Consider the following 67285-nt stretch of genomic DNA (forward strand, 5'->3'; position numbering starts at 1 on the left):
TAAAATTAAATAAAATTAATGTTACTTATTGTTTATTTTTTAAATATATTTTAATCATTAAAATTTTTATCAAAAAATTTAATTAAATTTTTATTTAAAACAATGAATAAAAAAATTTAATCAAGTAATAATTCCAATTAAATGGAAATATTAGGGTTGTCAAAATCAAATTTCAGGTATGGGTCGGGTCAAACTCGAATCTTACACGACACTATTTAAGCCGACTCGAATCCGATTCATTTTTAAAAACGGGTCACTTTCTCAATCTGTTATATTTTCATTTTTAGTTTTATTTTATTTACTATTTTTATTTTTTTAATAAGATAATAGTTTTGATTAATTGATAAATTTATAGCGAAATTAAATGTCCATGACTCCATAACCAAGGTGATATAATTTGAGTTCAAATAAGTCTACGTAAAATGGTCTACAAATTTTGTATGTTTATAATCGAATCGAACATATTTACAATACTTACTGCTTCTTTTAAAGATAATCATATGGATTTTGTATTGTATTCCATCTATGAACAATGTTTCAAGTCAAAGTAGAAATTAACAGTGTCTTTCAGATTAAAAGAAAATATTGGCTTACATGTTCGCATCTGAGACCATTTGTTTTCTAAATGTAAAAATAAGCTTCTAACAACATATTTTTAGAAATCAATGAGTTATAAAATAATAATCAAACGGAACTATGATGGAAATATAAAAATCAAAGAAGTAAAAAAACTATGTTGAACAGACTCTAAATTTAAGCTTCTCATTTGAGTTTGCTCCATGTAATTTTTTTAATTTGAGTTTCTCATATAAAATTACTAAAAACTCTCATCTATTTTTCCTATTGTATATTATTGGATTAAGATGTGAATATTATTTGTTAGTTTGTAAGAATATTTCTAACCCTAAATAATTTTAAAAAAATAATTATTACTCTACAACGTGTACAAATTTATGCTTTCACAATTTAATAATAAAAAAACTCTAAAGATATAACCATACATGTTAAGCATTAAATTTATGACTTCTAGGAGGAGGAAATCAAAGCTCTTGAATTGCATTTATTTTACTTTAAGTCAAATTGTATTTATTTTATTTTATCCATATTAAAATAACTCAAAATATCTCAAATGCATTATATTTCATTTTATATTATATTTTATTCTTTATTTTTTCCCAATAAATTAAACAGTCCCTAAAGTTTAAATGGTTCACTAACAAATTTTTAAATTGAATCATAAATATTTTTATGATGAGTACTTCACAAAATACTTTTTGTTCATCAAACAATAAAACCACCGTCAAGCTGAAAGGATTCCAGATATGATACGGGTTTTGACCATTGAGAAAAACGACGGTCAAATTCACAACAAAATCGTACATTATATGATGTAAATGATGTCAAAATAAGCTTATTTGTCATAAGCTCTGGAGACTACAAACGCACACAGCAGATGAATATTATTGATGGTTTGGAAAGAAGGTTCACAAACGAGAACTAAATTTGTTTTCAAGATACAACCAAATGAGATTGACCTTAGACAGCACGAATCACACAGTTAGATGGCTTCGAGAGCCTGGAAGATATCAACTTTCAGATCCTCGAATGCCTCGATTCCAAAACTAAACCTCACTAGATTGTCCTTGATCCCATACTTCACTCTATCCTCTTTGCTATCCCTAACCAAAAGGAAAAAAAATAAAAAAAAAATGTCAGCACCACTTGAAATCATAGTAATTAAGGTTTTGTTTGGGGCAACTTTCTTAAATTTTTTTTACTAGAAAGCTATTTTAAGAAGCAGACTTATAATATTAGGTCCGATCACCGGACATAAACTTGCGTCCGAATTCTGTGCTCTTTTCATGCGCTTTTGATGTATTTTTGCAAAAGGGCAGTTAATACACAATTTTAATTGCATATTAGCTGCTTTTTTGTTGATTATTTGTAAAAAATAAAGCAAAAACACAACAAATATCTCACTCATTGAGTATTTGTTACCATTTTGCTGCGTTTTTCAAATACTCAGTAAAAGGGAAGCAAAAAGACGGCAAAAGGACAGCTAATATGCAATTAAAATTATGTATTAGCTGTCCTTTTACAAAAATACATCAAAGCGCAATAAAAGCGCAGGAATCCGGATGCAAATTTAGGTCCGGTGACCGGACCTACTAATTTGCCTAGTTTGGGACGGCTTTCTTACTGCTTCTTAAAACAACTTTCTAGTACAACTTTTGTACTCAAAAGTTACTTTAAGAAGCAATGAGAAAGCCGTCCAAAATGAAGCCTAAGACGAATACTTTGCGGTGGAACCATACCAGTAAGACATGATAGCAGGCTGATCAACAATACTCTCAACACCACCAAAAGAAGGAGCGATGTATGGTATGTTTAAGGAATCAATGAACTTCTTAGTAGCGTGAAAGTCACCCTTAACCTGAACAAACAAATACAGCCTTTTACGCAGTTGCTTCAAAAGAATTAACATATGGCGATATATTTTAAAGGGATGATGGAACTTGCCTCAAAACTAACCACACCACCAAAGCCAGTCATTTGTCGCTTGGCGATGTGATGCTCCGGGTGACTGGGCAGCCCGGGATAATAAACCCTTACAATCTGCCAAAAACAATATATCCACCTTAGGAACAATAAAAACGTTGCAATCCATCTCTTTCATAACAGAATGATAGAAATAAGCATAAATAAAGCACTCAAAGGTATAGCTGGAAAATTTTCGAGCTCATTTGAGAGACCAAACAATTGTCGAATTTTGCATGCTTGTAGTCAAAACAATCATTTTACCAAAGCATCTGATAGCCCAAGATCACTTAATTCTAATACTATTAAGACGCTAAGATGTCTAAAAAATATTGTACAATCAAAGGAAATCAATTATGTCAAAATATACAAATTGAACCACGTTTATAAATGTCTTAATTCTATTGGCCTCAAATAAGAATCTAAAGGAGAAAATTATGGGAGTCGGAGAGTTCCAAAGTTTTGTTCGCCAATGCTGATGCTTGTCGTTGCCACCAAGAGTAAAATGCAACGTTACCACAAACGCCCATCTTTTTAGCCTACCATCTTCCGTTATATAAGAATAATAAAGTAAACCACTGATCATCGCTTGATGATAACTCGGCGCATGCCTTAGCTCCTACTTTCATAGTGTAAGTCATTTTCCCTATATCATATGTAGTATATTATGTTAATAGCTTCTCTACTTACAAGCAAGCTCATCATTTGTAAAATGCGAGTCACGCTAATATGGTTTCAGGTGTGTTGGACTCAGTGATTTTTTCTCTTTCTGAGTTTTTCACATTAAAATATTGTATATCCTATGATTTGCACTTTTATTTTAATTGTTTGTTTGAATCTATTCAATGGCCGGCAAGTTGAGATTTCTTTTTTTTTTTTTTGGGGGGGGGGGTTGGTGGCAACATCCTAGGCATGGTTGCAATACGACAACTCCTTCCCTCTACTTTTTGTTGATGGATCAGTTTTACAAGAAGCAAGTTTACACACCAAAGAAATGTGGGGAGGTGCAGAGATAGTTCCCAACTATACTCCCACTCCCTAAGTAGAGCCATTGTCTTAATTTCCAAAGGACGACAACAATCTAAAGACATCATTTTTACCATTGATTTGAGAAATGCCCAGCAGTTGTCGCATAACAATCAATGATCAATAGGCCGAAGTGGATTTGATTTGACATCTTCTACACAAATTAAAGCCAAAGAATAATATACTACAATAAACAACCATGCAGCAGCAGCAGCAGCAGCAGCAGCAACAACAACAAAGCAGCTTTTATCTCACTTCGTGGGGTATGATAAATAACCTATGATGGATAAAAAAATTCTTATTGCATTTCTCTTAACATTTTCTACCATAAGTTACATTCATGGGGCAACAACCCATTCTTAGTAGCCTAATTTCTTACCAAATTTCTAACAATCCTTCTCATTGCAAATTACAATTGATGAAAATAATAGCTATTGAAAATAATGCAGTTTAAAATAGACTCGAGTGATTCTCGCAAGCACAATGAATGGTAGAATATATAATAATAAAATGAATAGATAAATAAAGGGCTCAACCAAAAAAAGGGATAGGCCAAAGATAATTCGAATAAAAATTCTGCAAAAATAATTGTCATAAAAAGATTTAATATCTCATATAGATCTCAATACTAATGACTGAAGAATAATGATTACCAAATGAATACATGAACCTCCAAATAGTTAGATAAAGACTAATAATGATGATGATGTTAAGTCTAGAGAAAATATTCTCGATATAACTTCGAAACAGAGATGCAATTTACTTCAAAAAAAAAATCCAAGTCAATGAAAAAGCATCCCAATAGCTATTTAAAGAAAGAATAAAATAGATGAGAGAACACTTAAAATAATGTGTTAATGCATGAGCATTGATAAACCAACAAGTATACAAATATGAAATTATTTTTCTCGTCTTTTCTCTGCAATCAGCAATGTTGGATTTCGTGACAAGGAAATTCCCTAAAAAAAAGGTAAAAAATATCAAGAAAAAGAAGCAAAGTTTTACAGACCTTGGGATGCTCCTCTAAAACTTGGGCCATCCTCAGCGCTGTTTTATTCTGTTCCTGTACGCGAAGATGCAAAGTTTTCATGCCTCTAACGAACATAGCAGCCGCATCCTGAAGGGTTAAATTGTTAAAGAAACAGTCTATAATGATAAACAAAAAGTAACAAACTGTAATTCATCCATTTTGAAAAGAGAATAGGCAGAGGAAGGAAGAATAATGTTTGCATCACAATTTAATAAGTCAAAACGAAAAACAATCTCTGGACTTACAGGATTAAGAACACCACCAATAACATTATGATATAGGCGTATTTTGGAAACTAGATGATCTGAACCACTAATGCAACCACCAAGTACCTTCAAAGAAAATAATTTTGTTAAATTCAATATGATAATTTTAGTCAACAAAATAACGCAGAGTTATTCAATTAACTCACATCATTATGACCACCAATATACTTTGTTGCAGAATGAATAACTAAATCAGCACCCAACTCTAAGGCCTTTTGATTAACAGGTGGTGCAAAGGTTCCATCTATGCAAACCAGAGTTCCTCTGTCATGGCAAAGCTTTGAAACTAGCTCAATGTCGACGCATCTAAGGAAAGGATTAGTTGGAGACTCTGTGAAGAAAAGAGAAACCTGAACAAAAGAGAGGAGAGAGAGAGAGAGAGAGAGAGAGAGAGAGAGAGAGAGAGAGAGAGAGAGAGAGAGAGAGAGCATTAGCAGATTGCTAGATATATGCACATTTAAGATATTCAGAAGCATTGCAAGAAGAGATAAAGAAAAAAACAATAAAGAAAGTCATTTCGTATACTAACATTTTCTTGATCCAGTGCACTCTTTAATGCATTCATATCAGCAGGATCAATGATGGTAACCTGCAGTTTTAAGATATTCAGAAGCATTTCAAGAAGAGATAAAGTAAAATTCAGGTCCGATTCAGATTTTAGAGTGCACTTGAACATGCGACCAGTACAGCCTAATTTTTTAATGAATGTACTAGAAAAACAAAAATCCATAGATCACTATAACAGAAGGAAAGGGGGAAAAATACTTCAAGCATGATTCAAAACCTTTCACATTAAAACAATATAAAGAATGCGCCCTAAAACCCAACAGATTCAACATTCTAATATTAAGAAGGATCTATGAAAGTTCCAATGGTAAAACCCAGTGAAATGTAGGGAATGTCTCCATCCAAAGCTCTTATTCTAGTTGCTTGTTAATGGAAAAGGGATGGCAGCTATGATGCACGGACACGACAACGCGGATACGACACGACACAGACACAGGACACATCAATTATTGAAAATATAGGACACGGAAACGCGTTGGACACGGTTTAATTTTTATATTTTAAAAATAGTGTATAAAAGTTGAATAAGTATAATATTAAAAATAATTTAGAAATAATAAGTCATTTAATTAGAATTTGTGCTTAAAATGATTAATATTAGAATGTCGAGAGTTGGACGTCAATGCTATGCATATGGCATCGAGAAAGGAGACAACAATGCTGTCAAAATTCAAGCAGCGATGTTATGCAGTAAGTATCAGGAGTCAATATCAAGAGAGCATTTGCGTCGATGTTGAGAGGGCGTTGATCGTCGATATTAAGAAGACCTCAGACAAAGATGATTTGTCAAGTTGTATGTAAAACTTGTTAGCGTCAAGCATCAATGTCAAGACAGTGTCAGACTTTGATGTTGAGATGTTTTTAAAATGTCGATGTTGAGATGACATCGGGCATTATTGTAAAACCAAAGTCGCGACCCGTCAAAGGGAAATGAAAAAATGAGAATATTCGGTAAATGAGATATTGAGTGCGGGCGATTGATTTGGTGTTGTGGATAAGATATAAGAAATTTAATTTTTATATTTTAAATAAATAAAATTTTAAATACAAGAAATTATATTTAAAAAAAATATAAATATTTAAAACACGCGTGTCCAATTTGTATTTAATACTTTTTTAATCAGACACATTTACGGCATGCCTGACATGTGCTCGAGGCTTGTCGGGCGTGTGTCGTGTTAGATACGTATTGGACACTGCACGCTTCTTTGAGAAGAAGTGTCGGTGCATCATAGGATAGCAGAGTAGCTGTTCTAAGCGATCAGTCAGCTTGTGTGGGAAAGCAAGACCAATCACATCGTGAGGCTGTGCTCGTTAGTCAGCCTACCAAGGATGCAAAGCTGGATCTTCATGCCAAGACCCAGCAAGCATTGAGCACTTTCCAAAGTGCTCCATCAGTTCCGAAGTGAATAATTGCTTTTGGCGCAGGCAACCCTCTACCATCCAACCCATTAAATTTATCTTGTACAGCACCTCCTCTTCCCTGGACCCTTTGGGTAGTTTGAAGTAGGGACATCCAGATATCAACTCATTGATAACAACTTACCTGTGATATCATATATGTCTTCACTAGAAGTGAGCTTAGTTAGAGTGAGGAAAGGATTTTAGCATTTTGGAAGTTTCGTAGAAGCACCTATACAAATGAAACTTCATTGGGATCACATCCAAAGATTTTTGTTCAAGAATAGAGCGAATGATACAAATCTTGAAGTTTAATGAGCATACTAAGTTGTACTAAAGCAAACTTCACTATTAAATGAAAATAAAAAGGCCAAAATAACTATATTAAGCTTAAGTGTGTTGAGCAACAATGAACAGTCCCACCAAGCTAAGGATGCCAGTCAGCTCGAAAGATCCGTTATTAGATTATTTCAGACAAAAATCAAGTTGAAAAGAGCAAGATAAGGAAAAGAAAGAGAGGTAAAATGCAATGAACAGCTGAAGAAATAGAAAAAGGGTTGCTAATGAAGCTCATGAGATCTTAGCCATGAGGTTACTCCATGTAAGCTAAGCTATGATGCACCGACACGGACACAACGACACGGACACGACACGACGCAGGACATGGCAATTTTAAAAAATATAGGACACGGATGAAGCGTGGACACGGCATAATATTTTTTTTAATATAATATATAATAATTTTTAAAAATATAGGACACGGACACGGCGTGGACAGATAGCTCTTTTGAACCTTCACCTAATCCACCCCCGCCAGTAGCAGAGCTCATTTTGCTAAGAAACCAATCATATATAAGAAAACACCAAATTAAATTGATATGAAGTGAAATAAAAATATCCCAATAATAAGACAACATGAATACAACAATATACCAGTCTGTCGGGGGTCCAAGAGGGTGCTGCCCCCTGGCAGGGTTCGACCTGCCCGGTCAGGTTGCGGGGTCAAGGGGCAGCGCATGTACCTAGCAGTACCGAGCATGTACCAAGCGGTACCGAGCATGTACTGAGCGGTACCGAGCATGTACTGAGCGGTACCGAGCATCTACTGAGCGGTACCGAGCATGTATTGAGCGGTACCGAGCAGGTACTGAGCGGTACCGAGCAGGTACTGAGCGGTACCGAGCATGTACTGAGCGGTACCGAGCATGTACTGAGCGGTACCACATTTAATAACCGGACACGCGTGTCCGATTTTAATTTTAATTTTTTTAATTGCGACACTCCAATGCCGTGTCGGACACGTGTTCATGCAGTGTCCGACGCGTGTCCGTGTCCGACACGTGTCCGACACTGCATACCCTCTCTAAGTGCTGTGTCGGTGCATCATAGAAGCTAAGTGTACCAATCAGGATTGAACAATCACAGCCGCCAGATTACTCTAGAAAAAGAAAGGGTTTAAAAGAGCAAGCCAAGGGCAATGAAGAAAATTAGAGTTTATTGAAGCAATTGAAGAAAAAAGTTAGAAAGATCATAGCTGTCAGATTACTCTAATAGCATTGAAATTAGTTCAAACACAAGCTGCATAAATATCTATGCCAACTTGATTAAGGGCTTAATCTGAGACTGATCAAGGACTAATAAAAGTTTTAAGAATGATGATTAGGCAACAATCAAAAGCCTATCTAACATCAAACATCAAACATAATGCCTCAGTATAAGACATAGGTTGTTGAAATCAAAGCGATGAAACGTTGAAACTTCTTGTTGTAACTTGATGGTGCATAAATATAAGCACAGATTGTGGGATTATTGAGGCAGCGTCAAAACTAGTTAAAACTTTAAGAGATAAATTATTCGCAGATGGTGAGAATGACATTAACTGACAGTTTGATAAGGAAATCAATTTAGGCATAATACATTAGATCCTAATCAATGGCGAATGGGTTAACAAAGCAAAACCAAACTCCTTTATTAACCATATGAACGGCACTCAAGATTTGCTCAACCCATATGTTATGATAAAAGGTCAATGGGAAAAATGGCCACATGAAATGATATTAAGGATCATTAAACTACAGAGGGGGTTAAATGAATTAACCCGAATAACTTGTTGAATTAAATTGATTAAATCAACCAATGGCCTAACTCATTGCAGCTATTCAATAATTTCCCTTAACACAGCACGATAATCAAATATCCAGCATGGACATGATGATGAAGATCAAATATGTGAACACAATGGAGAGTTGAATTTACATCCCTTACTTACATGGACGACCACCTCATTCAAATTACAAGTTTGTGATGATGAAGAAGAATAATTAAGACAACATTCAATCAAGTACCATTCAACATAGATTTTCCCCTCTCTTCACCATGAAAAAAGATGTGCTCCTAAGCGGCATCACTCCCTTTCCTAAAGAAGCTTGGTTGTCCACCACATATGATGAAGTCAAAATGTGATTATTGAAGATTCACTTCAAATTCTATAAAAGTCATGATTTGCCCCTCTCCATGTTTGTAAGCAGCACTTAATGAAAATAACGTCAATCTCCTTCCACAAGAAGCATGGTCAAACATATAAAATAAAAAAAAATAATAATAAAATAAAAGAAGAAGCATGGTCAAACACTACATTATGAAGTTTTCAATACTTGTTTATTTTTTGTATCCAAGTTTCTTTTCTTTTATGTATTGTCGTCCGTCTTTGGTATTAGCCTATGTGATGCTTTATAAATACTAATGCTATTCAACCTTGAAGAGGATCATTGAAGAAAATTTGCTTTGATGCTTGGTTCAAGAACTTGTGTGAAGATTAGCTTGGTGATTTTTCTTGCTCCATTGAAGTCCTTCGGTGAGGCCTCCAAAGCTCCTTGTGATTCTTGAAGTTATTTGATGAGACTTCAAAGCATCAAAGTACTCCTCTTCTTTCTATTACAATTCATACGATTCCTTCCCCTTCATAATCTATCAGCCACCTTGGGTTCATAACCTTTTGTCCGACTGCAACCATCCCAATATCCCATCCATCTATAAAATATTCCACACAATAATATAAAATCATCCTACCATCCAAAAGCCATAAATCCTTACCACTAATCTTTTTTCAAAAGGAGGCACAACAATGGCAATAAAAGGTCTCAAATCCCTCTGTATGGCAACCAGCATAGCTCAAATAACTGTCAAACAGCCGTCCCTCCATATCAAGCAGGTTGGAATTGGGGGTTCAAAATGAAGGAAATCAAGAAGGCATATATATGTATATATCCGGTAAAAACATGACATCAAGTTAGCAAGCATGATAAAGGTATGAAGGGTCAGTTTGAGTTTGATGCTATTGTTATTTTGAGAACTGAATTTGATTTTATCATAGGATCAAAGCATTTTCAAAACATTTATAGAAATCATGTGACGGTGATGAGAACAACAAGATGGTGTCATCAAATGGATGCTTGAGAAGATGATTCTATTAGATATAATTGAACATAAGTTTTAAACTTGAACACTACCATATTTTGTCAAGTGTCATCTTATTATTTAAGTGTCATCTTATTTTAAATAATAAATCAAGATCAATTTATATAAACATCTGTCAAATTATAATGTCAAATTATAATGCTAACATAAACCATTGGATCCGCTTTATATTTAAATTTATTATAGCTTAAATTTAAGCTCATAACATGTACGAGCCATTTGTATCAGCCATCGAAGTGCTGCCAGCATCAAAGAAGAAAAAATTATCAGGAATTGTTGATGATACTTAAGAACCCCTCAAATAATCTATTGTTAGTTATGTGTGGAATATGATTGTGTTGATTAATCAGGTCGTACTATTGCCTCGGACCTCAGTACAATTTGTCGTGCTCGTTGGGGGGGTCCTCCCCCTGCTTGGGTTCTGGTGCTTTGCATGCGTAAATTTTTTTCTCCGTACAACTCTCCGGTGTTGTGTACCTGAGCACCCCCCGACGTTGCATTCCAAAGCGTCTTGGCATTACAAAGTTTGCTAGGAGAAACGTCAAAAAGCAGAACGTCACAACGCTCTAGATTTAACGCCGCAACATCATGATAACAGAGATTTGAATGTCGCAGCGCTCCAAATTGGCGCCACAACGCTACGAGGCGAACTGGACAGTTTTTTCTTTCTCTTTTGTTTTGAGTGTAAGAATGGTGTAAGAGAGAAGAGAAGCAATGAGAGAGTGAGAAAGAAGAGAGATATGTACTTATTTCTCCCAATTTACAATAGTAGATTCTTTGGTGTGGTGTGTTTTGGTGTGGCTCCGTGATTTTTTTTTTCTGATTTCAGGTTTTTTCACGTTAAATCCTGGTGTCATTTACTTTCCGCCGCATTTCTTATTTTCTTATTTGTTTCGTTGCGGTGTTTACTTCCATCCCCAACATCTATGCTTCACTAAACTTGACTCTTTGAAACATATGTTTATTGATGTTTGAAGAGCTTTGTGCACTGCAATTTTGTCCAAAAAATGCATATAGATTAAATTTTTTCTTAAAATTTCATCAGATCATAGGTGCATGCCCAGATCTCTCTCTTGCAGTTCCAAAAACATGTCCTTGCCCCAGACGGGGAACAATACAAATACAAGGGAAGCAATTAGACATATTTGCCAAGCCTGTCTTCTTCTTTTTCCACTATAACTAATCTATTGTTTTGATACTTCCCCTACTTTGAAATTTAAGAAGTTATGAATCATACGAATCTTATGCATAGCAAATACAGAACATATAGTCAGGTTTAGTGAATAAATAACCAACAAAGCATACACTATCACACAAAATAAGCCAACAGTTCATCAGTTCATGCAAACAATTCCTAGTCTAGGAAGTGGCTAGGTGCCAATGAAAACTTTCATAGAATTTAATAAAAGAAAAACAAAAAAGAACATTTCTCTCCAAGATTCTGCATAACAATGCTATGACATTCAAACACAGAGAGATTACTCAAAGTAAATTTTCATAAATAGCTAAAGCAAAGGATAGCTCCAAGGCAAGTCAATTAAGCATGTAAATTACCGTAATACCCAGCTTTGGAAGTTCTTTCTCAATGAACATTCTGGTCTTTCGGTAGCAATCAGTGGTAGTGATAATATGCCCTTTAGCAGGAACCAATGCCATAATCAAAGCCACACTCGCATACATCCCAGATGACACAAACAGGGTTGACTCTGCTCGTTCTAGTGCACTGCCATGTGGATACCATGTGGATACCAAATGAAACCAAAGAGTGTCAAGGAAAAAGAAAAAAATGATTTCTCGTACTTGTGCAGTAATATAATTCTGTGATGAGAATTAAACACTGAAACTAGAGAATGCATCGGCAAGCACCTCATTTTCTCCTCCAATGACTTTGTGGTAGGGTTCCCATAGCGGCCGTATTCATAACTGGCATATCTTCCCTCCTAAAAAATGGTCAAAAATTGAGCCAGTTGCATATAGCAGAGAAAAGCACCCATTTTTAAATAGAAAGAAAATCAGGGGATGAGAACAAAGATTAAGAAAAGAAAATTATTTAGCATATTAATTGTAGACCTTGAAGTCAATCAACTCATCGGAGTTCTTGAACCAGTAGGCGGAAGTTCTAACAAGCGGGGTTGTAATAGAATCCGTTACCAAGCCACGGCCGTATCTTTCACCTGCGGAGACACAATTAAAGATGAAGTTCCAAAAAAGGCATTTAAACCAACCTTATAGCAGTGGTATCCCATAAAACTCTTCTAAAAGTCCCTAATTATTCCAATTTTTTAAAAAATAATAGTAAATTAAAACTTAGTGATCACAAGAAAACGCCAACTAGTCAAATTAATACAATTAATAATTAACCTAGTTAGCGTAAGTAAAACAAATTTAGCCGTAACTTCAGCAATTAATAATTCTTACTAAATCCCCAGTGAAGCTAATTTTTATTAATCCCTATTTATAATCCTAACTAACCAATTATGCATAAACGAATGTAATCCATTTTAGTGAACGCAATGCATAATTAATATACAGATATTTAATCATTAATTAAATTCAAATTAATCACTCAATGCAAGTAAAAACTATTTAATCATTTTATCGTTGATTAATCAAAATTTAAATTAAAGAATAAAAATCTGTATTGTGGGGATAATTAATGAATTATTATTCATCATAAGTAATCGATTACAACTCAACTCGATCCTTAACTAGAAGCCAAACAATTCTTTAAAATTCAACAAATTGACAAACAAATATTTCAGAAAAAGAAAAATCATCTGAATCTTTGAATGAGAAGATTAGAGGACCACACAAATTTTGGATTTATCCAATTTTACTTAAACCATATAACCCTTTAATTTAATTGACGATCAGACCATTTTTCAGAAAATAAGCTATCTCGAATAAATGCAACCGAAAGGGAAGTAGTTTGTCACCGGCATGAACAGTAAGGCTCTGATCGGAGCCAAATAAAGCAGAGACAGCAGACGTAGGGACAGCGTTCGGAGCCTCATCCTCGGAGGGCAGGACATCAGAATCATGTTTGATAGACTCAGTCACCTCCTCCTCTTCCGGGAGAACAACAGCCGCAGCGGCGAAAGAGGCGGCGGACACCGAAGATTCAAAAGGGGGCTGGTCATTAGACCACGAAGCCGCCACGATCTGGGCCACACCGATGTTGCTGCAGTTCCGACGAGCCTTATTGCTAAGTTGGCGAACGAAGTTGGGAGGAAAGCGCAGGATGAGGCCGAAACGACCGCCTACGAATGCAACACGGCGGCCGAGGAAGACAGACCTTCTTCCAAAAGCCGTCTTCTCGGCTCCGTCACTGGATCCATTGTGCCCTGCTGAAGGGGGGCAACAATCCGAGGAGGAGCTGTAGAGTCTTGTCCTGGATACCCGAAGAGGGAAGTGCTGGGCGCAGGGGGCAGATGTCGCAGCCATAATCTTCAAAGAGCTTCAATCAATGCCAAAAGATCAAACAATAAGCAATTCGAAATAACAACAAATTGCCACAAAGTAAATTCGCGTGCATCCGAATATGGAAATTAACTAAATTAAGTCCCCCCGACCCGCCCCTACAAGCAAAAGCTCCCAGGGCAAGGTGGGGCAACGTTTAACAGATCGAAGCTATAAATCACCAAAACCAATAAAGATCTAAGTGATCAAAAATAGAGAGGATGAACCTGGAAAGGAATACTCAAACCCTGTATTCTTCTCCTCGATCTGGATTTCCGTCACCAACGGGGTTCAAGAAAAGGAGAAACAGAGGAAAGACGGATGGATGGCCTTTGCTGACTGATACCTAAAATCGGTCGCGACGCGTCCGGTGAGGCAAAAGCTAAAAACCGAAGAGGTAAATAAATAAGGGATAATGCGCCCCAAAAACAAAAACAAAAAAAAAAGCCAAAAAGATTCAATGGAGTCAAATTGCCTGGTGAAGAATGCCGTCATAATAGCGGGTGATTAATTAATACTCAAGTGGCTATCATCCTTCGATCTTTTGATTAGCAAAAGTTGGCATATGCAGCATTTTTAAAGAAATATTATACTCAGAAAAAATTTAATGTATATATCCATCACGAAAATTTTATATATTTATATACCTAATATTTAAATTTTTATATTTATCTATGATACATGATAAAAATATTTTACTTATCTACACACCATTTATAATGCAATATTATATTGAAAATTTTTAAATTTAAATTCAAAGCGGTTAAGATTGCAATTTCAACTTAGTTAAATTGAATATCTCAGACAAAACCAACAACACTAAAAGAGAAATGATCTGAATCCAAATAAGTTCAAACTAAGCATTTAAGGTATTGTTAGAAATTTCTAGATATTAAATGATGGACTAAATGATCTTTGATTTTTCATTGCTTAGAGTCCAAATACACGTTTCGATGAGAAGAATTTGAAGTACCCAACATCCCTCAATTCGAATATCACTAAGATACTTATGACCATTACAATCATATAACTACCATCGCAAGAGTAGTATTATCTAACTACTATTGCCTACCTTTCATTTGCCATCCGCCATTGTCCAATCATCGTCGTCTGATTGTTGTCATCTAATTAGCATTGTCTAGCCGCCATTGTCTAATCACTATAATTTGACCACTAATTTTTTATTGTCCTAGTCCAATCTTTATCACTGAACTAACTATATACAATATCCATCTTTATCCCTCTATTACTTCTCTGGCAAGCTTATCATATAATTGCATGAGATCAAATTTAAGTTCATCATTGTTGCGGACTAGAATATACGCAGCGATAGAGTTAAAACACTTCCGTCTCAGCGTTGTACGAATATCTTGTACACAAACAGTTTGGCGTCATCCGACGATAGAGTTAAAATACTTCTGTCTCAATGTTGTACGAATATCTAGTACACAAACAATCACGTTGTAATCTTATTGAAGAGGAAAAGCAAAAATATGTATTTTAAGTTATACAATATATCATTTTATTTTGGCCAAGCCCATTGTTGTTTTCTTCAATGAAATTTTTCATATAAATACTATCGTATCTACTATGTTCCTCCATTATTACCTATGTAAGTCAAGTTTTATATGCAAATCTATGACTTAAAATTATCTTTTTATCATAAAGAAATTTCTATAATATAATAGTTTGACATCGTCTGTTTATAATATTTTACAAACATCTTTTTAAAAACTGGCAATTAATTTCTCAATCAAGAAGAACAAAATCCGATTAGTAAAAGCTACCTATGTCTCACTTTAGAGAATCATATGCATATGATGGAGTATAAAGCTCAAATCTTTCGACTCTTATAGGAGATTAAACAACAAATAGCACCATTATAATATAATAGAGTTCTCCCACAACAAAATCAATAATAAGTTAGTGTGAGAAATCTGATGTTGCCCATGTAGCACCTCTCCAATACCATATTGCAGTAACTAAAATTGATCTATGTGATAGGACCTGTCATGCCCCATAAATAAATTTGAAAGAATTATTCTTTTAACTTTTATAATTTATAATAATGACCACATAGCTATCTAAGATTTTAAATTTATTTTATGAATAATAAACTAAGTACAATAACAGCGACATCAAGCATTTATTCTGCTACATGGGGTCGACAACATAAATCTTTTTTTCTCCATTGTGTCATATAATGAGTCAAATTCTCATTTAAATATAATAAAAAAATATCATTTCAAATCTTTTCTAACCAAGTATTTTTATGTCTAACTCTTCTTCTCTTAACATAGCTTAAATCAAATACATATACTCTCCTAACGGGGTTATTAGAAGACCAACATTTTATGTGACCAAATCATCTAAGGCGACTCTCTCTAATTTTATCTGCATTTTAAAAGGGGTGCAATATGAGAACTTCGCTGGAGATCATCCATCCTAGTACTACTCTCGTCCAAGCACGCATAAATGCGGAGTTTTAGGCTTCGTTTGGGACGACTTTTTTATTGCTTTCTAAAATGGAGTTTTAGTACAAATTTTTTTATTTTTGTACTAAAACTCCGTTTTAGAAAGCAATAAAAAAGCCGTCCCAAACGAAGCTTTAATGAGATCCCGTACTAGTGTTTGTATTATTTATTCATCAAGTAATAATATAAATAATCATTGATAAGGCTATCAACACCCATCAAAAATAGTTTGTATAATCTTTAAATTAAGGAAAAAACACATACTAAAAAAATTATCAACCTCTCTAACGAAGAAAATAAGGGCAATAAAAAATTCCAAAAGCACCATTTCCACCAAATTCAATAGTAGCATGAGTCATCTGATTATATCTCATAAAATGCATCCAATGCAAAAAAATTAATGGAGATCTAAAATTTTGAACACGTTATGCTAAAGCTGCAAATGAGATGAGTTGAGCCCGAGGTCAACTTCTCTAAGTTATATAGGGCTTGAGCTCGACTCGATCTCAAAACTTAAGCTCAAACTTGACTCATTTGTGTTAAAGTCGTTTTGAGCTCAAATTATGTTGCAATTAATATCAACAAGTTTTCTTAAGAAACAACATGCACAATAATGATTATAATAGGATTGAAGCTAACAAATGAAAGAATTAGTATATTTTAAACTAATTAAAAAAAAAACTAATTTGATTTAAGCCCATAGTTCAATAAGTAGGAGATTGCACTAAAACCCCACAATGAAAAACAGTTTCTGACTCATGCAGAATCGAGAAACAACGATAGAGAAAAATCCAATCATGTTGGACCATATTGCATTAAAAAGCCTCAATAAATGCAATCACTAATTTTTTTTTATTTTTTATGACGAGGAACCGTCCGCTGCGACACCCGACTTCGTCGAGCACGCTTGACGGTCCGTAAACCCCGACCGACCTAATGGGTCACCCAGGCCAAAAACCCATAGCCGGCACTTTGGAGCCTCCACTTAAGAGTCGACTGCCACTTGTGGGAATCGAACTCGGGATGGGAGGTTCCCAACCGAGCATGCCCACCAACCGAGCTAAGCATAGGTGGGTAAATCACTAAACCTACATTTTTTTTTTTTCTTTTCTTCAAATCACTAAACCTACATGAGGAGAAACAATTTCAAAGAAAAACCAATCCTAAAAGCTAATGTTGTCACCTTGTGTTTGCCTAATAAATGCCACTGCCACTTGAGCCGAGGTCCTTTGGTAGTTTAACATATTTTTTACCTTTTATTTAAGTATATATGTATTCTTATAAATGAATGCATGCCTACATGCATAGTTGCACTGACATGCGTTCAGACTCACACTCATTCCAACCTAGTTTGTATTTGATTTTGAGCTTAAAACAAATATTTCGTTATTTTGTTAATATTTTTGACTTAATTTTGGCAATTCCGAGCCTAATTGAGCCTCTACAGTTAATTTCAAAATTTTGAAATGAAAATTTTTATCAATTTTAGCTCTAATCAATGCACAAGTTTTAAGGATAGACAAATTTACAATTTAAGAGAATTTATTTGGTTCATGTCTTGATAGGTGATCCACATTGATGTCTAGCGAGTGATTGCATGCTCTAATATTTTTGAAACTATAATTTTACGTCGTGAATTTAGCTCACTTGACATATGTCTTCCTATAGCTCTTTCAAAGGGTTTTATAAGGAGAGTGTTGTCCTTAATGACGGTTAATATTGTGATAGCTTAAATCTTGTAAGTTCAAAACAATATACCCGACGTAATGAGTTGTGAAGATTAGTTGGTCCATGTTTGAGTTGAATAAGATGCGTATGCACCATTAATTAATGTTATTAATAATTTTAGAGCCGCAGTAGTTTTTATTATGAGATTTCATTCATCATGAGATAGTTATGAGGAACTTTATATGTGGCTAGGTATGATTTGTTCAAAGAGATATGATGGTGGCATTTAAAGAAATTATCAATGTGGTAGCCATCTTATTGGAATTTTCATTTGGAAACCTCCTGAGACTAAGATGAATTATGATGTAGTAGATCTGCGGAAGAATTGGATTTGCTAGAAGAATACCTAATTCAGGGACCAAACACAAGCTTAAAGCTTCAAAAAAGATTAATATTCAACAATAATCTCCTCCTTTCTACAATGTCTTGTATATATAAACATAATAGAAGATTCTAGAAAACGTATACCTAAGCTAACAAAGGATAAACTATTCATACGATCATCTCCAACCGTTCGACAAACAGTCGAATGGAGGCCCTCAAACGTCGCAACCGAACGCCATTTCTTCCGCCATTTGATCGCAGTTGAACAGTGCCACGCCAATATTGGCGTCGCACTGTTCACTTGCGCCATTTCTTTCTCTCTACCGAACTCATCCGAGAAAGGCGCAAAAGAAACGAGCCATGATTTGGGGGCAAAATGGCGTTCCACTGGAGATGAAACACGACACTTTTTGATTTTACTGCATTTTGCAGTGAAAAATGAGAGTTTCGGTTGAAGATGCCCTAAGGTGTGCTAAAACTAGGATGTTCCTACATCAAATTTTGTCAAGGTTAACATAGTCTGTTAAAATTGAGAGCAATTATCAAAGTTAGAAGAGGGTTCTCGACAAATAACTTCTCTAAAACAAGAAAGAATATTTCAACAACAAGAATGGACATCTTAAGAATATTGAGATCCCTACTATACTAACATCTCATCCTTGTCACATAAAGGGTCATAATTAAGCTAACTGAATACATAAAAATTGACTAGTACATCCGCCAAAATCGTCCACTAAGACTTCGTTTATGACAGCTTTCTTATTGCTTTATAAAACAACTTTTTAATACAAAAAATTTTTGAACTAGAATTTTTGTACTAGGAAGTTGCTTTAGAAAGCAACAAGAAAACCATCCTAAACAAAGCCTAAAGACGCAACTTCTTGTAAAATGACTCACGACTTATTGGTTAAAAGACAAACTCATTTCTTCAACGTCATGAGTTAATGCCACATACTCCATGATTTATCACACATTATTTCTAAAAATATATATATATATTTCATCTCCAAATTACAACAAGTTGATATATATTTTTAAAAAGTTGCCTACCCATAAACTTCAAATGTTCTAGTTGATCATCATAACATTATCTTTAATAATATAAGGCCACACAAAATTTCTTCCCACTTTTGCTTCCAATCATACAAAACAAACCAACAACTAACAACCATTAATTTTCAACCATTAAACGCAGCACCTAAAATATAAATCCGGAATCCGACCCGATACGATCTACCCATTTTAATACAGTAGCGAAAATAAAGGAAAGCAGATTGAGCGCGTGGGATCCGCATCCGCCAGCGCAGGGGACGCGGACGCGTGTCAGCCGCCGCTTGATAAGGGTCGTTCTGACCACCTGTCGTTTGATGGCCGCTTAGCTGGCGGGCCGGACGCGGAGCGATCCTAAAGAGTCTCCGTGAGGAAAACCTTCAATCTTTCTTTTCGCCAGAGGAATTACCAGTTGGAGAGGAAATCCAGATTGCCGTGAAGAAGGTAGGGCTTCTCTTCCCTCCTCGATCCCTCTTTCTTTTCTCATGTTTCATCTCTCTGATCGTTAGGGCTTGGGGACAGATCAGCCAAACCTCGCCGTAGGGAACCTTAATTTTAGTTAAATCGTACTATTTTTCCCCCGGCTGCGTCTGAATTTTCTGTGTGGAGGTTTTTTATTTCGAGGTGATTATTGTTAGATCTATTTGGCATTGTTTAAACTTCTTTGATGATCAGAAACACAGTCATGATTCAGTTTACATTGAGTTTTGTGCCATGTTGTTATTTGTTGCAATAAGCCGTAGGGTGTTTCTATATTGCTCTCTTCTTCTTGATTTATCTTCTGCTCTGGATCTCTTTCTTATCAGGTTGATATATTTTTTATCAATTTATAGTATCTGATGTACAATTTATTGTGAAATAATTTTTGTTACCGTTTGATTTGTTCTTTCGCTTGTTTGAAAGAGGGGAGATACAATGCTTGATGTACCATTGATATTTCCTAGGTTGTGGAATAAGTTTGCTTTGATAATTCGGATCTGCCCGATATTGACCTTGGGAGCACTTTCTTATAGGGGTTTGGGGGACCTGAGTCACTCGAATAAAGAATATAGTTATATTTTATTTCCTCAACCTGTACTGCTCTTTTATATACTTTGTACCCTTTGCACTCTTTTATTTCTTTTTTTTTTTTATCTTTCGGCATCTATTGGATCTCTTTGAATATTACAAACGGTAAAATTATGCCATATTATATTGTCTGGTTGCTATTTTCCATTGAAGGCCATAGAATGATTCCTTCCCCTCTATCTCTGTCTCATTTGCTTTATTTTCCCCTCCGAGATATGCTGTTCTTATTTCTCTTGCCTATTGAAGTGGATTGATACTAACTTTTGCTGATGTGTGATATCTGATTTACAATTTATGGCTAAACTGATTTTACCGTTTGGGTTGTTCTTTTGCTTTTATTCTGTTGTGTCACTGATTTTTTTTGGTACCTTGAAGGATTACAAGTGCAACGCTTTATATATATATATGATTTTCATTTCCTTCTTGCACCTCATAATTTTGTGGATTTGTAAAGCAAATATTTATACATGCCAACATTTTGAAGTAGATATTGGAATTTTTGCAGAGCTAGATAACAATAGTGGTTCATAGCATATAGCAGAATTTAAAATGTCTCCTGTGGAGTCTTCTCGTGAGGATAATGTTTACTTGGCCAAGCTCTCTGAGCAAGCTGAGAGGTATGAAGAGATGGTTGAATTTATGGAGAAGGTAGTAAAAACAGTTGATGTGGAAGAGCTAACTGTGGAAGAACGTAATCTTCTATCTGTTGCATATAAGAATGTGATTGGTGCTCGCCGTGCCTCATGGAGGATCATCTCTTCCATTGAGCAGAAAGAAGAGAGTCGTGGGAATGAGGATCATGTGGCTTTGATCAAGGAGTATCGTGGCAAGATTGAGGATGAGCTTAGCAAGATCTGTGATGGGATCTTAAAGCTGCTTGACTCCCATCTCATTCCTTCTGCTACGGCAGCTGAATCAAAGGTTTTCTATCTCAAGATGAAGGGAGATTACCACAGGTTTTTAAGATTTACAATAATATTTAGAAATAAAGAAGTAGATTTTGTGCTCATTTTAAATATACTTGAATGATTCATGCGTAGGTATCTAGCTGAGTTTAAGACCGGAGCAGAGAGGAAGGATGCTGCTGAGAATACACTTTTAGCCTATAAATCGGCTCAGGTGGGGACCTTTTCCTCATCCTCTCCACTTCATTATGTATTAATCAGGTTTTGTATGAAGAAGAATCTAACCTATTTAACAACTTATTCATAAAATTTGAACAATTTTCTTGTGTGTTAGCTTTTAGATTTATTTTGTTCATTTCAATCTCCCCCCTTATCAAAATTTAAAACATTTGCATGTGTTTGATATATACATTGTTGATTATTTGCAGGACATTGCATTGTCCGATCTAGCCCCAACTCATCCCATACGACTGGGGTTGGCCTTGAACTTCTCAGTTTTCTATTATGAAATATTGAACTCTCCAGATCGTGCTTGCAATCTTGCAAAGCAGGTGTGTTTTAGCATTCCATATTACTTTTCTTGAATGAGTTCGTAATTATCATCTTGAGTATTTGTGCAACTTCTATTTGAATGAGTTCTTAATTATCATCTTTAGAATACTTTCTGTTTGATAGCACAAGTGACTTACCATGTTATGCAAGAATTGGGTCAAAAAAGTTTAATGTTTATCAATTGGTTGTTTGGTTTGGTTTGAAGAAAAGTTGATGTAAACTATTGCAAATGAAGGGGATTCAAGAATGTTTATGTTTATGTTTTGTTTGTTGAAAAGTATTCCTTGTCAGTTTCCACTAAACTAAACACATTAAATTTCTGTCTTCGGTAGCAAGGAGAATGAATTTTTTATCGCTGCATAGCTTAGTTCTCGTCAACACTATGTTGCCTGCTGTCTTTCGTGAATGCCATTATGAATGAGTCCCTTTTTGTTTGAGTTCCCTTTGGCATATTAAATGTCTTATTTATGCTTGAAAGTTTTTTCCATTAAAAAAAAAAAACTTATTACTAGCTTCCTTCGCTACTCTGGTGTTCTAGAAGGTCCCCATGACTACCGTCTCCTTAAAGACATCCATCCATATGTTGGTTGATAGCTAGGCAGCCTTCATTATATAGGCATGCTTGTGGAAAAAAAATTCTCGCATTTCATCCTAGCTCTTCAGCCGAGTTTTATTGTTTGTCTTTAAAGTGTTTGCCTCAGTCGTAGTTGTCCTCTGGTTGAGGTCATGCTTGTCCATGCCTCTTCATGGAACCTTTTACCCTTTGTGTTTTTATGTAGCTGTTTTTTTTTTTTTTCAACTGTTTTTGTACGTGTGACTTTTTGGTTGGACAAGGGCTATATGCGGTGTTATGTTTATGCTTTTTTTCCTTAAATGAAACTCGTGGTAAAAAGGCAACTTAACATCTTGTATGAAAATATGAATTCCATTCATGTGGCATGTTCATTGTCGATATTTAAGAATTTGTAGGTCCGAGGTAGGTTTATTGTTGGTTGCTTAATGAATTGTTCTAAACATTTAGTATACTGTTGTAAAATTTTTGTCAGTTTTCATCCTACATTAATTCAGGCATTTACTTTTATGGTTATATGGTGCTTAGTTTGAAGCACTATTTTGTTTGCTTTGTATTTGAATTCAAATAATGTAAGATAGAATAAGTTCGTTTCTGTTCTTTATTAGTGCAGTAAATGTTTCAAATTATTAAGGGAAGATGGTTCAAGGTTAATTGATAGAGGATGGTGGGTTTGCTCTGGAACAGTTCTGGAGGGTGTAGGCGTTTGGACTTTGGAATTACTTAATTTTGACGCTTAACCAGTTTTGAGTTGCAGGAAATGATTTCCTACATAGAATGTGTTTATTTTGAAGATTTTGTGGTCTATATGCATATAAAGACATGCTATAACTTTCTTTGGAAACCCTTCGAAGATCTTCAGGGTGATTATTATGTCAATGATCTCATTGAAGTTATCTATTGATGTTGAAGGATAATTCTTTTTTATGGCAATGAGCAGCCATTGTTTAGTCATCATGCTAGTATAGGGCGAATGCTATGGATTGCTAAATGACTCGAGTGATATTATTATTAGGCTGTTGCTTGGAAGTCTCATCTAGTTGCCTCATGTGACTTTGTTTTATAGGCAGATGCTGCTGTTTTACCATATTATTTCAATAATGAAGAGTTTGTGTAATATGAATGATGGGCATGTTATTAATAGGTTTCAAATGTTGCTGGAGTGGTGATGGAAGGTTTATGATTGATTGAAGGCTAAGGAAGGTACTGAATAGTTATAGGATTTTGAAATAGATTTTTGACTGAAAATTTTTATAACTGATGGTCAACATTTCTTTGATAGAATAGGTGAGGATCTTTAGATCAAATGAATATGATTTTAGATCAATTAGAAATGTGGATAAAAAGTTATGAATTTTGTATGTATAATAATCACAATAGGTGGACAAACTGAGGAAGTTGTATGACTTGATTTTTATGAGCTTTGAAGTTGTTTAAGGCTTTTGAAAGGTGTTGGGATGCAGGAGAACAAGTTTAGAGAGGGAAAGAGATAGGTTAGCCTTAACAAACCTTAAGTATGGTTGTTTTGCATATCAATCTAAAAGCTGGCAACACCAACTCAGCACTGTAGACACAAGTTTTTTGCAAGAGATCAAAGTTATTTTTAATTGAAGCAATGTAAATATAAAAAAGACTTTATTGTAGAAAATGAGGAGAACACAAAGAAATGCCCCAAAATTCCTTCCATTAGCTCCTCCAAATCTAGAATTGGCGCCTTGCCCAAGGACCCTATTTGAAAACTAGCGAAAACGATACCAATCATGAGAAATTCCCCAAGTCTTTGATTGCAAAGAGGGGTCCTCAATTTAAAGTAATTGAATAGCCTTCAAAGGAAGATTTTATATTAAAAATATTCCTTCAACCCCTTTGTAGATGAAAAACATGAAAATTACAGGAGAGAACTTAAAAGTTAAAAGCTATAATTTATTGGATTTTGATGATGTGCTTTTGTAGTTGATCTAGTAATGGGCTTTCTTGGATCTTCATATGATTGTTTGCATCAACCCTTGTCCACCTGTTAAACTCTGCTTGATTCGCAAAGTTAGAAGTGTTGTAAAGTAAGAGTGTCAATATTTCATGTGTAACAAGTGGTGAAGTATATATATCTTTGAGTCATCCTGTGATACAATATACATAGCTATTGAGATCACTGATAATGACAATAGTTGTAGCAATGGACTTGCAATATTTGATAATCCCATTGGATGGGAATGATAGCATTTATAATGAAAAAAAAAAAAAAAAAATAACATGTCATGAGGCAAAAAAAAAAAAATCAATATTAGGGCTAAGGGTCATACTTATTATGTAGTATTAGGTGGATTCATAGTGCTAGAGAATCGAGTGTACGTCAAACCATAATCATTATTATTATATTCTCCATGTGAATTATCTTGAAAATTATCACTTGTTATATTAACTCATTGTATCCCATGTGAATAATAATTATGTATATCATGTGCACATGAAAATATTTTATCATAAAATGAATGATGAGTCACGTTGATCAAATTAGGTGATATAAAGAACAAACCATCAATGTCATAGTATAGCTTATGATGCTTAATCAAGTATCTGTACTGTATTTGAAGTGGTATTGATTTTTTAGGCATCTGAAGGAGAGATATCTTATCGAGTATGTCAAATTGGTTAAAAAAGTCATGTTGGGGATTTGAAGCTATAACATATATTTGCATATCATAATGTGATGGTGCATCTAGCGGTGTGAACAAATCGAGTTGAGTCGAGTATCTACTAATCGAGATAAGCTTGTTTATTTCTTATTGAACTTGAACCCGAACTTGGGTCGTTAAAAATTTATCGGCTCGAGCTCATTTGAAAGCTTGTGCTGGACTCAATTTTTTAGTTTTAAATTAAAATTTTATTTTATTTTTAGAATTTTTATTTTAAAATATAATTAATTTTAAAATGTTAAAATGTATTATATTATGCTAATTTAAATTAATTTTTAAATGATTTTAAGTTAATCATGCGGCTCAATGAGCTTATGAGCCGAGCTAGACTGAGCTCGAGGTCATTTAATATATGAGCTCAAGTATGGGTTCAAGCTCAAACTCGTGGCTTGATAAACTCAACTTGTGAGCTTAATGAGTCGAGCTTGAGCCGGCTTGTAAACCAACTTGGCTAGCTTACACCCCTAGGTGCATACGCCTTTTTCAAAAAAGTTTTATCAAGCAATAAATTAGGCAATCAATCAGAAAGTTTGGATTGACTATATTATGTGCATCTTATGCTTAATAGGACATTGGCGAGCTTACTAGAGGACTGTATATATAACCCGCTCAAATTCTCCGAGAGTGCAATGGGTGTTTGACTCTCAATGGAAAAATATGCAACAAAAGGCTCATTAATATGCCCACATAGTGAGATAAAGGCTTGATGTTGTTATTGTAAAAGGCTCATTAATATGGGTAGCCAAGTTAGAAGGGGTGCTAGGGATTATTCAAATAAATTGGAGGCTTACATCTGTGTGTTTGGTGAGAGTTTCTTGGTCACTCTCAAAATTAGGTGTAGGTGTTTGACCTTATTGTTGGCTTAACAAGATTTATTTTTGTAATATTTCAAGATTGTTGAATTTGTCATTTATATAATTGAATCTATCATTAATTTCATGAGTGATGATTCATACTAAGATATAATTCTCCCTATCTCCTTTTGTCAAAAGTTGAAGGAAATCTCCTACTAGGTAAGTTGACCATCCTATGGTTAATAAGATTTTGATTGTCTTATGCAATATTTAAATTAAAAAAAAAAATTCAACTCTGCACTTGTTAGAGTTTTTCGCCCAAGGCTCTCTTTTTCCCATAAGCAGTTCCAATTTATTTATTTTTTTTCTTATCAATTCTAGTTCAACAAAACTAGCAGTTCTTTGATAGTTATCCTTATCATGCTAATCAAATGAAGCACTTACTTGTCTGAGACAAAATAATTAATTATTAACCTTGTGTATGCTATTAAATGTTGAAGTTTCAAATTCCAGGTTAATGTAAGGGTTATTTAATGATGTGTGGGCATGCATGATTGCAAACACATTGCATAGTGAACTGTTTAAAAATAAAAATAAAAATGTTGTGGGCTCCGAAAATTCGGCCCCGGCCTCCACTCGCTTTTCTTATTCGGCGAGGGAGTTTTAACGAACTAAGTTCCGAGGTAAATTTTGGAAGGCAGATGGGTTTGTAGATAAGACACTACCCAGAGATTTCGCCCTCATTTTGCGAGGACTTTATGATCTGAGTTCTGGTTTCCTATAGGCGCTATAGTTAATTACCCCTCCCGATCACGAGAGAGAACTTTCGATTAAGGCTAGTCGTCAATCAGATACGTATAGAATACGTGTTATCTGGCATATAGTAGCAGCATAAGTATGGAATGGTTGAAGAATTTGAGAATTTTGGAAAGTTGTTGGGGATTTGAAGATTTTATATTTAAAGTAGAAATTTCATCATCTTTTACTTAAAGCGGATGGTGGGGGAATGGATGATGGGCCCGAATCAAGATCCCATGGTTCCGTCCTCCCGGGCCATCGTGGTCCCTGGTCTACTTAGTCAGAGGAGGTAGTCGACCCAACCTGACAGAAGGATCCTTGTCGGCAGCCATGGGTTGCTTCGTTCAAGGGGACCTTGTAGACCGGGGTTGAATGTTTGTCTAAGGGGACAAATTTAAATCCACCTTAGCTAACAGAGGGCTTTGTGCCCTATCGATCATATCCTATTGATTCATATCTCAAGGATTTAACGCCATTAAGGAGCGTATTGGCTCTGGCCATAACCGCTATCTGTGGTGCCATTTGGCGGCAAAACCACTCGGTTCAGAGGGCCCCGGGTCATAACCGTTTACCTGCAGTGCCATTTAGCGGCGAAACTGCCGGTTAGAGGACACGTACCACCATATGTGCTATGTCATATATCTTTTATAATTAACATTAATTATAATAATAATTAAGTAATTAAAATTATCAATTAATTACTAATTATTAATTAATTACAATTAATAGATTAATTATATTTATAATTATTTAATAATTAACTATAATTAATCGAAATTAATTATATTTAATTAAATAATTATAACTAATAATTAACTATTAATTAATCATAATTAAATAACTAATAAAAAATTATGATTAAATAACTATTATTATTAATTAAAGTTAATTAAAATGTTTTAACCTCATTCCCCCTTTTTTTTCTCTATTTCACGGGATTTGGCCGAGAAACGCATGAGAGGGAGATGGTTACCTTCAAGCTAGCGAGCTCCTGCGGTTACTTCCGATCCGAACAGGTAGGGAAAGTCGTAGATGGAGCGGAGTCGGAGGGCCAGGGGTTCGGCTAGGGCTTGAGGCGTCGGCAGTGGAGAAGGTGACGGAATGGGGTGTCGGGTTGCACAGGTAAGGAGAATGATCTCTCCCTCTTTCTCTCTCTCTCTCGGCTCCTCTGGATCGGACGAACCCGCAGGAGTTGCGTGTTGTTGGAGTCGGACGGGATGGAGCAGGAGGTCGGGAGGTATTCGGGAAGCAGAGAGTGGGATGGGGTCGGGAGAGAGCAGTGGGGAGATCGAAGCTTCTGTCGTGGGATCGGGGGAGGAAGAGTCGAGAGAAGCAGCGTAGAGAGGAGTTTGGTCGCGGTATTTAACGACGTCCATGGGAGCGCGATCGAGGCGAGCAATTCCCGGAACAGCGCCGAATCTACAGTGCCTCGACGGGATTTCTTGCGAATTTGAGGGTTCGACAGTCCGAGGTGCGGGATTTCTGCACGGTTTCGGCTGGATTTGAGGATCCGATGGTTTACAGGTGTGGACAGCCGGCATTGCATAACGGGTGTGTGAATTTTTTTTTGTCTTTTGGATAATGCATAGAGGTCAACAAATGTCAAGGGTGGAAAAAAAATATATTTGATGATTTGAATAATGTTTGACTAAAAGAGCATCTAGGTGAGGTGGAGATCCACAATGGACGACTTAGTCCCAAGATATCTTTGATATATATTTTTTTATACAGAGCCTTTTTAGTCTTACAAATGCACAAAGCAATTGTGTTCTTTTTTATGAAAGAATGATTATATAAAAGAAGAGAAAATAATGCTTTAATTTTGCAATAATGCAATGCAAGTAAAAATTTGTTTTGCAGACTTCAAACATTTGTGAACTTCTTTTTATAAGTGAAGGTATGCATGCAAAAAACTAATTAATCGAGAGTAACCATAAAGAAAACATAATTTCAATTTTGATGTTTTTGAAAACTGATAGGAATCCCTTGTAGAAAACCAGAAAAGTTACTTGCTGAAATTTAATTTCAGCAATTGGGAAAACAGGAATTACAAAGAACTCGGATGGAGAAAACCAGAAATTGCACTTTTGATTGAAATTAGTTGAAGAAAATCAGTAAGATACAATGAATCTTTTATTGGAGAGGAAGATTTTACTTTCCCAAATCTATAGACGCTGCTAGAGCCCACTCAAGACACAAGAACCTTCTATTTTTCAGCCAAAATTCGAGATAAAAACCCTAACCCTAGCCTCCCAACATGTTTAAATATAGTAACATACAATTCCTTCAGTAAACTACCCAAAGAGCCCTTCTAATTTAAATTTTCCTCCTAATGTTCTCTTTAATTCCTCATTAAAGCCTTGATTTATTGCTGGATCCCACCCCCTAAAGGGGGCGGCATATTGGAGGCAGAATCCTTTCACCTCCTTTAGACAAATGCTGGTCCAGATTGGACCGGTCCTTCAAAAACACATCAAGTAGGTTGCATGAAATATTTCTTTGTAGATCATACCCTTAGCTGTTTACTACTTGGAAGTTTTAAAATAATCTTAGAATTGCCTACATAAAATTGCTAATATTTTAGATATCTTTAGAACAAATTGCTGTCGGAATAAAAGACTTCAATAGCAATGGAGAAACAAATGTTACCATTTTATTCAAAGTTGCTATTTTTTAGAAGTAGAAGATCTCTTAAAACTAAAGTGTTCTACTAGAAGAAAATATTGGTGAAGCAATTCCAAGGTAGGGTTGCTGCATACAGTGGTGCCTCTTTGGATTGTTGGTTTTTTCTCTCTTATTGGGCAAAGACTATGAAGCTTTAGATCATTTTGGCTTTGACATTTTTGTTGGAATTTATTTTCTCTGTTTGAAAAGGCCTTTGATGAGGCTATCTCGGAGCTGGACACTTTGGGTGAGGAGTCCTACAAGGACAGCACATTGATCATGCAGCTCCTCAGAGACAACTTGACATTGTGGACCTCTGATATAAATGTAATTTGTTTCTTACTTAACCTTTTTTTTTTTTCATACTGATTGTTACTCAGCCAAATGTGTTATCCTCCTCACAACCAAATGTTTCCTTCAACGTAGGAGGATGCGGGGGAGGAAATCAAAGATGCTCCAAAACGCGAATCTGGAGAGCCCTAGTTATGATGCGAGTTTTAGGCTTCGTTTGGGATAACTTTTTTATTGCTTCTTAAAGCAGCTTTTTAGTACATAAATTTTAATTTTTTATTAAAAAGCTGCTTTAAGAACCGATAAGAAAGCTGTCCCAACCGAAGCCTTAGTCCATGTTCTTCCTTAAAATTGTGGTATTGCTAATGTAGAATATGTAATGATTGCTTCTAAAATCAAATAGATTTCATTAACTTTGTCGTGTGGCACATAATTACTACTGTTTTTTTTTTTTTTCATTGAAGGAGGTTTGATTGGTTTATTATAGTGGTTGCTGTTTTTAATTTCTAATATAGCTGCTGTTATGCTTATGAGCGGTAAGTGAATTTAAGCTTTATTATGATCTCTAAGCCATATATGATTTTTTTTTTTTATTGGTGGAATTCATAATATTCGGATGGATGGGTTAAGTTTTGCAAAATGTTCACATGAATTGTAATTTCTTCACATGCACGTATAGTGACACGTGGCATGTATTTTATTTTATGTTATCATCTCATAATCTTAAAGATTTTACTTGGTTGAGACTATTTTTACTGATCTCCCAATCCTACAAGCGATGGAACTTTAGAATGCGTTAGATGAAGTCCATTTTTTTTGAGAGATTTATTTGTGCAGATGCTGAACATAATTCACTGTTTGGAGATCAATTAGATTTAAGGATTCATTATGTCCTAATTCTCCAAAAAAAAAGGCAATTGATCACAAACGACCTCTTAATAATTATTCTATTAAAACTAATTTTCATCCATTGGTTAACTAAATAAATAAATCTGAACATAATTTTAAAAATTAAACATTTAAATGACCAAATTTTCTTATAGACCTAAGGCTTTTCCTCATGATTAAATCCTGCATAATCATATTCAAATTTTCTTACATTTTAAAAATTAATATATATATATATATAGAGAGAGAATAAAATTAATTATTTAATAGAAATATATATAATGTACTTTATTTTAAAAACATTAATTTTTATTTTTTTAATATTTAATTAAAATAAATTCATGCACATATCATTAAATATAATTTTTAAATTCAAAATATCTTAATTAGTAATTAATCAAAGCTCTATTTAAATTTTTACTCGCATCACCCTATAACAAAGAACGGTGCCCACTGGCTTTGATCTCACACGCTAATGTTCACCCGTTCTGCTCCCACCGCTCTGTTTCGCCTCAAGTTCGCCGCCGGCGCATCCGTTCACTCCGGCCACTCCATGTCTGCCGCCGCATCCCCCAACTCCGCATCATTGCCGCCGTCCAAAACTGTACGCGTCTTGAGTCCTTGTCCTTCTTTACTTACGATTCATCCTTGGCATTTCATCGAACACCTTGAGAGCTTCTTATTTGTGCTCGCAGGTGCGGGTAGAGATAAAAGGAAGGGTGCAGGGCGTGTTTTTCAGAGACTGGACGGTGGAGAACGCAAGGGAGCTCGGCCTACACGGTTGGGTCCGTAACCGTAGGAACGGCTCCGTTGAGGCCGTGTTTTCCGGTGATCCAGACGCCGTGCAGGATATGGTCGAGAGGCGCTGCAGGGTCGGACCTCCGTCCTCCGTCGTCACCGGCATTGCTTCCTTTCCCTGGAACGAAGACCCTGGCCAAGGTTTCCAACGCAAACCCACTGTCTGAATTAATTTTTGCTTGAATTGAAGCAGGGGTATATTTGATGCTCTACTTGAATAAGTTTGTTTTACACACTCAACATTGCCTTGTGTGATATATATTATATGTGTTTATACGAAATGTGGAGAGATCAACTTCTTATGGCATTGGAATTACATTGGAGTGTGTGTCTGGTTGATTGTACTTTGAAGAAATACTTGAATTGCCTGTATACGTATAGGTTTGTGATGTAGTTGAATGGTAAAACTGCATTTCTGTGTTTTGAAAATGAAGTTTTATTATGAAAAAAAAAAAAGGTTCCATGCATAACTCCTCTTATGATGCCACATGCCACAATTTGAGAAGGAAACTGTGACAATTAATTCAAATGGCACTAGCATTAGGCCTAGTTTGATTGGACTTTTTTTGTGCTTATTCCTTTTTAAAATTGTAAATTTACTGTTTGGTTCTTCAAACCACATTCTCAATAACACTTTTTTATTCATTTTTCTGCTGTTTTAAGAAAGCTTTTTATATATGCTTCTCCGTTTAAGAAACTCTTTTCTCTAAACCGGTATTTCTTAAAACTACAATTTTCAAAAATACCGGATAACCAAACGAAGCCTTAATTATTCCCACTGGGTTTTACAATTTACCTCACCTTAATGAGGAACATTCCTGTTAAAATTCTATTTTTGCTTCCTCTTTCACAACCAATGGTAGAAGATGCACTAATAAGACAACTGGGAAGAAAATAAGTTATATATAGAAAGATTAATGTTAGAGTTAAAGCCTCATGCCACAATGGAGATATACAAATGGAGAAAGGGTTCATAAGGCTGATATCAACTAACTGGACAAAGTTGCTTCTGCTCTTGATGAAGAGATTTTTGCTTCGTTTGGGACTGGCTTTTTATTGCTTCTTGAAGCAACTTTTTGGCATAAAAAATTTAATTTTTGTACTAAAAAGCTGCTTCAAGAAGTAGTAAAAAAGCCGTCCCAAATGAAGCGACTGTTTTCATTATTTTGTGTTGTCCTAGTTCATTAAGGGGCAAGTTCTCCCGTTAGTGTTGCATTTTTTTTTAAATTTTGAACATGACTATTTCTAGTGCATACTTGGTTTCTCCAATGAAAGTCCTTGGATGTTCGTTATGGTAACTTGTTTTTGCACACCTGTGTAGTATGAAGTCAGGCAGCTTATGTCCATTGCATGAAATGTATAGATGCATCATAATTAGGCGTCCCTTAAATTCATGGGTAGTCAATTAAAGTGTATATGAACTGTTGGTAGTATTTTAACAATGGAATGTATTTCACGAATGAAAAATAAGATCAACTTGACAATACAAATTGTGAAAATAAGATCCACTTGAAAATGCAGACTTCCTATTGTCAAAAATATAACATTTGTAGAACAATTATTAAAACGAATCAGATTAAGACTTGTTGGGGATTGCTTTCTTACTGCTTCTTAAAGCAATGTTTTAGTATAAATTTTTAAATTTTTGTATTATAAAGTTGCTTTAAGAAATAGTAAGAAAGCTATTCCAAACAAAATCTAAATAAATGAAAACAATAAGCTGGAAATGCAAGTCTCAAATGTTGAGATTGTGTTTTTGTCCTTGGAGTAATAAGCGTCTCTTCCATGCGGATTTCTTCGCCATTGTTGCTCCCAAGATTGCTTCTAAGTCTCTTTTCTTGCTTCTGTCATAGCACAATAATATAGAAGTTGTGCAAGTTACACTCCCCACTGAACCCATTAATAAAGGGATAAACTCACATGCTAGCTCTTTTTATTTAGAAACATGAAGAGGGAAATTGCTTAGCAAGCTATTCCTCAGGTCATAAAAAACATGTAGCTTCTACTAATAATGCGAAGGTCTTAAGGAAGAAGCTCTAATCCCTCCATAGCTGTATGAGATAGTTTTAAGGAAGGCATATGCTAATAAAGTTATCCGCATTTCCATTTACTTCCTACAGCACTTAGAGGAGAAATAGATGTGGTTAAACCTTTTTATTCATTTTTAATTATTTTTAATGATAATGGTAATAATCCCCTCAAAAGAATTAAAATAAATTACTAAAAGAAAGTTAGGTTCATTAGTTTGCATTATGCTAGGTAGAATGAGACACCTCGAAGCTATAGTTAGTAATAATTTCAAAAAGGTGATAAATATAGAAAAATTGCTCATTATTGGTGGATTTTTCCGGCGACTTTCTGGTGGATATTTTTCCGCCGGTAATAGCTGCGTAGGAAACGAGAACCGGCAGCTCATTTCCGACGGGAATTTTTCCAACTGCTTTCCTATGGTTTTATGTTGTGGTCAATCCGGCAGTCAGAGCGACGGTTGACCCAGAATATTCGACGAAAAATTTCTAGCAAATTATCCTCCAGATTATCCTATTTCATGAAATCAAATGCATTGAAATTTACCAGTCAAATAATCAAACAATCTTTGATCATTTGCAATTCTGAGGGGACCCGACTTCCGCAAATATGATTATCAACAAGACAACAACTTCAAAATAAACATCCAACATGATTGTAATTTATGGCAAGAAATAATATGAACCTGATAGCATGGGCAGATCCATTCTTAATTTTCGTCCGGCAATCGGAGCGGCGGTTGACCCAGAATATCCAATCAAAAATTTCTGACAGATTATCCAGCGAACTATCCTATTTCATGAAATCAAATGCATTGAAATTTACTAGTCAAATAATCAAACAATCATTGATCCTTTGCAATTCTGAAGGGACCTTACTTCCGCAAATATGATAATCAATAACTTCAAAATAAACATCCAACATGGTTGTAATTTATGGCAAGAAATAATGAACCTGCTTATTGAAGTGAACCACAAACCAATAATAGGCCTTGGGGACAATAGCAACAATTGAAGCAATAATCTGATATATAGCATAGGGAGCACGTGGAGATTGAAATGGACCAATTTAAGGCCATATAAGATGGAATTAGATATGGGCCAATCACAAAAGCCCAAATAAGACCATTAATTTAGGTTTATTTATATTATTTGTTATTCTCATTAGTTTAAGAATAAATTGTTGCAATGTGTGTTTTTGTGACATTTGAAAAAACTTGGATTTCAAATTTTAAAATTTAAAATTTTGAAATTCAAAATTTCAAACTTTGAGGTCACAAATCAAACCGTGGAGAGAAATGCCCCTTAAACTCAAATGAGAGGTAACTACATAAAAATGTAACTACCTCATTAAGATTTTGTTTGGGACAGCTTTGTTACTGCTTCTTAAAGCAGCTTTTTAGTACAAAAATTACTAGAAAACTGCTTTAAGAAGCCGTAAGAAAGTCGTCCCAAACGAAACCTAAGAGTGATCACCTACAACCATCCTTAGTGCGAAATTCTTCTTCACCAAGGCGTGCTTGAACCACTCAAGCACCCTTTCATGAGAAGCCTGCCTAACTCCTCCCTCCTTTTGCTTATATTTAAAGTTTTCTTTTATGTAAGAGTTCATAAATATCCTTAGCTGAATTAATGAATGGATTGATGATGTTTTACACTAAAATTGGAGTGTTAAAATTCTTGGAATGAAGATTTATGGTTGAATTCCATAACATAAATTTTCCTTTGTGGCATCTTCCTTGCTTCCATCTTTGGCAAGTTACAAGAATTATTTCTTTTAAAACCTACTCGTTTTGCTACTTAGAATTCTTCTATATCTCCTCTACACTCATATCATTTCTCGAGCTTTCCATATTTAAAAATAATTCAATAAAGTCAAAGACAAGTTCTCGATCAAGACTAGTTGATTGTTTGATTTATATTTTGTACTCATTAATTAAGTATGAATTTATGTCCCTTTGTGTATTGGTGCCTTTAAAAAAATGTTTTAATGCAATTATGTTGATATTGTTCATTGGCACATTTATCAAGCCTGCAAATTACATGAAATTTTATAAACCTAAAAAATATATTCTGCTTTCATGTGAACCAACTGGGATTTGTCTTTTAATTTAGTGGTCGTAGGAAAATCATTAAAAATCTTGGCATCAATATATACATTTTAATATTATATGTAATTGATATTAAATATAAATTTTTAACAATCCAAAAAATATACACTTTGAATCAATTTAAAATTAAGATTTTTTTTTTTTAAATTAGGATATTTGATTCAATTTAGCACATAAATTAGCTCCACTTGAAATTGAAATTGAGTTGAACCTAACTCACTCAAACAAGAAATGATAATATTTCAATTTAATAGATTTATGCTTCATTTGGAGAGAAATTATTCTATATGGATAGCAAATCATCTGGAGGTGAATCAAAGCATGTCACATCACTAGGTACACGGCGTGTACATAACCACAATACACAACAAAGGATGACTTTACATGCTCTGATTTGCCTCCGTTGGTATTCATATCGACACAGAAAAATTTCACTTGTTTGAGAGGACTTTTACCACTTAAAATAATTTTTAGTATAAATTTTTAACTAAAAATTTATTTTAAAAAACAATAAAAAAATCACCCCAAACGAAACTTTAGTTGCAAACAATGTTGGGGTAAATAAAAAGTAACTGCAATTATTTTTTTTTTGGTAATTGCAGTAAAATATTTACTGCACCTCAAAAGATACTATCAAAACAAATTAAAAAAACCAAAATATTATCTTGAAGGTGCCTAATTGATAAATGTTTTGGAAGTTACTAACAATTTTTTTACAATTATATCCCTTCTATTGACACTAAGATCTCATAAAATAACAATAAATAAATAAAAAGTTGCCATGCATGATCATGTATCAGCACGTATGAAAAACTTAGAAGAAAGTTAACAGTACAATCCACTGCATGGAATAAACATCACAAGGATTATTTAGTTTCCTTGCAAAATAGAAGAAAAGAATTGGGCTCAAGAAAAAAAATCCCTTTTGCAATTACATCCACCCAAATTTGTTTATTGACATAGTTTCCACAAAATTATTGCAGAGAATAAGGTCAGTTGACAACATCAAGAACCAGCTTGCGTGACTTGTATATAGACCACTTCAGGCGCCGATAGTATGCAGCTTGAAGCAAAGCAAGAGACAGCACAAATATCCACTTGAATCCCATCTACATGACAGGTCGATTAGTGATCAGGTTATTTAAAAATGAGCTTATGAACAAGAACAACAACATCAAGCCTTTGTTATCATGAACTATCTAAAAAAAAATCTAAGCCTTTGTCCAACTATGTGGGGTCAGCTATATGAATCCTTTTTCTCCATTGTGTACTGTTAAAAGTCAAATTCTCGTGTAAATATGATCATTTCTAATATTTTCTAACCAATTCTTTTTAGGTATATCTCTACTTTTCTTAACATAAGCCAAATCTAATACCTCTACTTTCATAAACGGGTCAACGGAAGGAATTTTTATTGCGTCCTCCCACCTGACGTAGAGATACGTCCTCCCAGAGCTAAATTCGCGCTAAAAAACGAGAAATACCGAGCAAATACCGAGTAATACCAAACAATAACGAGGAATATCATCATGTGAAGACCAATACCGAGTTATACCGAGCAATACCGAGCAATACAAAAAAATACCTAGTTTTTCCTAGAAAGAACTCGGTATTTTTTTGTATTGCTCGGTACAGCTCGGTATAACTCGGTATTGGTCTTCACATGATGATATTCCTCGTTATTATCAAATAATACCTAGCAATACCGAGCAAAAACCGAGTTTTTTGGCGGTGGGAGGACGTATCTCTACGTCAGGTGGGAGGACGCAATAAAAATTCCATCGGAAGGCCATTGTTTTATGTGACCAAACCATGTAAGGAGACTCCCTCTAATCTTACCTGGCAAAAAATATTGATCAATGTGCACATATATAATAGTAAATTTTTAAAGGAGATTTGCATACATATCACTAAATTCTTATGTATTTATATGTCTAATATCTAAATCTTTATATTTACTTATATAATCACATTAAAATTAACACTAATCTTAACTTATTTGAATTGAAATATATTTTTTCATGCATATATTTTGATGTGATTTAGATGCAGGAGTGCTATATAAATAAAAATAAAGATTTATGTATTAGGTATATAAATATATAAGAATTAAATTGCATGTATGCAAATCCCTCATTTTAAGCGTATTTATCATATAAATTTGTATAGTTTGGTAAAATTAAATAGAAATAATGTGAAACCAAATGAAGCCAAAAAATTTCATGCATCTCATGCAAACAAGTGAGAAAAAGATTACCAATTTGCGCTCTTCCATCTCTGGTTCAGCTGCCCAAGTCAAGAATGATACAACATCTTTCCCCATCTACAATGGGAATAGAAGTAGAATAAAACATCTTAGAAGGTTCCATGACATCAGCTAAAATTGTCATTACATATATATATATATATATATATGAACATAAATAATAAGAAGATACCTGGGCTTCAGTGGCAGGAGTGCCATCTTCATACTCGACAGCACCATCAATAAGCATTTGAGGCATAGCTATAGCACCGCCTGGGAAGTATGGATTATAATGCAGACCATCTCGAATCTAGAATTTGTCCAAAAGACAAGCATGACAATTTATTAGAAAAAGGCAAAACAAAAATTATTAGTACCTACGAGCATGCATGATTGTTGATTAGAAAAGGTAAAAAGTGGTTTATTTGCTGAATCTAGTGCAAATTCAAGAGAACAAATAAATACGGCCAATGTATTTTTCCGGAAGACAAAACAGTTTAACAGCAAAATTTAAAATAGATTTAGATTTCGTTTGGGACGGCTTTTTTACTGCTTTTTAAAACAGCTTTCTAATAAAAAATTAAATATTTTGTAAAAAAAAAAAAACTGCTTTAAGAAGCAGTAAATAAGCCGTCCCAAATGAAGCCTTAGCCTCACTTAAATAAACATTTAATAGAATTTAAACAGAAAGAACGGTGTTAAAATTACCATATTTTAAGGAGAATGTTGGAGGGCATTAATTAAAAATAATTGAAAAAAAAACAAGGAAACATGAATCCGAGCAGTGGAATTAAAATGGACCAGACCTATTTAGGTTTGCACAAAGATCATTATCATCATGAATGAAGAAATTTTCTACACTTGAGGCTCAAGCAATCAAAATAGTGGAATAACAAAAGAATTAATACATGGAAAGCATGTAAAAAAATTACCACCCTTCAAATTTCCCAAAGTTATCATTAATATCAGGTTCTCACCACAAAACAAACTGTAACTTTTTGTGCAATAAGAGCCCTTAAAGATTAGACTTAGAACTAGTCATTTGGCCTCGCATGTACAATCAGATAATCTAAGAGCCTTACAATTACCCTAGAACTCGGAACCAGGCAGACAAAGCTCAGTTTGAATTAAGGCTATGTTTAGAACTGTAGATGCAGAGAATTTGAATGAAATAAAATTAAAACAAAAGAGAAAAAAATTAAACATAAAAAAGAAAAGCTCAATCAAGGACTGCATATGCATGCTGAACCCTAAATTCTGGTGATTTAATTTTATTTTCTTCACTTTTCTTCAATCCAAACAAATGTTTCTAATTTTTAAACTTAGAAAGGGTGGTGAGCAAGAAATTGAATTAAGGTTTAAACATTAATCCTGAATGGAACTAGACCAGACAAGGATCAGTTTGAAACCAAATTAATTTAATTCCTTAAGGTTTTATCTGGTCTCCACGGCAATCAAGGGTGAAGGCTAGCAAGAGATAGAAGTAATGTACTTGTGTGTGCGTTTGTGTTGAGAGAGAGTGAGAGATACAGGTGAGGGGAGGGCCACTAGGGGCCAGGGAAGTTGGTGATGGTGCTCTGTAGATCCTAAGCTCTGAGATAGAGAGGGAGATGAAGAGTTGAGAGAGATAGAGGAAGAGAAGATGATGGTACTCAATGGATCGTAAGTGATGTGACAACACATCACGGCACCTATACCCTAGAGCTATGTCTTAGCCATCATGACACTCCACAACCATCCAAATTGTGTAACTATCACAAAACCAGCAAGACATTGAAAGCCTCCAAGAATGTATTCCACGATATTTTTGACAGACAAGAAACAATCCTAATTTGACATCACATGCATTTTTATGTTTCACCATATGATCACAACGTTCAACTAATAAAACTAACATAACCAACTCAATTTTTGGGCTTCCAATTAAGACGAAGTCTCATAGTAGTCAATACTGTTCAAACAAAGGAAATGATTAGTCTTTAATTGCTTGATTAGCCTAATCGGAAATAGGGGCCACTAGCAACTATTTTAAACAGAAAACCACCTGCTCTCATGTTCACATAATTACCATACACCCAACTGCATGTGTGATGGACGGTATAAATTTAATGGGTATGTTAAGTTATTGATTTAGTGTCATTTAAAAATATCTAATTGATAATTTGTCACCCATTAAATTAAGTGTTGGAGAGATGAGGATGCTTAGGTGCTCTTACAGATAGAATGTGAAAAGATTATATTTCTGATAAGGTTGGACTAGCTTCAGTGGCAGATAAGATTAAAGAGAATCGCATTAGATAGTTTGGTCACATAAAATGTCGGCCTTCCAATTACCCAGTTAGGAGAGTAAATGTAATAGATTTGGCCTATGTTAAAAAAAAAAAGAGGTGGACCTAAAAGGACTTGGTTAGGATATTAGAAATGACCTTTTGTTTATTAGATTTGAATGAAAATTTTATTCTTAACAGACACAATGGAGAAAAAGGATTAATGAGATAAAGGCTTGATGTTGTTGATAATTTATCACCCATTATATAGTTAAAAAGACATAATAGCCACTTCATATAATAATTATTCATTCAAGATGCATATAAATAGTGTGAATCCATATATACTAATCCTAATTTATAATAATAAATAACTAATTAATCAATCGATATCAATTACTAACTTAAAATGAAATTAAATTTCTTTCTTTTACTTAATTGATTACAGTAATTGTTTTAGATATAAAAACTCTGAAAATTAGGAAAGATATATAGAGACTCGTAAGATGTCTAAAAAAGTAATATGTGATGCAAATAATTTAATTTTTTAATGAAATATATATGTATAAGCTAGCCAAACAAAGAGATATGAGTAGTAAGTATTTTGTTCAAGATAAGTGCATTAAGAATGAAGATCAAAAAGTATTTTTTTTTTAGAATAGGATATTCAACAAAAGTGGATGAAATATTTTGCTAAGCTTTTCAATGAAGATTATGAGAATATGATTGACTTTAGTGACCTTAGCACTATAAAATAAAGTGAAGATTTTTATTTTTATTGGCGTATTAGTAAAACCGGAGTTAAAGAGCCTTTAAAGAAAATGAAAAGAGGAAAAACTAGTGGACTTGATGATATTCCAATAAAGGTGTGGAAATGCTTAGGAAAGGAATTTCTTGGCTTTCTAAATTTTTTAATATTATTTTGAAGACAAAAAAGATGTTAGATGAGTCGAGAATGAGTGTATTGCTTCTTATTTTTAAGAATAAGGGTGATGCACAAGATAGTGTGAATTATAGAAGAATTAAGTTATTGCGTCATACTTTAAAACTATCGGAGAGAGTTATGGAGCATAGGTTGTGGCGGGATACTAATGTTTCTCAAAATCAATTTTGATTTATGCCAGGTAGGTCTACTATGGAAGCTATACATTTATGGAGAGGTTTGATGGAGAAGTTTAGAGAGAATAAGCAGAATCTACGTATGATATTTATTGACTTAGAGAAAGCATATGAAAAAGTTCCAAGAGAAGTGTTATGGCGAGTTCTAGAAAAGGAATGGTTTAATAATGCTTATATTCAAGTCATTACGGATATGTATGTTTGTTAATTGTGTTCAAACACAATGTGGTTTGACACTTTGACTTTGACCAAGTATTTTCCTATTTCAGTTGGATTACATCAAGGATCAACCTTAAGCCCTTATCTTTTTACTTAAGTCATAGATGTTCTTACTAGACATTTGCCAGAGGATGTACCCTGGTGTATGCTTTTTACTGATGATATTATCCTTGTTGATAAGACTAGAGGCAGAGTTGAAGGTCAACTCGAATTATGGAGGTTAACATTAGAGTCTAAACGTTTTCATTTGAGTAGATCTAAAACCGAAAACTAGGAGGGTAATTTTAGTAGTAATAGATCTAGTTGGGGGTTTGCGACTTTAAACGATCAAGTCATTAATAAGTGTACTCATTTTAGATATCTTGGGTCTATTGTTTAGAGTGATGGTGAAATAGATGGGGATATTATTAGTAGAATTCAAGTTGAATGGTTGTAGTGGTGGAATGCTTCGGGTTTGTTGTGTGATAGAAAAGAACCACTCAAACTTAAGGGAAATTTTTATAAGATGGTGGTAAGGCCTTCAATGCTTTATGGTGAGAAATGTTGGCCATTAAAAGGGAAGCATAATATTAATTTAAGTGTTGTTGAGATGAGGATGCTTAGGTGGATGTGTGGATTTACTCTTAGAAAGCTAGGATACAAAACGAGCATATCAGTGAAAAGGTTGGAGTAACTCCAATGACATAAGATTAGAGAGAGTTGCCTTAGATGGTTTGGTCATGTAAAACGGAGGCCTTCTGATGATCCTATTAGGATAGTAGATGTATTAGATTTGGACCATGTTATAAAGGTAGAGCTAGACCTAAAAAGACTTGGTTAAAAAATATTAGAAATGACATTTCTCTATTAGATTTAGATGAGAATTTGTTTTTTAACAAAACATACTAAATGGTGATCAACCAGATTTCAGAAACTCAGATTTCGAGTTTTTGAAGTTTGCAAGAATCTGATTAAATAGAGTCAAAATTAACCAAACTAATGAACACCAAAGTTGTCCGGAATTTTTTCAAGGATCTGGTGATCCAATTTCATCTATTTCCGATAAGAAATAAAAGAGATATACCCATAATATTGAAAAATGGTGAAGCTGATTTTAAGATTTCAGATTCCTGCAGTTTGCAAGCATTTGGGTTGTATAGAGCCCAAATTAGCCAAAGTGATGAACATAAAATTTGTAGGAACTTATCTTAACAATCTAGAATTTAAATTTCATCCATTTCCCACAAAAACTATCTTGATTGTCTGAACTCACCACAACTTGATGTTACTTGCTTTCCCAGTTCGGAAGAATCAAATCTAGAAAGGGGGGCAGGAGCTAGCAGAGCAAGAGGGGGTTAGGAAGGATTTGATTCAATACGTAAGAAAGAGAAATAGAGGGAGATTGATTTATGAAGGTTTTAATTATAATTGGGGATTTAGGAAAGAGATCCAAATCAAATTTAAATTGGAGAGGGAATCAATTAAGGAAAGCGGCTGGTTTGTGAGGGAATTTGAGAAGCCTATTTAAGGCTAATCATATTATATTTTCAATTATGCAGAATCTGTGCTTCTTGAAGTTTTATTTAGGAGTCTCCTAGCAACGGCTAGGGTTTGTAGGAGAGTTGATCTACCTCTCAAATAGTAGATCAATTGTATCTTTCTTTGCTTTTGAAGAAGAAATCCAAAAAAAAAAAAAGCCATTCTCTTGTGTCTTGCGCTTTTCTTCTCTCATGTTTGTTGTTTATTATTTCCAAGACGCATCAATTGACTGATCTTAAGAGGGTTCACTAAAGTTGATAAGGTCAATAAAGATAGAGTAGAGTTGACCATAACCACAATCAAACAATGTTGATTGGATTACTTGGGTTTAAAGAGTTGATTGTTCATTATTCGGCAAGGGTACCATCACTAGTAGATGACCATATTGAATTTGAGATAATCAATAAGTGATTGGGTTGACTTTGAGTTGATTGGCATTTGATCGAGTATATTACCGATTTATTAAGCTGAGGGTTGTAAGCAAATGACTTGTGTCCTATTCCGAGACCTCCAACTACCATTTAAATAGGAGAAATTATTCTATGCGGAGACCGGATGGCAAGAACCATCAGGGTTTGTTGCGCTTTTACTGCTCTTTTGTTGTGCTTTTGCAAATACTCAGCAAAAAAGCAAAAATATGCAATTATGAATGCACTTTTGTTGAGTATTTACTACGCTTTTACAAAAAGGTGCAAATATCCAATTAGTAGGATATTTGCAGCGCTTTTGCTGGCCTTTTGTAAAAGCGCAGCAGGTACTCGACAAAAGTGCTTTTCATAATTGCATATTTGCTGCCCTTTTGTTCAGTATTTGCAAAAGAGCAGCAAAAGGGTAGTAAAAGTACAGCAAATCCAGACGGTTCTTGCCGTCCAGTCTCCGCACAAAATAATTTCTCTTATAATAGAGCTGTAAATGTGATTCCCTTTTGATACAATAGCCTAAATTTGACCCGACTTTATCCATATCAGTTGTCCTCAAAAGCTTTATTTGAGGTCAACACTTTTTAGAGAGATTGTCAGTTTTCTAAATTTACCATGCATAGAACTCATTTTCAATTTGAAAGTTTCTAGCTACTGCTACCACATTACTCACTAATCATGTCACTATTAGTTATTATTAACACTTTTACACGGGATTATGATTTCCAAAATTATTTAAGGGCTTGTCCCGTAACTAAGAACCTCAACATAACAGCAAGCTCAAAATTACTAGATCTGTGATTTTCTATTGAAATAGATCTACATATTTGATACCACAAATTTAGCATCAGTTGTGGTAATGATCAGAAGGCAATCTTCATGAAGAAGTATGGACTTTACCAAAGATTGGCTAGGCTTTTTGGGCTAACCACTATGTTAGGTACATTTATGAGAAATGGAGCATTAGCTCCATCCAATTTTAGCATATTCTCTGCCTTTTGACAACATTTTAATTTGCATTATGACCAACGAAAACCATTATCTTGACTTGAAAGGGGGTTTTGAGCTTTTACGCGGCAAAAAAACCTCCGTCAAAATGTGGAAATGCACTTTCCATGCTTTTTTTTTTCTAGGTTTTATTGTGTCTAGAGAGGATCTTTCAGTAATGGCTTCTTTGCCAATATCCACAAGGCTACTAACTTCCATACTTATCAAATTTTAAGAAGGTTCAACAAGGATTTAGCATCATAACATCATTATGAATCCATCACCAAAAGTCTAAAAAGAAGAATTCACTGGGCGAAAAGCTGCTAACCCAATAATTTGCAACATCAATAAGATATTGATTGATGCTCCTCATACAGAAGCTACCTAACGTATGACGAAATGTTTTACACCAGATTAAAGCTTCAGAAGTAATAATGTCAACTCAGAGCTTCCACAGAAATGGTGCATTAATGCCTATCTTGGAGTTTTTATTGTGCTATCCTATGTTAAGTGAATTTGCAAAAGTGATGGAAATGGCATGCAAGATAGAATTGCATTTTTATATTAGTGCACAATGTTCTCAAACATTGTAGTCATGAGAATCAATCTTTTGATGAGCTTAAAAAGCTGGCATTCATAATACACACCATGCTCATCAGGGTGACTGAATTTAAAAGAGTCAACTAAGAACAATTACCAGATTATGAGATGTGGCGGTTAATAGGCTTTGCATACTGAGTCATGAAAATAGTTCTATGGAATATAGGGCAAGCATGTGTTAAGCAGCCCCTACCCAAACCCTAATTATATAGTTGGATGCATTGGATAAACCATTTTTTATACCAACTCTTTTCGATGCAGAACTTCAAAAGAATTATAATTTTAAATGTAGATGTAATGCAATGTAAACAAAAAGACAATAAAATGAAATATTTAGAGACCTTACTGCTTTTAGCCAATGGTGAACAAATGCAAACATATCCACAACTTGTCATTCAAACCCGTACTGAAGAAATTCAACTTAAATATTTATAATTATTGATGCAAAATAGAGAATAAAAGAACTCTAATAAAAAATAACTACATAATGAAGATTCATAAAGTCAATCACAACTAATTGGGATAGAGAAAATGATCAAAATAGTCCCGTGACTCTTTATGAAAGATCAAAATATTCCTCAACTATATTAAAAGACTATTTTGATCCCTCAACTCCTTAAAGAGAAATCAAAATAGTTTTTTTTTAAACTTGAGGAACCAAAATGGTCCTAATATAATTGGGGATCATTTTGATTTTTCATAAAAAGTCAATTAACAATTTTGATTCTTTCCTCAATTGAGATGAAGTTGATGATGTTGGTGGTGATGAATATTGCATAATGGAATTCTCACCAGAAAAAATCATTCATAAGCAACAAGATCATTTAATTAAAAACAAAGAAAATCAATGATTTCATGCAATGATTTAAAACACGGTTATGAATGTTTCAATGACAAAACCCTATCACAATACAAAGTTGATGAGTTGTAAAGAGCATTTTCTATTTATATGGATTTGGATTTTGAAAATTCACTCAGCATTGAGCATCGATGCTGATACAATGCAATAGTAAGAAACAATAAAAAATTGCTTATTTAATAAAGTCAAATAATTAAGACATATTTCATACTGGACGGTTGAAATTCAACAGACTGAATGAAACCACAAACTATTTATCTTAAACATATAAAGTATGACATCTAAGAGAAAAGAATTGGCAAATTACCGAAATACCGGCAGGAGGATCACGGTACCCAGTAAGAAGGGCAAAAACATAGTTTTGTCCATTATGTCGAGCCTAAAAGAATAGGATTGTAATTTAAGAATCAGTAATCTACTGGAAAACAAGTAACTACAAAAAAAAAATCCAAATAATATTACCTTAGTTATCAAGCTCAAGTCTGGAGGATATGCTCCACCATTGGCAAACCGAGCTGCTTGTTCATTATCATATGGCTTAGGAAAGCGATCACTTAGTTTGCCAGGACGAGTAAACATCTCGCCCTCATCATTCGGGCCATCAACTACCTCAATCTCTGCTGCCAATGCCTTTGCTTCTTCTTCGGTATATGCCACACCAACAAGATCTCGATATGAAATTAGAGACATTGAATGGCAAGAAGCACAGACTTGCTGGTAAACTTGATGACCACGGCGGATTCTAGCAATACATTACAACTTGGAAGTATCACTACATATAAACATAGAGAGGACCACTTACAAAACTAAGAGGAATTCTATGTCCAACGCATATATTTTGTACTTGGACCTCAGCCATTTAACAGAATAATAGAAATTGTTCATGCAAATTGAAAGTTAGCCTTGTTTAACAATTGCAGCGTAGATATGATCAATAATCAAATGAGTACTGGAAAAAGATCCTCACGATGCATGATCATAGGAGCTAAGGATGCCTTTGTGGGGCCAAGGATAGCTGGGACAAGCCAGACCAAGCTCTGCTTCATCAGCAGAAGCTATGGTGGCAAAGCTTAAAACTCCAGAAACACCAGCTCCAAGGAGTACCAATGCTCTAAGAGATTTAGTACTGGCAGGTCCAGCAACTTCTGGATTCTGCTTCGTCAGAAAAGATGACATCAGCGGAATCTGCACGTAAAATTGGAAAAATTAGATTACTAGAACACGGCTCCCAAAGGCTAACTAATAATGAGTACAGAAGGTAATAAGTGGACAACATGTCATGAGGGCAGATGTAGCAGATTATAAGCAACAATGCACATGATATAGCGATCACCACAAAAACAGTGTGCCAGTTGACAATAAGCATATATCATTTACCTAGATATACAACATAAATCTTCAACTTGTTACCGTCAATAATTGGCAAAGGAAGGAAATCAACAGCATTTTTATGAGAGCTGGCGTGCAGGAATGCAGCTTACATATTACAGTAATGTGACATATATAATATTTTATCCTAAAACTGACGGGAGATTCCGTCACAACATGCCAGGAGAATATAATTAAAAACTTGCATTTAAGTGTAATTAAGCACAAAGTTCAACCTTTGGAACCATATAAAAACCTGCTAGTTTGTGGCCAATGGCTATTCATAATTCTAAAAGTCAAACTCAGTTAGATTGCATTCTTCATGAAACCCCTATAAAACATTGCCACGGTTATGTATAAGGCATGGAAGTGTTGAACAGGTGGACCAAAACCATGCACCAAGGAAACAACTATCTTTCACAAAAGCTACATGACACGCCATCAAAATATCGACTTGATCGGGCATGAATCTCAGTGCATATTTAAATTGGCAACTTTTAGAATTAAACTCAAGATCATCTACTCTGATTTTAACAAACTTATAGTTGAACCAAACGTCTCAATGAGATAAGCCCATCAACGCCAAAAGTGCCTCCATCCGAGTCAAAATGAGCAAGAATAAGCACTTCAAGCACAATAGAAAATCTTGGTATACTAATTGAAGGACCAAACTATATCTAAATTTTAAATGTTTATAGTTCCAAGAGCCCAAAATCATCTAATTCTGACATCATCAAGGCACTCAAATGCCGAAAGAACGACCTATGATTGAGAGATTTAATATGGATCATCCAATGGAGCGTTTTAGATTTTGAATATATTTAAGGGGCAGCATGACAACCTCAAAATCTATAAATAAGACCCCACTCTATAGACAAAGGGAGAGTTTGGACCTTCAATTAAGACTCAAGAGAGCTTAGAGACTTGAAGAATTTCAAAGCTCCACCCATGCATCATCATCAAAACACCGCCATCAAACTATGACCATCGTATTAGCACCCGACCGCCACTGCCGAACCACTACATGATCGTTGCCATCAGACCACTATCACCCGACTACATCCTCCAACTATCGTCACCTGACTACATTTCCCAAAGAACCATTGCACAACTACATTCATGCGACCACCATCATTCGATTATGATCCACCAAACACCGTCACCCGACTACAGTTCTCAGGACACTGTAGCCTAACTATAATCCTCCAATCATCTAACTATAGTCCTCTCATCATCTCCACCTGACTATAGTGTCCTCACCATTGTTGCCCTCCAACGATCCTTCGATCATCATCATCATCATCATCAACCGTTTACGATCTTCTAACATCCATCACTCGTCTACAAACCTCAAACCACTGTCATCCGACTATGATCCTCTAACCAAAATCATCCAACTGAGATCATTTGACCATTGTCACCTATCGATATTGATGCTCATTAACTTCATCATCTGCCATCACCAGCAACATCAACGCACACAATCATCAGTGAGATCGATGCATGTCATCTAAAACAATTCTATCTCCTGCGCACCAAGATTTATGCTGGATTTCTTGACCTCTAATCTCTCTTCTTCAAGGAATGATGCCTTAAACAAATAACAAATGATTTGTCAAAGATAGCTCCCAAGCCACATGACTCTTCCAATGTCCACCATAAAATACATTCTGTACATTGTAAGTTTGCTATATTTTGACAACACCTTCCCTAATCATAGAAAAGGACATAATTTATAATTAATGGAGAACATTGGTAGAATCATGTCAACTAGCTAAGTTAGGCCCATGATTTTCCCTTTTATAGGTGTTCAATATAAAAACTATGGTGTCTCTTACTTTTATATGTGTATGTATTAGATTTTTGTACAAGCCAAAACAGCTAAACTCTCTCACTTTACTGTAATGCACACAACTGCTTGACACCAATAGGGGAGGGGGGGCGCAACTCTTGCTACAACCATGAACAATCATTCATGTCAACTTCTTATGCATGATTGTAGCAAGTTAATCCCCAAGTCATCTGCTATTTTTATCAGTTCTGAAAATAGTAAGTTAAGATTGAGGGGCACTTCAACTGCAACACCAAATATACAATGTCCTATGTATGTATGTGGTCATAAAGCACCTCCCCTCTAACATCCATTGTTACATCAATTTCATGGGAAGCATATCATGGCTGAGAGGCAACTTTGGCTAAAAAATTTAAGGGATATTCATGTTAACATCTCGTGCATGATTTTGCTCAAGTCTGTCTTGGAAATTTTTATATGGATTCAAGGAAATCCTGCAAGCAATCATCTTTCTTAAAGCTTATAGCAAAAAATAATATTTTTTTTAGAAAGTCTCAAGTGAATTTTAAATTATGCATAATCCCCAACTAAACTTCCACTCCTCAAAAGGGTGCTACTGGTCTAAAGATAAACCAATGCTCACCTTCAATTCAAAATGCATGTGGTATTTGTACCCTCCCAATTAAGATACAATTGATCATGTGGGGATTTGATTCAACCTCTTCTAAAAAGTTTAAAATCATCAAGCAATACTCTAACAACCTTAGTTTGATCAAACATACTTGGAGGATTTCTCTCAGCAACTTTCACACATATTAACGTTATAGAGTAATGCTCTGACAACTAACCTCAAATAAGTCAAATATCCTTAGTCGATTTCTCTGGACCTCTTTCACACAAGTTGACATCATAAAAAAAATGCTCAAACAAACAGCCTGAATAGATCACATAAATATATGGGTTGTACAAAGAAGTAGTCTAATCTCAAGTTTGCATACTAAACTACTAAATTTATATGATATTATCACATTCTTTATGAACATTATAAGAAGTCTTTTACAGCCTTCAAACCCTTGCCTCAGCTTCCAAGCGATTTGATTCATCTGATGAGACCAATTTGCAACTCTTTCAAGGGAAGATCAAAGTCTCATCATAAAGACTGGAAGACTTATTCGTATTCGTAATCGGTCTATTGAATGAGAACAATCAACACCTCTTTCAAGGGACGACCAGAGTATTGTTGTAGGGATTGGAAGTCCTAGCTGCTTCCAACTTGTCCAATAAGGATAGTCAATGTTTCTTTCAAGGGAAGGAAAACCAAAGCCTTGTCGTGGGAATACGAGCCTTCATCGCCTCCAATGGTATTCAAACCCTTGTAGAACAATTTTGCGCCTTTTATAAAAAAATAACTGGAGCATTCAGGAAGTGACATGCTTCATAAATTTTTTTCGAAGTTGTAATTTTGCACTGTGATAATTTTCAATTTCTTAAATATATATTTTTGTACAACACAACTTTTGATTTGCAAAATAGTTGGGTGACTAATACATCATCAAAATCGATTTGAACATGCATGAATCTTGATTTATATTTAAATTAGAAACTGTATAACTAAATTCTGGATCATTTGAACTCATATTTCAGTAAGTTGATATTCAAACCAAATAACTCAACAAGATGAACCAATCAACTTCAAGAGTAATATGGTCGAAATCGAAATGAGTCAGATTGAGCACTTCAAGCGTGAAAAGAAACTTCAACATACTAATTCCAGGATCAAACGATATTCAAATCTAGCATGATTATAATCAAATTGAGCGTCCCAACGAGACAAATCCAAGAGCCTAAAATCATTAAGACGCTTAAATGTTGTTGAAATAACATATGATCAACGAAATTAATACAAGTCATTGATAGAGTTTTTTTTTAATTTTAACAGCATTTAGGGGGCATGCAACTCTCAAAATCTAAAAAAAAGCACATGCTCTCTATATATAAAGGGAGAGCCTAGACTGATGTGAAACGTACAAGCATGGATGATTAAATTAAGGAAGTTTGCACGCTTAAATTTTAAAGCACAATAGTTATAAGCTTCCTCTTGATGATAAACGACAACATAAAAATAATAAGGTGATAAAATAGCTTGTCCTCATCATAGACCCTAGCTGGAGACTCAGGAGAGCTCAAAGGGTTGAAGAATCCTGGAGCTTCACCTAAGAACCACCGTCAGACCACCACCTAATTGTCACCATTAAACAATATCCTGACTACCATCATCAAACCACCACCATCAAATGATCATCTAATCGTTGCCATCGGACTATCATCAGTGGAACATTGGGTCCCTTCTACGATCATCTGACCACCGTAATCGGACTACAGACTTCCGACCAATGTCGCTCAATTGTAATCCTTTGATCACTATAGTCTGATTATGGTCCTCCAACCACTGTTGTCCGGCTGCAGTCCTTCAACTACTGTCACTCGACTGTGTTACTACAACAATAATTGCCATACTATATTCTTTTGACCATAGTCGTCCAAATACGACCATTTGATCATTGTTACATATCTACACCGACAACCAATGACTTCATCACCTGTCATTGCCAACAAAGTCAATGCATGTCATCACTCATGAGACTGATTCATCAACACCAACTCTATATACCAATCTCAAACCATGATTCATGTTGGACTACTTCATCTCCAACTCCCCTCCTCAAGGGAGAATGACAAAACAAACAACAAATAATATATTCAAAATGCGCACATACCATAAGGCTTTTCTAACTTCAGCAAAGAAATATGTACAATACATTGTATGTTTACTATATTTATTAATACCTTACCCAATCATAGGAGAGGGCATCATTTGTAACTGATGATAATGATTAGTGGAATCATTTCAGCTAGGTCTGGCCCCATAGTTTTCTCTTTTACAATTTTTTTTTAAAATAAAAGCTCTGGTATCTCTAGAAACTTTTATTTTAATTGTGTGTTGAATCTTCGTATAATACTAGAATGTTCAACTCTTTTACTCTACTGCTACAAATGTTTTGGCATGAAACATTACACAAGTTCAAATCAAATGCATGTTTAATGCTCAAGAACTAATCAGTTTAACCTATATATTACAATCCTTAACAGCTTACGTGCACCTTCAACCAACCAAAATGAAAAATATATATAATGAAAAGCACTGACAAGCGATACCATGGGGAATTAGTAGATACAAAAGATACTCACCCATAAAGGGTTATATGCAAATACTACTAGATGTGTGGATCTCATATAATAAAAGAAAATGTAAACTTTATATGAATAAAATCAAGAAAAACAAAAAAGGATATTTGCCCGCTACAAGTGACAAAAAATAGTAATCAACATAGTAGTCTAACCTCAAATTCATGAGGTTGATGTATTCTTATAAAGAGGTTTGGAAGGGTATGCTTGTTAAGGGTCTTTCTAAAAAAAAAACTTATCAACAACTACATCAAATTTAAGATTATAAGAAAAAGGCAGCATATGAATTCAGCTAATCAACAATAATAATTCTTAGAGATGTATAGAATTAAATTGGAAATGATATCAAAGAGGTGTTAGCTCTTCAATCATAATAGACAATAGTGCAAATACTATATAATTTCTGAATAACAACAAATATAATCAAAAGAAAAGAAAGAAAATTGGGCTTTTTCAGCAAACAAAATGAATATGCACCGTATTTGATGCAGACTTTACACAAACCCATCCCATGATCCTCCTATCTTCATTCACTTTAAGACTCACAAGTCTCTATTACAACTAGATGCATCTAGATTGTCTGCAAACTTTACTTTAAGGCTATAGCTCTATCAGATCCTCTTATTCTACCTATCATGCAAGAGTTGTGTTTTCTCAGGATTTCAAGTTGAAAAAATTGCTTCAACTTATGTGGCCAACTTTATTTTCTAAATTTTTTTAATGTTAAAACTAAGGGGAACTTAGTGATCATAAAAAGGGATCTGATGCATGTAAAAATGAAATCAAGTATGTCTGAATAAAATTTAAGCTTATATATGTGTAATTCCCTTCTAATTATCATATCTAAGTGGGAGCTAACAATTTTTTTCAAATGAGGTGATCTTCTTGTACAAGAGCGATGCTTGATTACGTGATCACTTTCCTAGTAGTCTATTTATGCTCCTTACATAGTAATATGGATTTTTTGTGATTGATATTTAAGTAAATTTGAAACAATCTGTATTTCTATCATAGCATGATTTTTAATTGACTGAAAGAATGTTTGTAGATTTCTACACAACATTTCTAGTGCATGGCCATTAAATTACTATCAATGTGTTTCTCATAATATTTTCAATTTTCATGTAAGTAATAAAAGTTGTCTAAATTATGAGTCTCATATCTTCAAATTTGATTGTGCTTGCGTGATTGTGCTTGCGTGATTTTGTAGATCTTACTGTCAATATGCATTACAAACTCTAGACCCTAAGCTTTCATGCATCAACATTAATTACTTTAGAAAGATTTATCAGTAGCATCATTGCAATACATCTATCTAAACATTTAATAAATAGCAAAGAAAAAATTATAGGAAGTAAATCCAAACCAAACCAAAATAAAAGTTTAATTAAGATAAACACTAAAAATGACACATTCCAACAGAAAATTCAGGGATTAACCACTTGCTTCCAGCAATCAACAAGTAATCGTAAAGAAATGTAAATTTCTTAGTAACCACAACATGCAAATTTGAATGAATTGTAGTACCTTATTGTCAATTTGGAGAACTAAATAAAATCTTAAAAACCTCTTCCTATCAAAATAGTAACCAAATAGATAGTTGTCAGAAAATGTCATAACTTACTGATGCCTTAAAATGTAATTTCAAGCCCAAGAGCTGATTAATGCCTCTTCTGGCAGCCATCTGAATAAAATATCTGCAAAAGAAAAAAAACAAAAAAATAGAAAGCCTAAGAAAAAACAATGAAGGTTAAAAAAAATACACTTAGGTGCAAAATGACTATTAGATAGTTGTTATTATATATATTAATAACTGAAGAAATTAAGTGTGAAGCAGAGTCGTGATAAAGATGAGAGATAAGTATCCCAATATTTCTATTAGTTTTTCTAAGCTGCTCACCCTTTGTTGTGCTTGACTTATATGAACTAGTGGCGGAGCAAAAAAATTTATTCATGGGGGACCTAAATTAAAATAATTATGTTTGTCGTCTCATTTGGAAAGTTAGAATACATTAAAATAGTTATGTTTGCCGTCTCATTATCTGAGTCAAGAGGAGTTGTAAGATCAAAATTAAGAATGCAAATAACATACCCCTTAGAGCTTAGAAGACATAAACATCTGTCACGGGCAGTCTTCGTTTGGGGGCGAGAGAGGAGTTAAAGGGAAAACAAAAGCTGTGCTAAAGGTCGTGAGTCGCGAGAGAGGAGGAAAGGGGAAAACGAACCATTGATGCTTTTCATGTGTCTACAAAAATATAATGGTGGCTTCTCTGGATTAATAAATAACTTTAAAAAGAAGAATTACAAAAATTAGAACAGTTTTCCTCCTTGGCAAACTTGTTGCTATGTTAAGCCACTAAAACAATCAACTTTTCGTCATTCCGTCCACAATGGAAAGTCATTACTCCCTCTCTCTTTCAATATTTTACCCCATTAGTCTTTCTCTCTACAGCTGAAGCATTGCATGGTCCAGGTAGAAGGTGGATTGAAGACTGAAATGGAAAAAGCCTGTAATAAATAAAATGAAAGCTAACAAGGGGTTATACCATAATGGGTTGCCCCCCCTTGCCTACTACCCTTGGGTGCCATCAAAGCAGGTAAGAAATAAGTTCCTTCTCTAGGGTTCAGATGAAGAAATAGGTCTGAATCTTGCATTTACCATGTTCAATTCATAAATTTCTGCTTCTAACTAAAACCTTTAGCCACTATTTCAAGTTAAGAACCAATGCCAGTGGCAAGAACAACTAACTAAATTTAATTTGCATCTATAAATTCCCTCTAACATAATAAGTAACCCTTCCACACATCATAAAAATCCAACTGGATGAGAACTAGTCGTTTCCAACATAAGCTGCAACTTCGATCTATTAACATAACTTCACACGATTCATAAAAAATGTTAATGACTTAAGAAAAGGCACTAATGATAGCAGTTTCTGAAATTAAGGATTCGACCAGGAAAATCAACAATTAAGCAGAAGAAAACGGAGAGCGGGGTAGAATATAATAGAACCTGGAAAACCGGCCAAACTTCCTCGCCGGCCACGGATCTGGTGGCTCTCAAACGCTGGCGCGTGGTTGAAAGACGTCCTTGGGAAAGACGGAGAAGGCGAGTACCCTATTTTTCTAGCCGACACACAGCTTCCGGATTCCAGAGTTCATTTGTGCTCCCTGGACCGGATAATGCCGGTCACCAACGAGCGAATTACCGGCTGATCGAACTATTGGGCATCATCAAGTTTATGAACAGATATTTTACACGTAGGCCTTATTTGATTGGATTGTTGCTGATATAAAATGGAATTTTAGAAATAAATATTTAGAATGATGAGTTTAAAAAAAAAGTTGTTTCAATAATGAATTATTATTTGAGTAACATTCTTCTTAAGTGCTTGCGAACAGAAACTTTTATTTGGTCCGGTGAACGTACGTAACTCTACGTTCGGCCGCCAGTAGAATCGCGCCACGCGTTTTCATTATTTACCGCGCGCTCCGACAACTTGACTCGGAACGGATCCAAGATTGCTCGGTATTGCTAGGTATTGGTCGATTTTGCTCGTCAATAACAAATACCGAGCAATAGTAAGCAAATACCTAGCAATACCGAGCAAATACCGAGTTGCACCGAGTTTTTTCTAGCAATACCGAGCAAATACCTAGCAATATCGAGCAAATCCTGAGCAAATACTGAGTTGTACCGAGTTGTAAAAAAACTCGGTACAACTTGGTATTTGCATGGTATTGGTCTTCACATAGCGGTATTTCTTATTTTTGCAAAGCAATACCTAGCAAATACCGAGCAAATAATCGCGTCACGTTACTTAGGTGCTCGGTACGAGAACTCGGTATTTGTCCAGATTTCTAATTTTTTTGTCCGGACTTAATAAATTTCCCTTAGGCAGGAACCATCAAGAGCAAAAGGCTCAGTATACCACAATGCCCGTATAGGAACCTAGTTAGCCTCTTTACATGCAAAGCTGAAGAAAGTCTTGAGTCAATAAGGATCCGGTTTGGGTTTATTCTCATGCAATAGCTTCTTCTTTCTGCATTTCCTAAGCATCTTCCGTTTTATTCTCCTCTTAGTCAATTTGTCGAGCACCTTGCCTTCACCACAGTAAACCTTTCCTTCACCACAGGAAACTCTCCAAACAGGCGAATTATTACGTCCGGTGACCGGACGTCCAAACACCCAATTCAGACACTCCATGTCATTCAAATATACTGAAATCCAATATATTTTGGTGATGTGGCGTGTCTGGATTGATGTCCGAACGAATCCGAACACCGGACTTAATAATTTGCCCACCTAGCAAGACACAAATAAATTCAGGCTCACTGAATAACCTAAATAAGAATTTAAGAATAATAAATTATTTGACATTAACTCCTACAAACCATATTTATTCTTTAAATAATTTTTATATTTGTATTCATTAATTAATTTTAAGATTTATTCGCACATTTCATTGCATTGGTTTATTTTTTGATCTTAATTATATGAGCCTAAATTTCTTAAGCTGTTTTTAATAAAAAATAATTATTTCAATGCATCAAGATGAGCTTTAAAAATAAGTTCTAACTTATAATTTAACATAATTTCAAGAGCTTTAAAATCCATCAGAATGTGCTTTACATTAAAAAAAAAACTAATATAATTTTTTTCATCTTTAATGATCTCATATTTGATAAGTGCAACTTTCATTATCATTGTAATTATTTTCATTTCATTTGCTTTTAGCATTATAATAAAATTGTAAGTAATCACGCAAAAATTTAAACTAAAGGATAATGCAAAATTTTAAACTAAATGATCAAATCCATGCCTATAAAGATAACTGATTGTTACCATACAATTTACGAGTTAACAAATCAATGGCTGAGATAATTTTATTTTTCTTCATAGACATAAATTAATTATTTTAAAAATATAAAAATATCGCCACGGCAACCGCCCAACATCAATCTTCACTGGCCAGTTCTCGCCTCCGGCCATCACCACCCGCTGCTGCCAACCATCACATCCAATCATCATCATCTACCTAGCTCCTACAACTAATGTCTGTGATCATTAGAAGAAATTATTTTGTGCGGACACCTGATGATCGGGAGATCAACTAGAACACGCCACATCACCCGATATCGAGCGTACCGAGCACCGATACTAAGCAACAAAATGACATGACACATTCTGATTGCTCTCCGGGTGCCATCCGGGTCCACACAGAATAATTTTTCCATCATAAGCCACTTCTAATCAATTATTATTTAAAATATACTCTCAGCTTTCATTTACTTCAAACAAAATTAAAAAAATAAAAAATAAATTACATTGATAAAATACTCAACCAAACAACTCATTTGTACAATATATATATATATAGTATATACATGTAGATTAATTTAAAATGTCTAAATTAGGGAAGACATAAATGTGTTGAGATGATTATGCGCATAGACAATTTAAGCGCAGCCACATTCTTTTAGCAATACAAGTTCCTAACATGTAAACAAATTTATTTGATAGATTACTGCACTAATCTCAAAATAAATCTAATAATAAATTTTATATAACCCTTTTCTTTTGCCAGGATATTCTAATACAAATGATTCAGAAGAAAATTGCCTGCAATGGAATCATTCAAGAAGCTTATTGCATGTTCCAACGCCAACTGCTGCAGCAAGGTGCCATGCAGCGTGGATGTAGGGAGTTTCGGGATACCACTCATCTGCAATAAAAAGTAAGCCTCCCAACACTGAAGACAACGCATGAAGATTATGAGCAGTTCTTAGCTCCGGTTTTGTCGATGCCTTTTTAGCAAATGCTACCTGGAAACAAGGCAAAGGTCTTAGAATTTACTGATTAAGGCTTCGTTTGGATGGCTTTCTTACTGCTTCTTAAAATACTTTCTAGTAAAAAAGTTTCACTAGAAACTGCTGTTGACTGTAACAGCAAAACCAACCGACTGAAGCCACCGACATAGCCGATCGGACACAACGATACGCCCACCGACTCTCTCGACAGAAACTGTCGCCTCTCACGACATAAATAACTCCTCTCCCATTCAGTTCTTAGAGGCATATACAGACGCACACAGAAACCTAAAAAAAAAAAAAAAAGCCCGGGATCACATCATCCCAAAATTGGAATTTTTCGGAGCCCACAACTGCTTTAAGAAGCAGTAAGAAAGCCGTCCCAAACGAAGCCTAAGAATACAAGAGTGACAGTAAAATATATGTAGGCATGGTACTTTCATCATCAATTACTTTCATTAGTTTTATCTAAACTTGTCTTTATGAATCCTTCTTTGCCAATTATTAGAGATGAAAACATACAAGAAAGAGACCAAATGAAGCATTAGGGTTCTAGGCCACAGTATCAGTGGCATAAAATTATTTTTGTAGCAAGAAAAGGCAAGAGCTTCACTATTAATGGGTAAGCAAAAAGAGATTAATCTACCACACAGACTGGAAGGTCACAAAGTTTCAGATGATAATATGGTTATAATACAATTTATTACAGGCAACAACGAAGAAAACGTAAGCCAAGCAATCGAGTATTGCCAATTAACGTAAGAATTCATGTCATTAATGACTTCATGTTCACAAAAAAGGTAACCAATGCATGGATGGTTATGTTCTCGAACTATTATTTCATTCATGTATTTTAATTTGATAACAACAGTTCCCACTAAGATGCATGCTATGATGCACCGACACACCTATTTAAGAGGGAATGCAGTGTCGGACACGGCCATGCGACTGACAAGACTGAGACATGTGTCGGACAAGACTGATACATATATGATTAAAATAATATTTAAATTTATATGGACACATGTGTCATAATTTTTTAGAATTAAATTTATTTAAATTACCAAATTTTTACTTTTTTATATTATTTTAATCAGATAAATGGTGTTAAGGGGAAATTCAAACCATAAATGCATCAATACGTGCCCAATTGCTCGTATGCCTTAGGGATTCGTTGCTCTCACTGGTCTTCTACCCTTGTCTTCTTCATTTGCATGACCAGGCGAGTCAACCGAGCGGAGAGAGCGTACGACTAAAGCTCGGAACCTCGTCATCTTAACCATTTATGCGAAGAGGCGAGCTAAACCGAGCAAGCTACCGCGCTATTTTAAGCCTGGTACGTCTGACTAGAGCCGTTCTCTCGTCGTTCCCTTTACTCATTTTGTTTCTCACTGGTTCTTCGCCATTTTTGCAGTCAACGAGGGCATCGAAGGTTCTAACTCTTGCGTTTGCTCCGGCGGGCGAAGCCAGAGGAGGGAGAATGAGGCAGATACGTTCAATTAGCGTATAGATTGTTGCCTTCTTTATTTCCGCAAGCAAGTGAGCAAATTATACTTACCAATTTATTTGTTGTTTAAGGTTTTTTTCCTTATATTCATGCTAGCCTTTACTTAGTAAGGAAGATTAGAGGATAAAAATCGGTCATACTTGTGAAAGCGTGGTTGTTATTGTGATCAACTTGCTTTTCTCGGAGAAGATATATAAAAATAAATGCATGGAATCTATTTATGAAAAGAATGAGAAAAATGCTCGAATAAAAAACTTGATGGTTGCACTTTGGTCTTGTATACCTCCATCATGCCTGTGTGAACAACTGAAACCATTAGAGGTTGAATTGGCAAAAACATTGCAGATGCGGCCATTAGCAGTTTTGGATTTTCAATATGTAGAGCTTTTGAAAGGCACTGCACGGAGCCAAAATTAAATCATTGAAAATGAAACAGTACATAATACCATATGAAAATAAATATAATGAACTAAATGGGTAAAACATTTTTGCCACCTAGTAATGTTGTAGGATCTTTAACTTTAGTTGAAGAAACTTACAACAGAAGCTGTAGCTATCATTGTATAATCTGCCCATCTAAAGAATCTCCGCATCTGTCCTCTTGAACAATGGTACAAGCTGGAGGCCACTCCAACTCCTATTAATGAATTAGCATAAAGTACTGAATTCAAGTTCTTCCTGCATAATCCATAAAAGCTTTTTCATTAAAATAGAAAAACAATATATGGTAAGGAGACTGTGTTGGGGAAGATGAGGAGTAAACAAGACAATGACCAAACAAGCAGAAAAGTAAAAGCAGCAAAAGATACCAGGATTTAACGTGAAAAAATCCAAAATAGGGAAAAAATCACGGAGCCACACAACACAAAGAAATCCACTATGAAAATTGGAAGAAATAAGTACATCTCTCTTCTCTCTCACTCTCTCGTTGCTTCTCTTCTCACATGCACAGTTCTCAATGTCTACATACTCAAAATACAAGAGAAAGCCAAGTAAAATAACCCGAAAGGATGCAACCTTTTAGAAAAATGAGAAAGAAAATCGTCTAGTCCGTCTCGCAGTATTGCGACGCTCAAACCTCTGTCTTGGTCTGTTGTGGCGTCATATCTATACTACTGCGATGCTCTGCTCTCTGTCGTTCAGCGTCGAGCTGCTCGGGTACGAAGCGCTGGGGCATTGTAGGGGGGAAATTTTTTTGAGGTGAAAGCACCCGAACCCCCCCCCCCCCACGCCCCCCACAGCCCCCCCCCCCCCCAGCGAGCACAAGAAACATGAGGTTCAAGGCAACAAAACAATCCAATTTATCAACACAATTAGATTCCACACATAACAGACTGTCTAAAGGAAATAAAAGACAATCTATGCTAAATTGGTAGAAAGCTTACCGTGGAGCCTGAAGCCCAAGAATGATGAAAGGCAATGAGGTTAAAACATTAGCAACAGTTTCCACAATGGTCTGGTCACCTTAGTAAGAGAGTAATGACAGCACAATAATCAACTTTAATGCATCTAATAATTCTAACAAAAACATGTTAACAGAAAAAATACAGGACAATACCTTGAATGCTACAATGGATGGGTCTCAAGAAGGATGGCCTCTGCTGCCATATTTGGCTAAGAAAGATGGGGAAGCAAAGCCAATCAGTTAACACGATAGGATATAATATCATTTCATACAAAAGGATTTCATTTATCTGTTTCATTCTAGCACGTACGGAATGATCAAGCCTGGGCTTCTCTGAACTTTCTCTAAATTTGTAGATTTTGAGATATCCAAGTCTTCACAATCGACTCTCAGTGGTGATTGGTGCGCAAGCTTAACAACATGAATTCCCTCTAGATCTTTAGAAGTCTTTGATGAGTAATCCAAACCCATTGTTTCTTGACTTTATTAGGCTGGAACAACTAGATTGCGATGCTCTGGGGAAGTAGACTGCAGTATAATCGAAATTCAAATCATCAATATACAATGTGTTATCTTTATTCCATATTATAGAGTGCGAGTAGATATGAACCGGCCAGACCGAACCGGTCTGTGACAACAATAAACATATGCTACTTCTCCTTCTCACAGATTTGTGATGATTTATTTGTTCTCCCTTCAATTTAAAGAACATAACAGACTGGATGACATCTAGAAAAAAATAAGTTTTCTTTTTTTATTCTCGGGCGAACAAGTCAATGCCTTTCAGAAAGTAATTAATATAGCTCTACAAGATCTACAATAATTTCCAACAATTCTTGAGAGAAATTAAAAGCTTCCCATCGGATCTCTAAGTTTCCAGCTATTTCACTTATAATGTTTTTAATCTTTTCAGTGTCATAAGTGTGATTTTTTAGCTTGGTTAAATGAAATAATGGGTAGTTAGATAAAACTTGCTATAGATTAAAGTTATGTTGTTAGTTGTTAATAGAGAAGTGGATTGGCAATAAAAAAATCATTAACAACTAAGATGAAGTGCTGAAATGAAAATGTCAAAATCGAAGTGTAGTAAGAAATAGAAATCAATAGAGTAAAATGATTGTACATGGGAAATTGTAGCACTTAGGATAAGGTTTTGAACAATAGAGAGCTAGTTTCAACATGTATGGGAAATAACAGAATATGAATAAAAAAAAGGGTAGATAGAATCGATGCGAATGACTGAAAACGGAAAAGGTATATATCGAAATTAATTTGGCAACAATTAGCACAAAATATGGATTAACACATAGATCACCAGAAAACAATCGTCAACAGGATTCAAAAAACAAACTCGGAATAGTTAAGATTAGGTGAATAATAGTGATGATAACGCATAATATGGACAAAATCTGCTATATTGAAGGGCACTTAAATCGAAATATAATGAAATTGGTTTAGTTCATTACAAGAATAGGAGCTAGTAGATATTCGCCTTAAATTCTGTACAACAAGGAAATGAAAGTACAAAATAAATTAGTCTCCCCGCTCAAATTCGTCTGACTTGCTTTTCAAACATTCTGTTAGATCTGAACCAGTCTGTTCCCGTGATCCCGTCTATGCCCGCCGGCCCAAAGGGGAGGCAGAAAAGAGAGGGGTCGGCAGCATTGGTGAGCCCATGGCCTAAATTAAATAGGATTTGAGAGGAAAATTTTGAATTAGGGGCAGTTTAGGGATTAATTAATTTTTCTTTTGCTTTAATTAGTCTTTCTTGTTAGGGTTTGAGGTTATTTTGAATTTGAAATCATATTTGGGATCTAGGGTTGTTTCTTTTGGGCCCTAGGTTTGGCTAGAGAGTTGGAGAGCTGTTTCTTCCTCTCAAATTGAAGAAACTTATATCATTTGCTGTTTTCCTGCATCTACTAGGGGAATACTTCATTTTCTATCAGTTTTCCTCTGTTTTTCCCAAGAAACCTGCTGTACGTTGCTGTTTTTTGCTGTAAACAGCAGTTTTACTTACTATTTTCACCCATTGTGGTTAGGTTTGCTTGCGAACCCAAATATTTCCCTTAGGGTTGCTTGCGAACTCAAGCATTTCCTACCACATTCATTCCAAGTTCCAACAACAGGTGAAACAAAGAAATAAAATCATTATCCTACCCCTAACCCTTCTTCAGCTATTATTCCAAGGAATATTTGCAACTAGGGCATCGTAACCCTAAATTTCTCCACCATATAACAATTAATGTAATAGACTAATAGTTTTATGTTCTTAGCATCATACAAAACCTCACTCTCCATACCAGCTGCTATAACTATCTCCTTCAGACTCAGAATTCATAAGAACAATTTCCATGCTGCAAAAATCAATCCCAGAAAATGTCACATAATTAAGGGGAAAAAAAAACAAAACATAGCATTAAAAACTTTTTGATTATCGTAAATTAGATTCACTTTAAACAAATAGCATACCCAATAAATCACACTAATAAAACATGCCCGCAGACTGTCAATCCACCTCTAAAGCTTCATACTTGCAATCGCAAAACCATCTATAGAAAAACAAAGCTTAAAATAAAAAACATCCTCCTCTTCCTAACCCTCCGTGTAACATTGCCCAGAAAAGTTTGCAAGTAGGATCCTAACCTGCAATTCTCCGCCAACATTGTTTGTTACCAGTTACTATATCTAAATTCTCCCTCTGGACTCAAAATCTGCAACAGTAGTTTCTATGCCGGAAAAATGAATCGAGCAAAAGTGTTACTAAACTAAAAAGGAAACAACGATATAGCATAACATTAATTATGTGCACCACTGCAAATTGGATCCACTCTAAGTGCTCATTTACAGTGTTCAAATCAGAAAAACATGTTTAGAAAAATGATGCATTCATATTCACTCACTTTGTGGGTGAAAATTCTTCACATTTGAATAATTTTGGGAAGGGAATTATAAAATTTAAAATCAAAGTTGATTTCTAACATCATCCAACCAAACATTGGATTTTACGAATTTCAACGTCGTCCAAAAAAGTTTCCAGAGCTAGCAAATCCGCTACACGAAAACCCTAAACCCAAATTTAGGACACAAAAGAATATAACAATCAACGGAAGCCATCTTACAAACATAGAAAAAATACCTGAAAAAAGAAGAGCAAGCCCTCAAGGAAGAAAGGCGAAGGCGTCCGGAGAAGCGCCCATTCACTTATAGAGGTATGAAGCAGCGGAAGGGTATCTACCAGTCCAGCTCCAGGCATATTCTCCCTGCAGCAGGCTGATTCTGCTTCTCCACCTTCCAGTTTTCCCAGCACAGTTGCTTCTGAGTTTTGGAAGCTTTCCGGGTCGAAACTGTGAAGTGGAACGCACTGATTGGTTTGGGTTAAGGTGATTAACACGTCGGCGGGTTTTGACTGACGTGGATAATCAGCATTAACACATACATCACATAAATAAAAATAAAAAAATTATAAAATATGACCCAGGTAAAATAATTCAACTAAAATTTATTGTTGGTTATAAAGAATGTCCTTTCTCCAAGGAAGGCAGTGAAACAAGCAAATATTACATTACTAGAGTTAGAGGAATTCAATCGCATGAGAATTATTCTTAAGAGAACTTGGCATGTTATTTGATAAGTAGTATCGGAGTCGAGCGATAGAGGCTAAAGGGACCGTAGTTTGTGGGCAATGGAGGTTTTAGGAACCGTCGTCAAGCAACTGAGGTAAGAGGGGTCGTTTTCGGGTGATAGAGGTTAGAAGAACCATAGTCGTCAGGCAACGAAGGTAAGAGGGATTGTATTGAGTAGGTGAAATGGTTAGAGGGATTGTAGTCAAGTAATGGAGGTCGAAATGACAACATTCGGTCAACTGAGAAGGGGATCGTTGTCGGGCGACAGAGATTTGAAGGATCGAAGTTGGGCAATGGAGGTCTAAGAGACCGCAGTCAGGCTGAGATCGAAGGGATCATTGTCGGGTGACAGAGGTCGGAGAGACCCTAGTTTGCAAATAATAAGGGTTGGAGATATCGTAGTATAGTAACTAAGGTCGATGTGATCGTTGTCAGATGATTGAGGTTGAAGGGATCGTAGTCAAAGGGTGACAGAGGGTTGGAGGGATCGAGTCAGGCGACTGAAATCAAAGGGACTATTGTTAAGTGACTGAGGTCGGAAGGACTGTTATCAGGTGACGAAGGTAGGTTGAGACTCGGTGGTGGAGGTTATATGGAGGTCTTATGGCATCGGGTGGACGTCTAACAGTAATGGCCAGGTGATGAGGATCTATCGACTATGGCCCCTGTAGTTAGGCGACTAAGGTTAAAGGGATCATAATTGGGCGATTGAGGTTAGAGAGATTGTTGTCATGAGACAGAGGTAAAAAAAAAAAAAAAAAAGTATAGTCAGCGGTGACAGAGTTTGGGTGGAGACCCAACGATGGCAGCTGGACAGACGTCTGATAGCAAAGTTTGAGGCAGAGGTCCAGCAGCAATGGCCGCGCATCGAGGATTCACCGGCGGTGGGTCTGGGTAGAGCTCCAAGACTCTTCTAGCTTCAGAGTTTTCTTGAGTCTCTAGCCTATGGTCCAAGCCTCCAAAAATCCTATTGATGTAGAAAGTGGTGGTCTAATGGTTTATTTATAGATTTTGAGAGTGACATACTTCGTAAATATGAAGAAGATCCATGACAAATTTGGAGTGTTCCATCAGGCGACCCATATTGATTCTCTTAATCATAGAGAGTTTATTCAACATTTAAATGTCTTAATGATGACAGATTCAAGAGATCATGGGCTCTATTCGACTATACACATTTCATATTTGTGGATCATTTAGTTATCCAATTTATGCTTTGAATTTTTCAAATAAGCTTTGATCCCTTGATTTGGGCTCGGATTGGACTGATTTTGGCGTCATTTGGTTCGCCTTATTGAGACTTCCAATTTAACTATTAGTTTGCTAAAATAGAAGTTTGGATAGTCCTAATTTTAATTTGGAAGTTTTAAATTCAAGTATGCATCAAGATTTGTGCTCTATTAAGGTGATTTTATGTCACGTATCTGTTACTTCCTCATTTTTAGACATCGAAGATAACAGAGTCTGAAGTATGTATTTGAGCTTTTAAAAAAAAAATCGATGTGAAATCAAGATTTCAAATAAATTTTAAGGTGCGGCCACTCCTTAGACATTAACGTGGACCTCCCATCAGGCTCATAAAGACATGAACCAAGTAAAATGCCCTGGATCATAATTTTAGTAATTCTTGAAATAATCGTCAATCAGAGTAAACAATGCTCCAAAATTTTAAATTACCTGAAACTGATTGTAAAGGCTTTGTTGTGTTATGAAAGTATCAAAATTGAGTTCAGAACATCGAAAAATGATTTCAAAGACCTCAAAGATGTTTGAATAAGGCTTTTTGAGAAAAAAAATTTGTTTTCTTTTTTTTTTCCTCTTTTTTTTTTATGTGGCCCTCACGACGCATGAGACTACTCGAAATCTACTCGGCAACTAGCTCACGAGTCGAGCTTATTGAGCTTTGAGCTCGACCTCAATCTCGAGCTCGCATATTAAAAAAGCTAGAGTTAGAGCTTCACGAAACTCAACTCGTCGGCTCACGAGCTTCCATGATTATGTTGAAAATTGTATTATTTAAAAAGAAATTTGCTTCTTTTTTTTAAATGTTGCCGAAAAATTGAAAAACATTAATTCCATTTAATGCAATTAGTAGAAGCTGGCAGCTGACATTCTGGTAGGGTAAGCTGCTATTCTTGTGATTTAAAAAAAAACTTTTAATTATTTTCTTTTAAAAAATATAATTTTATAGTTTTATCCATTTCTTTTAAATGTTGCCGAAAAATTGAAAAACATTAATTCCATTTAATGCAATTAGTAGAAGCTGGCAGCTGACATTCTGGTAGGGTAAGCTGCTATTCTTGTGATTTAAAAAAAAACTTTTAATTATTTTCTTTTAAAAAATATAATTTTATAGTTTTATCCATCTCCCAAAAAGCATATTCTTCTTCTTCATCACTCTTCTTCTCCAACAGACCACTGAGCTTAGCAATGTTTCTCCAAGATCCCGATTTTCATTTTTTTGTTAAAAACTAAAGTTTTCTTGTGGGCGCTGCAACATTGGGTTTGGTAATGCCCCGACGCTAAGCTCTTTGGAATTTTGGATAAAAAAAGGGGATTTATATACATACCACTTTATTTATATTATTTACATATCTAATATTCAAAACATTAATATTACATACTTACCACCCATAGAACAAATTTGGGTGCATATAATGAAATATTAAAGTTTATAGGATTGTATGAATGATAGAAATGAATTATAGGAGTGATATATTTTATATTAAAATTTTATATAGGTGGTAGGCATATAATATTAATATTTTATGTGTTAGATATGTAAATAGCATGAAATAAA

The 67285-nt window shown here is 35.0% G+C and overlaps 5 protein-coding genes across 6 annotated transcripts; 2 read left to right on the forward strand and 3 right to left on the reverse strand.

Moving 5' to 3' along the window:
* Positions 1 to 1360: 1360 nt before the first annotated feature.
* Positions 1361 to 14204, reverse strand: LOC110094736 (cystathionine gamma-synthase 1, chloroplastic). Of its 2 annotated transcripts, none has more exons than XM_020820037.2 (12): positions 14012 to 14204; positions 13242 to 13762; positions 12376 to 12479; positions 12172 to 12245; positions 11860 to 12028; positions 5390 to 5449; positions 5007 to 5210; positions 4840 to 4926; positions 4574 to 4681; positions 2521 to 2616; positions 2316 to 2434; positions 1361 to 1679 (listed from the first exon to the last, which is right to left on the reverse strand). In XM_020820037.2, exons 2-12 carry the CDS (start codon positions 13747 to 13749, stop codon positions 1559 to 1561), a joined length of 1650 nt encoding a protein of 549 aa, XP_020675696.1. In that variant the 5' UTR covers positions 13750 to 13762; positions 14012 to 14204; the 3' UTR covers positions 1361 to 1558. The 2 variants fall into 2 exon arrangements, with proteins under 2 accessions (XP_020675696.1, XP_020675695.1); XM_020820036.2 differs by having other exon boundaries at positions 13992 to 14203.
* Positions 14205 to 19599: 5395 nt separating this feature from the next.
* Positions 19600 to 30087, forward strand: LOC110094738 (14-3-3-like protein). Its single transcript, XM_020820042.2, has 6 exons — positions 19600 to 19784; positions 20914 to 21364; positions 21449 to 21527; positions 21742 to 21864; positions 29596 to 29712; positions 29812 to 30087. Exons 2-6 carry the CDS (start codon positions 20958 to 20960, stop codon positions 29866 to 29868), a joined length of 783 nt encoding a protein of 260 aa, XP_020675701.1. The 5' UTR covers positions 19600 to 19784; positions 20914 to 20957; the 3' UTR covers positions 29869 to 30087.
* A 904-nt stretch (positions 30088 to 30991) lies between these two features.
* Positions 30992 to 31791, forward strand: LOC110094739 (acylphosphatase). Its single transcript, XM_020820043.2, has 2 exons — positions 30992 to 31168; positions 31260 to 31791. The coding sequence occupies exons 1-2, from the start codon at positions 31040 to 31042 to the stop codon at positions 31527 to 31529; spliced, it is 399 nt and encodes a 132-aa protein (XP_020675702.1). The 5' UTR covers positions 30992 to 31039; the 3' UTR covers positions 31530 to 31791.
* A 4456-nt stretch (positions 31792 to 36247) lies between these two features.
* LOC110094740 (cytochrome c1-2, heme protein, mitochondrial) lies at positions 36248 to 55306 on the reverse strand. The gene is made up of 8 exons (XM_020820044.2): positions 55153 to 55306; positions 53764 to 53836; positions 46701 to 46918; positions 46196 to 46475; positions 46041 to 46112; positions 37939 to 38055; positions 37758 to 37823; positions 36248 to 36609 (listed from the first exon to the last, which is right to left on the reverse strand). The coding sequence occupies exons 2-8, from the start codon at positions 53821 to 53823 to the stop codon at positions 36493 to 36495; spliced, it is 930 nt and encodes a 309-aa protein (XP_020675703.1). The 5' UTR covers positions 53824 to 53836; positions 55153 to 55306; the 3' UTR covers positions 36248 to 36492.
* A 2201-nt stretch (positions 55307 to 57507) lies between these two features.
* On the reverse strand, positions 57508 to 64192 carry LOC110094741. The gene is made up of 7 exons (XM_020820045.2): positions 63999 to 64192; positions 61173 to 61390; positions 61016 to 61071; positions 60843 to 60921; positions 59997 to 60135; positions 59741 to 59854; positions 57508 to 57965 (listed from the first exon to the last, which is right to left on the reverse strand). The coding sequence occupies exons 2-7, from the start codon at positions 61331 to 61333 to the stop codon at positions 57774 to 57776; spliced, it is 741 nt and encodes a 246-aa protein (XP_020675704.1). The 5' UTR covers positions 61334 to 61390; positions 63999 to 64192; the 3' UTR covers positions 57508 to 57773.
* Between the last annotated feature and the right edge of the window lie 3093 nt (positions 64193 to 67285).

Source organism: Dendrobium catenatum, unplaced genomic scaffold (assembly GCF_001605985.2).
Source record: "Dendrobium catenatum unplaced genomic scaffold, ASM160598v2 fragScaff_scaffold_659, whole genome shotgun sequence".
Classification (NCBI taxonomy): Eukaryota; Viridiplantae; Streptophyta; class Magnoliopsida; order Asparagales; family Orchidaceae; genus Dendrobium; species Dendrobium catenatum.

Bases quoted from the DNA above. Each gene is read 5' to 3' on its own strand.
- LOC110094736 (XM_020820037.2), bottom strand. From the start codon at position 13,749: ATGGCTGCGACATCTGCCCCCTGCGCCCAGCACTTCCCTCTTCGGGTA. The intron at 5,450-11,859 runs GTAATTTACATG...TTAAAACTGCAG, and splicing joins TTCCAAAGCTGGGTATTACG to GTTACCATCATTGATCCTGC. The intron at 2,617-4,573 runs GTCTGTAAAACT...TGTTTTTGGCAG, and splicing joins TTTTAGAGGAGCATCCCAAG to ATTGTAAGGGTTTATTATCC.
- LOC110094738 (XM_020820042.2), top strand. From the start codon at position 20,958: ATGTCTCCTGTGGAGTCTTCTCGTGAGGATAATGTTTACTTGGCCAAG. The intron at 21,528-21,741 runs GTGGGGACCTTT...GATTATTTGCAG, and splicing joins TAGCCTATAAATCGGCTCAG to GACATTGCATTGTCCGATCT. The intron at 29,713-29,811 runs GTAATTTGTTTC...CCTTCAACGTAG, and splicing joins TGTGGACCTCTGATATAAAT to GAGGATGCGGGGGAGGAAAT.
- LOC110094739 (XM_020820043.2), top strand. From the start codon at position 31,040: ATGTTCACCCGTTCTGCTCCCACCGCTCTGTTTCGCCTCAAGTTCGCC. The intron at 31,169-31,259 runs GTACGCGTCTTG...TTGTGCTCGCAG, and splicing joins CATTGCCGCCGTCCAAAACT to GTGCGGGTAGAGATAAAAGG.
- LOC110094740 (XM_020820044.2), bottom strand. From the start codon at position 53,823: ATGGCTGCCAGAAGAGGCATTAATCAGCTCTTGGGCTTGAAATTACAT. The intron at 37,824-37,938 runs GTATCTTCTTAT...TTCCCATTGTAG, and splicing joins CTCCTGCCACTGAAGCCCAG to ATGGGGAAAGATGTTGTATC. The intron at 36,610-37,757 runs GTAATCTTTTTC...CCTGTCATGTAG, and splicing joins AGATGGAAGAGCGCAAATTG to ATGGGATTCAAGTGGATATT.
- LOC110094741 (XM_020820045.2), bottom strand. From the start codon at position 61,333: ATGGGTTTGGATTACTCATCAAAGACTTCTAAAGATCTAGAGGGAATT. The intron at 61,072-61,172 runs GTACGTGCTAGA...CATCTTTCTTAG, and splicing joins AGCCCAGGCTTGATCATTCC to CCAAATATGGCAGCAGAGGC. The intron at 60,922-61,015 runs GTATTGTCCTGT...TCTCTTACTAAG, and splicing joins CATCCATTGTAGCATTCAAG to GTGACCAGACCATTGTGGAA.